Here is a 60,948-nt window from a genome sequence, read left to right as displayed (position 1 = left end):
GCTCACACACACACACTTAAAAAGAAAGACAAACATCTGTAATTTCAGGTAAACACTTATCAGAGGGATGAAGAAAGAGAAGAATTTCAGGGTTATTTAGGTATGTCCAGCCTTTTGAAATTGAAGTACCTATAAAGTTCACACTAGAGAACCCCAATAGAGTTTTTTTTTTAAAAAAAGAGCAAAATCTTCACCTTATCATGTTTTAAGTAAGTTTAAGGTTTGTTTTGGGTGGCATTCATAAGTATCCTGGGGAACATGCCACCTAGTGGCCAATACATTTCCTAAACAACACTCATTTCCTAAAATCCCTCTAGGAGGAGTGTGCAGTATATAGGTAGAAAGATTTTACTTGTAGAATATGTATATGTATATATATATATATATATATAATTTTATATATTTTATTTTTAATTTATTAATATATATTTTTATTGTTTATGCACTATGTGCTGTGTGGTGCCTGATGACCTCAGACGCCAGAAAAGATCATTAGGTTCCCTGGAACTGAAGTTACAGACAGTTGTGAGCTGCCATATTGGTGCTAGGAACTGAACCCAGCCCCTCTGCAAGAGCAGCTAGTTCTCTTAACTGAGGAGTTATCTCTCCAGCTCCATTTTAAAGCATTTTTTAAAAGATGTATTTAAGTAGGTTGCAATGGCATACACCTTTAGTTCTGGCACTAAGCAGGCAGCAGCAGGAGGATCTTTGTGAGTTCCAGGCCAGCATGGTCTACATAGTAAGTTTCAGCCCAGGAAGAGTTATGTAGTAAGAGATGTTGTCTCAAACACACACACACACACACACACACACACACACACACACACACGTATGTGTGTGCACATACATATACTTCTAAAAATGTTTTGTATATGTATGGGTACCTCATTATGTATGTGTGTCTGTCTGGTGCCTGAGGAGGTCAGAGAATAATTCTGAAACTGCCCTCAGAATCACAGGCTAATGATATCGAGGTCTGATTTTTTTATTGAGTATCAAGAACAAACACATTCAGAACATCACACAAAGCTTCAAGTCACTTCTGAAATCCAGACGCAGTCCTGTACGCCAGACCCTTCATCTGGCGCTGGTTCCCACCTCAACCAGTTGAAACACGTCTTGCAGGGCCAGTGAGCTCCTTTGGATATTCCAAGTGGTTCCACCTAGAGCAGAGCTTCGGCTCCTCGCCCCGCCCCGCCCGTCAGGCCCCGCCCCTAGCCCCGTCCCGTCCCGTGTCCGCCCCGCCCCTCCCGCCAGGCGCCGCCCCTAGCCCCGTCCCCTCACGTGTCCGCCCCGCCCCGCGTGCCTTCTGTTGTCTATCCAGGCTCTCCGCCCGAGTGTGGCGGACGAGCTGGAGAACGCCAAGTCTGTTGCGCACGCCCAGGTCGCCAGGTCCTGACCCGAAAGAAAGACCTTATAGCGCCAAGGAGGTCATGAAGCGCGGCGTTCCGCGGACGCCTTCCCGGAAGCGGAAGCTTGGGGGGCGGGACAAGGGCCGTCGGGACGCCTGGGCGGTTAATTCTTTTTTGCTTACGGCTTGGTTTCCCTACGTCTGGGCGGTTCTGAAGCTGAGAAAAATGGTCAGGTCCGGATCTCGACCCGGCCAGGTGAGGGCTGTGGACCCGATGAGTCCACAGTGGTGTGGCGAGGGACTAAGGGGACTTAGGAAGGTGCTAGAAAAAATAAAAGCAAAGACTGCAGCGTCTCTCAGAGCGGTGAGGACGTCGCTGGGTAAATGCTTTGTTTCAGGCGTCTCAATAGAGCTCTGAGTTTGGTGTCAGGTCTCAGGTTCGAACCCCAGCCTTTATCTTCAGTGCAGTAACTTCTCTTAGCTTTAGTTAATCCTTGCCCCCAGATTCAGATTCTCGGCGCTTCTACCAATGCTTCTATTTTCCGATCTCTGTTGTTGGTGAAGCCCCCCAATAAGTGCCCATACCAGCCCTACCGTTCTCAAATACTCTTGATGTAATCTAGTCACTGCCCAAATTACGACAGGCAGTCCTATGTCAAGGCAAATATTCTTTGGCTTGATTTTAGAAAACACGCGACATATATGATAGATTAGGGTTTGGTTTTGTTTTCCCGTCATTTATCAACATACCTATAATGTTGTCTTACCTAATAATGTGAATTTTGCACTCTTTTTTCATGACCTGTCTTGAGACTTCTGTTTTGAATGGATGCATATTGCCAATATGTAGATGAATATTTGCTCTAGTCATGAAAGAAATGGAAATTAAAACCATGAGATATTTTCTAATACAAAACCTGCATTAGTGAGAGTGTTGTATACAGTCCTGATGGGAATATAAATAGTATAGCTGCTATGAAAAATTGGATGAAGTTTCCTCAGAAAATAAGCCAAGCATGGACATATACAACCGTAGTCCTCATGCTTGGGGGCCTGAGGCAGGAAGATGGTGAGTTTGAGGCCAGTTTGAATAACAGTGAAATCTTGCTTCATAAAGCCAAACTATTTAAAGTACAGCTAATATGACCCTGCCAGCCCCATTAGTAGGTATTCATTCAAAAGAATTGAAATCAAGATTTTGCATTTCCTTTCATTGTCAAATTATTCATGAAGAAACAACCTAAATGTCTACAAGTGAATGGGTAAAGAAATGAAGGGTTATATACTGTTAATTGAATATTATTCAGCCTTAAATTCTGCCATATGCAATAGCAAATGTAAAGTTTGAGACTTCTAAGTAGAAATAAGCTAGTCCTAGAAGGACAGATAATGCATGACTGAACTTACATGTGGGACCTGAAGTACACAGACAGACAGACACCGCATGACTGTTCTTACATGTGGGATCTGAAGTGGACAGACAGATACTGCATGACTGTTCTTACATGTGTGACCTGAAGTAGTTCAGTTCAGAAGCAGAGTAGAATGGTGACTGCTGAGGCTGGGGTGGGGAGAACACGGGTTGCTATTCTATAGGTATCAAGTTTTAAATGTGTCAGATGAAATCTAGAAATCTGCACTGTTGTGCCTATAGTTAATGAAGGGACAGTAGCCTACTCAAGCATGTGGCTCTGACAGGCCTTGCCCTTCTCTCTTATTCCCTCTGCCTTGCTAAAAACTGTTAGATTACCTTCCTAAAGGTAGACACCAAGATCTGTTCCTCTATTTAGCCACTTTCTCCTCCTGAGACTGACTACCATGGTCCAGCTGTCAAAGTATTGAAGTCCAGCAATCAAAAGTCCCCTTTGGCTGCTCTGATTAACATGCCCAATCAAAACAAACCAACTCATCCTAAGGGGCGGGGGTTCCCCTTGTATCTTCATAAACTGCCATTTGCCTATGTTCCACATCTGTCTCTCTATTCAGAGGTAGTCCTCTGTCCTCTTCGGACAAATACCCTTTCCCTCATTCCCCTCCCCTTCTCTGTCTCCTGTCTTGGTCTCTTATTCCCTGCCTTCTGTCCCTCTGCGGCAAACAAATCTCCTCAGTCATGGTGGTCCTGAGCTGATATTTTTCTTTTCAGTTAATACTTTATTTTGTTAAGGTAGATGAAATATTAAATATTTTTTATGACAGTCTTTATAAAACATAAGAAACAGCTCAAAAAATTCTGGGGTTTGGTTAAAAATGATAAAGTATCCAACTTAGTGGAGCTTCCTCTGACTGATTCTGGAACAATCTGACCCTCAACTTTAAAAAAAAAAAAGTTTTATAAACTATATCATTAAAAACTTGCTAGTAGAAAGTATCACAAATGATAATTATCCAGACTCAACGTCTATACAACTCAGTGAACTTCTGTACAGCTAGAATAACCATTCTGAAGCTGTGAAGCTTAACACTGGATTTTATACTTTAACTATTAAATACTTTTTAAAGTACTTTTCCATCACCAAAAAATGAAAAATCTATGGCAAAGAACTAGAAAAGCAATTACTTTTATACCCTCTTCCATAACTATGTCCATTGTCTGCATTCAGTTTTTTCTTTCTTGTTTCTTTTTCACTTTCTATATTGTGTCCACCTATATATTTGTTTATATATGAGTGTCAGTACATACGATAATGGATCTTATATGGTTGGTTGACCAGAATAGGAATCAATGTTCTCACACTAACCAATTAACAAGGAAGAAAGGTCCTGCCCTAGTTCTAATTTATTAGTTGAAATTAGCTAATAATCAGAGCAAATTGTGTAGCAAAATAAACAATCAACTTAAACAGGAACCATAAATGGATGTTCAGACTACTAAGTGAAAGTTTGAAGATAGCCACATCGTGTCAGGGTATCTTACAAAATACTTAATTAGAAGCAAAAATCATAACCTTAATGATGAAAATCCTGGCAGACACCTTCTTAAATCCATTTATATCACCAGTAACAGGACAAACTAATGTCATTTGCTTATTTGTATTGAAAGTGACACATCTCTTGTATTCCTGCCAGAAATTCATAACCTGTAGTCTGATCCTGAGGAATCAGTCAATCCAAATGTTCAGGGGGGCCATTATGCAAAATAACTAGCCTTTACTTTTTAAGTATGTCAAAGTTATGGAAGATAATGACAGCCCAAGGAATTTGGATTTAAGGAGATTAAAGAGCCATAGCAATTTAGTGCAATGTGTGATCCTGGACTGGATATGGACTACTCTTTCGTCTTTATTTTTTATAAAGGATAATATTAGAATAAGTATAGTATGAATCAGGTCCATCTAGAGTAGAATATAATCTCAAAGTTTTCAACTTTTATGGCTATATTAGGAAATTTTGATCTTAAGAAACATTTAGGAATATTATGATTGTGGCTTATTTTGAAGTGGGCAGACAAAGAATAATGGTTTTTGTTTTGAGATGTATTTGTGTCAGGTAAAACACTGTTTTTGTATGATGTTGTAGATTCATGACACTCCATCAGATCCCAAGGGATCTCAAAAAATGTCAACCTCATAAAAGAAAGGAAGTTTTAGTTTATGCTACAGTACAGATGAAAGTTAAAGATACTTTGTTAGCCACAGAAGGACAGATCCAGTTGTGTAAAAATGTATTCTCAGGAACATTATTAGAAGGGGCAAAAAAATGTAAAAGTGTGAGTGTATGTCTGTGTGTGTCCCCAAATAGAAAAATGTAGACATGCAAAGACTTGAATGAATGCCAACACTGAGTGGATCAAATAGTGGAATGAGGGGAGGATTGTGGGCTTTGATGTCTGGACATTTTATTTTTCAGATACAAGTTATTAAGAAATAAGTGTATACGATAGAAAGTTTCTCTGTTGCCTGCTCTGGAAGTGGCTCTTATCTGCTTCTCCAGATGTTCAATTTTCCTGCCTAAAGACAGCTTTGTTGCACAGCTTCCAGGATGCTGGGTGCATGTAAAAGCGAATGAACATCTTTTCTATAGAAAAGCTATCCCACCTATATGAGTTTCAAAATGCAGGCTTAAAATTGTTATTTGAGTTTAAAAATTTAGAATGAAAAAATGAGATGTAGAAAAAAAGCAGGGTTTGGTTTTCTTTTTTTTTTTAATCTTTTTTTTCTTTCTTTTTTTTTTTTTTTCTAGACAGGGTTTCTCTATGTGGCTTTGACTTTCCTGGAACTTGCTCTATAGACCATGCTGGCCTTGAACATAAAGATCTGCCTGTCTCTGCCTCCTGAATGCTGGGACTAAAGGCATGAGCCACCACCGTCCAGCAAGGCAGTTTTTAATGTGCTAGTTTTGTTGAACAGTCTAACCAGAATATGAAGAAAGTTTGCACTTTTTAGTGCATTTAGATGGGTGCAATCACCTGTGCATCTGTGTGTGTGGTCAGGGATCGATTTTCTTTCTCTAATACTCTCCACCGTACTTTTTGAGACAGAGTCTCTGACTGAACCTGAAGCTCTCCCCTGTTTTGGCTAGACTGGTTGGCCAGTGATCCCCGCCAGGATCCAGGGTTCTCCACCCTCCATTGCTAGGGCTATAGGCAGGGGAGCTTTTGTGTAGATGCTGGGGATCTGAACTCAGTTCTCATGCTTGAGTTGCAGTCAGTTTACCCTCTGAGATGTCTGCCTGGCTTTGTGTATGCTGGACAAGCACTTTTCCACTGAAATGCCTTCCCGACCCCTTTGAATTGCATATATTGGAGAATTTGGAGAGTTTAGAATATGCTCAAGGATTGAGTATAGCCTTATATAATTGTAATAGGTCCTTTTGACTTAAAAATAATAAAAGTTTTTTTTCTTTTTTCTTTGTTTTTTGAGACAGGGTTTCTCTGTGGCTTTGGAGGCTGTCCTGGAACTAGCTCTTGTAGACCAGGCTGGTCTCAAACTAACAGAGATCCGACTGCCTCTGCCTCCCAAGTGCTGGGATTAAAGGCGTGTGCTACCAACGCCCAGCTTTTCTTTACAGATGTAAGAAATAGACTAAAGAAACAAATGCATGTGCTGCTTTCCTCACATTGCATGTAGAACAAATTTATTGCATAAAAGCTAAATTATAATTGTGGATTTGTAAGCTACTTCCCATTTATAAGGAGTAAGTGGTATGCTACCTTCATAGAAGGGAATAGTCAACCTCATAAATGAAAGGAAGTTTTGGTTTATGCTACAGTACAGATGAAAGTTAAAGATACTTTGTTAGTCACAGAAGGACAGATATTCCATTTCCAAGTGGTTTCTAAAGTCATATTTTTAAAAGAGCAGAAAAGTGGTTATCAGGGGGTGAAAACTATTGAAGGGACCAGACCCTCATCCAGCCCCCTGCTTTGGCAGCCATGACAGGCTTCAGAAAAGACCCAGCAAGATACAGACCTCTGTCTGACTCAGTGCATGTTCCGACCTTCTGACCTTGCTGGGCCTGCCCCAGTCACTAGGAAGCCAGATACTCTCCATGTGGCAAGGAACCAATCAGAAGTTGTCTGGAGGGCTCTGGATGTGCTTTATGAGCCCTGGATGTACTTTATGTTAACAGTGATGTATAGAGCATAGCAATCATCCTGGGAGGGCCTATAGGTCATAGCAACCAGCTGACCAATCAACACAGGACAGGTCACCCAAGCCCAGAAGTGCACCAATCCTGAAACTGTTGCGGACCCCAGACACTCCCCTTACTCCACCTCAGTAAATTCCCTGCCCCACAGTTCCTCCAGGTCCTTCTTGCTCCACCCACTGTGTCAGATGGATGGAGGAACCAAGTTAATACAGTTAACTAGTTAAATAAAAGACTTTGCTTTTGCATTGGATTGGGCCTCTTGGGGATTCAGAATTTGGGCACAACACTATGTTTCAGTTTTGCTGTGTTAAAAAAAAAAAAAAGAATTTCAGGAATGTCAGAAATGGCAACCTAATAGAACAATAATTATGTACCTATTGTAATATAATATATTATGTCATAGGTGATATCTTCAGGAAAGTGCCTGGGATCTAAGTTAACACATGGAAAGAAAGGGTGAGTACTTCTTAAAGTTTCCAAGTTCAGGAACTCTTAGATAAATTTTCAGGTCTTAGGGCTTGATTGTATTTTGCATACCCCGAGAAAATAAGTGGGCTCTGCCTTCACAAGTAGTTGGTGTTATGTAGATTATAAATCATTAGTGATGAAGTCCAATTCACTAATAATACATCAGTGTCACACTGAGGAAAGAAAAGTACTTCCTTTGAAGTCCTTTAACCAAGAATGAGTCCAGATTTGAATTCTCTCCAATATTCTCCCTGTGTCTCCTTCCTCTGTCTGTTTTATGAATCTGAATCTTTGCCTGCCTGGGGCTCTCTTGTGAACATGTCCCTGTGTCTGTCTGTCGTCTCTGTATGTATATAAATACAGAGGGCTTTTCTCTGAATTTCTTGGATCCCACGCACACAAAAGCATCACATGAGGATGGAATGGGATACTTTATGGGAATCTTTGTAACAGAGTTTTACAAGAGATTATGTCACTCCAATTGACCCAGACAACAGTGTTTATCAGCCAGTGGTAGATTTTGGGAGGCTGTTTTCAACTTCTGTGTTGGCTGCCTTCAGCAAATGATGCACAGGCATGGGTCAGGGGCATGGAAAAGGACATAAGACTGCAGCTGTGCATTATCTTAGGTTGTAAAAGTTGATTACAGGGGAAATCCAAGGCTGTTAGGTCGGTTGTTGTGTTGCTCTCTTAAAGGCAGGTTAAACATACAGGCTGAGCACACAGTAGGGCAGCAGTCTTAGTCTTACGTGACCTCAAGGTATATTATTCACTTTGGCTGTGAGGTCCAGCAAAAGTTTCAGTCTCTTAGAATGTAACAGATGTTCTCAGAATATTGCATCCCCCCACACCTCCCTCACCATACCAGCCTGAGTGAGTAATTTTAGTGTCTAGAAGTCTTCACAATCTCCACAGTGTCCTATTTACCTCATGTGTGGTTAGATGAGCTTTATTCTCCAATCTTTACTGGAAAGGAAATGATTATTTACATATTTTGAGAAAAAGATACTTGCATTTTTTTAAAGGGTATCAACTTTGTTTTCTAGGACCCACCCAAGAAATATAGCACATTTAAATGCAGTTCCCACCTGTCCTGTTTATTCTGATTCGGAAAGTCAGGTAATGGATACAATAAGTCAAGTGAATGGATACAATATTACTATTTTCATTAGACCTCAGTTTAAAGCTAAGAAGTAGGACTATAGTCCAAAGGTAAAGTATGATTTTCACTGAGGATGTAGGCTTTTGCTTGAAGACATGTTTTCTACCAATAATAAATTGCTTATAAAGAAATGTATTTGAGCAGGTGGTGGTGGTGCACATCTTTAATGCCAGTATTTGGGAGGTAGAAGCAGACAGATCCCTGAGTTCAAGGCCAGCCTGGTCTACAGAGTGAGTTTCAGGACAGCCAAGGCTACACAGAGAAACCTGTCTTGAAAGACCAAACGAGAAAAAAGAAAAGAAATGCATTTGAAGTGGCGTGGTGTATTTTATCTCTAACAGCTTTTTTCTTCTAGCCGGAGATTGTGCAGGGACTTGATGGCTGTACTTCTTTGCTCCGGGACATTTTGAAAAATGAAGATCCAGGTTCTATTTTTTTAAAGTTCTTTGCCGATCACCTTTTTATCGGTGAACTAGTTCTTTTTTAATGTTTACAGACTTTTTTTTGTTTATCGTTACAGGCCCAGAAATAGTATATTCGGAAAATAGATGCAATGCCAGACCTTTAGAAAGCAAAAACTGCAGAGCTAAAAAGAAAGGACCTGGAAAACATGCTCCTCCAGTGGTCCGAAAAGAAATATGTAAGCATTTTCTATATTTACTTAAAGATTTTGTGTGTGTGTGTGTGTGTGCGCGCGCGCGCGCGTGTGCCCATTGCATACACATGGTATCTGTCTTTCTTTATTCACTCCCTACCTTTATTTTGAGGCATTGTCTCTCACTGAACCTGAAGCTTGTGGGTCTGACTAGGCTGGCTGGCAGTGAGCTTCGTGGATCCCTCTGTCCCTACCTCCCCAGGGCTTGTGTTAAGGACTGTGCTGTCAGCCCTTGCCAGCCTGGGATCCAGACTCAGATTCTTGTGTTTGAACAGCAGGCACTTTACTGACTGAACAATCTTTCTAAACCCTAGGCTGAAATTTTAATAAATTTAAAAATTGATATTGATCCAATTATAAAACTTAAAGAATTTTGGAATAATTTGCATGTAAAATCTACTCTTTCAACTATAAATTATATACAGTCTAAATAGAGATGAAATATTTCTGATGACTGTTTAGCATCTGGTGTAAAGTTTACTTTGTGTAAAATATATGCTGGATTTTGAAGATTTCATACAATAAGTGTTTTGTTCTGGGCATTGCACACTGAAATGTTAGTATTCTGGCTACATTTACTGATTTATTTTTGTGGTGTTAGGAATCAAACCTAAGGCCTTTTACATGCTAGGCAAGAAATATACTATTGAACTGAAACCCCAACTCTGGCTACACTTAAGAAAACATGAAAAGTAAGTCATTCTTTTAACTTCTTAGTGTGGCTACTTAAAATTTTAAATTACATATATTGCTTACATTATGTTTCTGATGGATAGTATCAGTCTTAACTAGGTCAGTACCATATAGCCAGTTGTGTTTTTAGAAGTAATATTTAATTTTATTTTGTAACTGAAGTTTTGTTAGAACCTACTGTTCATATATTTTCCATGGCTGCTTTTATGCTGCAGTGCTAGTACTGAGTAGCTGTGATGGAGACCATTTAGCTCAGTAGGCCTTTAATGTTGACTCTGGCCTTTTAAGATTGAAAGAAGCCTGTTGGGAGGTTTTGGTTTTGTTTTGTTTTGTTTTGTTTTGTTTTTTGGCACACTTGTTTGGAGTTTGTTAATTTGTGTTGGATGGTGACATCTGCTGGCAGAGACAGAGCATGTGTAGCTCAGCTAGTGCCCGTGAACATGAAATCAGAATTCCTCAGGTTAGATAGTTCTTAAGGAACCAAAGGAAGTCTAAAAAGCGACACCTAGCACTCAAAGAGAGAAGAAGATTATGTGCTTGTGGTTATGGACTATAATCTCCCGTGTTTCACCTTAGACTTCAAAGTTAAAATATTTTTAGAGGATATTTTTCTATTTTATTATAAAATTGTATTTTCAATAAAAACTGATACTTTATAGGAAATTATTAGCTAATTTTGTTGTAGCTCATCTGGTAGAGAAGATCCATTCATTATTGCTCTGGGTTTTAATCATTTCAGAGGGATCATGTTTAGATAGCAAGATTTACTAATATGAAAATATCTACTTATCTGGCTAATTTGAAACTAGTTGATGATATAACATGTTGAGGTTTTTTTTTTTTTTCACTATGTACTACATGTTGTTCTAAGAAGTTGCCAAATGTTATTTACAGCTCAAGAATCTTGAGGTCGGTGGTTTTACTCTCTTTGTAACAATGAGATTAAACTAGAAAAAGACAAGTACAATATAGATTCACTTTAACTGAGAGGCTTCATCAGATAAGGAGTTAATAGGCAAGCAGTCAGGTTTTTATAATGTGTGACCAGTGTCGGGATGGAATTAAAGAATGACAGGGAAATTGAAGGAGTAAGTAGGGAACCTCAATGTGAGGTGGTGATTGGCAGCATTAAGCAAACTTACTCTTCCACTCTCAAAATTACAAATACACCAGCCTTTCCTGAGGTTTCCATCTAGTAATGAAACATTAGGGAGGTGGAGGAAACTAATGATTCCCCACAGGGTCTGTCTTATCTTAGAATTCTGTCAGGCTTCTAGAGTGTGGTCCTAAATTCACATTCACCTTCTAGTGGGGTTTCCCAAAAATGAAGCCTTGGGCTCTCCATACCCCCAGTGATGCCTATCAGAATTTAAAGATTCATTTTCTAAACATCAAACTTCTCACATTGTTAAATGGTATATTGTGATTGATTAATTATTGAAGGGATGCTCCAAATCCATCAGCTGACTTTTCTGCTCCCCTCATTAGATCTCTCTAGTTTCTTGGATGTTGTCCCTTAAGATCCCATTTAGTGTAGGAGCTTCCCATAGCCATTTCAGTGGGACAGTGTGAGCCTTGTGCTCCTGAGGGTTGGATTAGAACAAACAGCATGTTCTTTTCATCTTTAGAAAATGATCTTTGTCTCCTTGTGGGTCTTACATATCATGTTCCTCCATGTTCAGGCATTGCCTGTGACTGTCTTTTCTAACAGTACATATATTCTTCACAAGAATGCTGGTTTTGAAGACTCACTGCTGTGATAGTCTCCTGCATAGTGGGCAACAGACACAGAGTTTGGACTTCTTCCTAGGAAAGATGGGGACAGGGCCTGCAAAAGCTGCACCTGCCTTCTGTGGTGCTTGGGTCTGTTAGGTGATTGTCCCATGCAGATGCAGCAGGCACAGTCTGCAAGACTGGGATGTCTGAATTCATTTTTGTAAGGACTTTTTCATCTCACCTATCTTCCTGCAGAAGTAATATTATGTCAGACTAGGAGTCAGGCCTCAATGTCTCCAGCCAGCCCTAAATCCACTCTGCTGAAGAAGCTATATTTTAATCTTTTCTTTTAAACCATTCTTTTAACCATTTTTCTAATAAAAACGAGGAGGTAGAGAAAGGTTAGGCAAACCCTCAAGGCTACTCAGCTAGTAAGTGAACATTTCAGTAGATGTCCTTTAGTAGTCATAAATGTTCATGTGTAGAAGTGGAATTGTGTCATAGCTTGTATATGTCTTTTGTAGGTGCCCACCCCAAGCTATTCTTCAAAGTCTATTTTGTATAACTTATGATCTACCATACACTCTCATTTCTATTAATGCTATTTAGCAAACATTGAGGAAGTGGAGTCTTATTAGACAGGGAAATAGAATCTAGATTTTTTTTATACTAGTTATAGAACAGCGCTGTATCAAAAACCTTTTCATTCTTTAGCTTAATAATACCAGGCTTATACTTTGCACGTACACTAGTGAGGGTTTTAATAATGTAAGAAACAGCCCTGCATAGAGAAGCTAGAGTTACAGAGGGCAAAGACAATAAAATCATAAATAGTGTAGGCCAGTATAAGTATGGTATATGATTTAAGTAAAAGGTGTGTGTTCTGGGATGGTAAAGAGCAGTTGCTAGACTCATCAGTTTAGAAAAAAGCTTTCTGGAAGAAGAACACATACATGAATCTTGGTGAGGGCATTGCATTGGAAGAGATAGTCCATCACAAGAAAGTGATGAAAGCAAGGCTCCCTAGGTTCTATGCTAGCCTAGTGTGATGAAACATTCAAGTTTTGAGGGTAATGGAAAGAGAGTTGAAAAAGCAGAAAATTGTTTCTTCATGCTGATTGTCCACTCTTATTACTGGTTGGCCTCCTGTTCCTCCTCCTTCCTTCTCTTCCTCCTTTTTTTTCCTTTTCTTCCTTCTTCCTTCTTCTCCTTCTTCTTTCTTTCTTCCTATGAAAACATAGAAAGTTACAAAGTGTCCTACCTTTCCTATTCTGTTTCCCACTGAGAACTGGACAAGGGACTGGGTGAGAGGCTTATTGAACGTCCATGATAATGTAATACCTGTAACAGGTGTTGTAACTAAAGGGAAATTTTTTTTTCAAGTAGCATTTAATGGAGATTTTAAGAAAATTCATCTGAATTCAGACTGGGGAAAGGAAACTTAATTCATTAAATACTTTAAGAAGAACTTGGGATAATTTTCTTCAGGGAGTTACTGTAAATCCCGTCTATAAGCAGATGATCAGTTGAACTACATCTGAGAGTTTTTTGGGGGGTTTTTTGCCCCTAAGATATTAGGGTAAAAGTTGCTCAAGACTCATATTTAAGAACTTACTTCCTTTTTTCCACATTAGTATCTTCAGAAAATAAGAAATGGATATCCAATGAAGCTTCTACTGGAAATGAAAAAGACAAATCAGACATAGCACAGCATTGGTCATTACAAGACCATTATAGAATGTACTCACCAATAATATACCAAGCCCTCTGTGAGCATGTGCAGACTCAAATGTCACTGATGAATGCATTGACTTCAAAAAATGCTCCCAATGGAATGCCTACTGCGTGTCATACTGTATCTGGTTTAGGTTAGTATGATATTTGAATATTGAATGTAAGCCATGGCTCTTTGTTATTATATAAGCACTATAAAATATGGAGGATACTTATGCTATTTGGTTTTTGTTTTTTTTACTTCTTTTTAGAATCTCACGCAACACCACCTTCTGGTTATGGCTGTTATACTTCCACTTCAGTCTGGTCACCTCAGCAGCCGTCCTGCCCTCTAATGGTTCACTCTGTGGGTATAGTTTGTATACTAAACAAGTAATAGCTTGCTTATAAAAATTGTCATTTTAGCAGTGGAATATTGAATTTACTCATCAAATGTACTAGGATGTAAAACCAATTTTACATATTTTTTTGCATTAGAAAAGTTTTACCTATTAAGAGCAATAGGTGTGCTGGGTGGTAGTGGTGCACACCTTTAATCCCAGCACTTGGAAGGCAGAGGCAGGCAGATATCTGTGAGTTCGAGACCAGCCTGGTCTACAAGAGCTATTTCCACGTCAGCCTCCAAAGTCACAGAGAAACCCTGTCTCGGGGGGAAAAAAAAAAAAAAAAAAAAAAAAGAACAATAGGTGTTATTAAGAAGCAATCATGAGAAGGAAATCAAGCCCAGCTAGTACCCTGATGAAGTTTGTTTTCACTCATTTAACTCTGTACATGTTATTTTCTGTTTTTTAAGTGATTTTTCTTTTTAAAATGAGAGCTATACTTTTATACATTTATATGTTGCTTTTTTCACTTAATACATTAATATGACTGTTTTCTTCCATTTGTTTGTTTGTTCACTTGTATTTTGAGATAGGGTTTCTCTGAGTAATAGCCCTGGCTGGCTGTTCTGGAACTTGCTTTGTAGACCAGGTTAGCCTTGAATTCAGAGAGATCCTCCTGCTTCTGCCTCCTAAATTCTGGAATTAAAGGTGTGTGCCACCACTCCTCACTATGTTTTCTTAAACACATGCCTTTTATATAGTTAAAGCTGCATTTTGTGGGTATTTTTCTTTTAAGACAAATGTCTTTGAGCTAAGTTGTATAATAAAATCACTAGTCTCTGATTTGATATTGAACTAACAGCTAGTTTTATTACTATAGTATGTTCATATACATTCCATATACACACATCCATTTTTATTTCTGTGGTCCTAAAAATTGAACCCAGCACCTTACACATGCTAGACAAGCACACTACCACTGAGCTACACCCCTAACTGAATATATCATTTTTAAAGTTCTGTACATATGGTTTTTTTAAATAAATTTTTGTTGTTGTTGTTTTTTGTGGAGATTTTACCTGCACATTTGTCTGCAGCACCTGCATGATTGCATTGCATCTCTTGGAACTGGAGCTAAAGAAGGTTGTGAGCAGCTATGTGGATTCTGGGAACTGAACCCAGGTTCTCTGCAAGAGTAGCAAGTACTCCTAACAGATGAACTGTCTCTCTAGCCTCTTAGTTTGCTTATAATGTTTCTCAAAATGAAAATATTTGTTTCAGTCCAAATGTGGACTAATTTTTTGATGTCTTTAAAGCATGTATGTTATTTGTAAACAATCTGTTTTCATTATGACCTTATAATGTTCCCATGTTGCAGAGTGAGCTACTTAAGCTCTGAAAAACTAGTCTTTGTTGAGCAGTGGAGAAATCTAGTTTGCTTGTAAGCCAAAATATAACAAAATTGGTTTTTAATGGTAGAAAATTATTTTCTATTATTATTGATTTGTGTTTTTATAGTCTACAAATGACTATTCCTACTTTTGAAGGTTTTTTCTTCTTCTTGCTTAGGAAGTTCAGACTGATAGTGATAACCTTCTTGGATCACAAGATCAAACAAGCTCTGTGAACCTCCCTGATGTTCCCAGGAATTCAGTCAGTGTTCATCCTGGAATTCTGTGTGGCCTTTCCCACATTGACAAAGCAGCTGTTCCAACGCCTCAGCAACTGAGTCTTGCTAATTGGATTCTGCCACAACAAAGAGCTCCTAAGGCAGCAGACCTACTAAAGTGTTTCCAAACACATATGTCTCTTCCAGCTCATGGAAAAGATGCTCTCTCGGACAGTCAGGCACACCAAAGCCCCACTCAGTTACAGCCGGCCTTCTTGGCCACTAATGAAGAAAAACGTGCCAGAGAACAAATTGGAAGCGCCACCAGCGAAGGAAAGTATTTAAGCATGCATGTGCAAGATGCAAAAATAGCCAAGAATGTGCAGCAGGCAGAAAATGTGAGCCACACTGCTGAAAAAGTCAGAATTGCCAAGTGCTTGTTGGGAGAGCTCAAGGCCCTAGTCGCAGAACAAGGTAGATAAGTATTTCAAACTTTTCTGTAATGTAGTATAATGCTTAATAGCAGTGTTATGTTTTCTAGATGCCATTCAAATAGCAGTGATTGATAAGGAGTGTCTGGCGATTTTCAGAGAACTGTTTCTTGACCCAGTAAGGAAAAGAGTTCTGTCTGTTGTTTCTTGAGACAGGGTCTCATGTAGTCTTGAGATGGCTTCCAACTTGCTCTGTAGCTGCTGATGATGTTTGATGCTTAGTCTTCCTCCACTGCCCATGTGCTGAAGTCATGGCTGCTGGGGTTCCAGGACTGGAACCCTTCTTTCCTGTGGACTTGACATGTATTGAGGAATAGCAAGCACTTGCAAGTGTGTATTCATTCTATTTGATATAGACAGGCTTGAAAAGATCCAGTACAGAGAATCCATAGAAAGAAAATAATAGTTGTGAGATGACTGTTTTTCTGTTTAACAAAGATGCAAATTTCCTTCCATTATATAAGAACTAACTGTTAAATTGTTCAACAGATTTCACTTTGCACAGTAACCCATGCCACTAACTGGTCTTTTAGTTTATGTTTAGCATTTTTCTCTTATACCAATAAAATGTCTTTAAGCTACATTTATGTTTTCATTAAGTATGCATTTTTCTGAAGTAGTGGCTTTTGCTTGCAATGAATTACAAATACTCAGAGCCTTGAGTAGAAAGCACAGTAATTGATTGTGGAACTAACAGAATAGCTGCCATTTATACAGGCTGACATACATACAGAATTCTAAAATTCTTGAAAATACAGCACAGTTAAGAGCTAGGTTAAGTGTGCTAAAATTGTTATGTTTCCAGAGCTTCAGATTAGACACGATTGTTTTTGTTTCTGTTTTTTGTTTGAGATAGGGACTCACTGTATAGCTCTGGTTGGCCCAGAACTTGCTGTGTAAACCCAGACTGGACTTGAATTTACAGAAACCTACCTACTCTGTCTGCCAAGTACTGGAATTAAGTGTATACCACCACACTTGGCTCTTTCTCTTCTTTTAACCAAACATTTAATCAAGATCACAATAGTGGTGGTAATATTATACCAGTGTTAGAAGTCTTTAATACTCACCATGGCCCAGCAATGTGTTATATTTCACATGAGTGACCTCACCCGAGTCTCACAGAAGTCTGATAATGGGCTACACTTTAGGGAAGGAAATTGAGTTTTGGATAACAGTATCTCATTCTAATCTCACTAACCTAATGACAGACTGCTTTTTAGCTCTGTTTAACTATGAAGAAGCTTAGGCTTCAAGAGTGAAGTAATTGAAATGTTGGTCAAAGTATAATAAATAAAAAAAATCTCAATTAGAGAGGAGGAAGGACTTAAAAGCAAGAAATCTAATGTGCAGCATAGTGACTGATTATAGTAAATAACAGTGTAATTTTCAATTGCTAAGAGATTAGGTTGCTAGCTTTGTCAACACAAAAAATTAATATATGAGGCAATGCATGTCTGTTAACTCAGTTTAGCTATTGTAGTATACATACACAATTTAAAACATGTTATATACAATAAATCATGCATTTGCTTCCCATTTCCCTTAACTGAAAAATAATCACTAAATAATATTGTGATTTAAGCTTAATCTTTCCTTACTCAATGTAACTTCTGTAGAATTGTTTTGAGTAAGCAAATGTAGACAATAGGATAAAGGCAAATAGAATTTGTGTAAACTCATGAGTAATGAAGTTAAAATCTATAATGAGTATGTATTTATCTATAAAGACTTTTAATAACACATGCTAATAATCTTGTCAATTTAAAGTACCGATTAAACTAAACTGCCTTTTATAGAGGACTCAGAAGTTGAGAGATTGATAACAGAAGTAGAGGCATGCATATCTGGACTTTCAGCAGTGAGTGGCCACACAAATATAGAAGTTGAAATAGCATTGGCCCTGCAGCCACTGAGAAGTGAGAACGCTCAGTTGCGAAGGTAAGATGCGCTCTTTGAATATTGTTGTCTAGAGGTAAAGGTGTCCCACGGCCAGAGCACAGATGCAGGTGAGATAGCTAGGACTCCATAAGGAACGCAGATTATAGCCTTTCGATATTGATGCCTTTCCTTTTTCATCTTCTAAAGGTTTCTACATTCTCCAACTTTCCGTTACTTCTGCCTGCTAGGATACATTTTCTCCCACCTATTTTATCCTTGATGTCACTTGTCAGCATGCATGTACCTAGGAAGATGTAGCTGATTCATGTAGTTTCTGTGTTAATCTAAGTTAGTTTACAGTAACAAACATCTAAGTCACAGAAAAAGTGTATTCTTTCTTTCTCCAAGAATATCATGGGTCACCGAAGGCTCTTTTTCATCTGACTCAGAATCTGGGATTCTTTTTACTTTATGAAGCCACTGTCTCAGTGGGACTGGTGGGGACAGGGAGTGTGAATATAATAATCTTACATGTCTTGGACCAGAAGTAACATCTCACTGTCCTTAACATTTTGTAGTCTAAAACCTAAAACCTCAAATGTTCCCTCCTGGTACAAATGCCTGGAGCATATGGTCAAGGAAGAGAACCTGACAGGGGGAGCTGAGTGCTGGTAGCCCTGCCACACTGAGACATAGAACAAAGTTTACTTGAATTCCTATATACTTTTTCTTTTTAACTGTATTAACTTAATGAAATTATATTCTTAATTTGTTTAAAAAATCAAAACCAGTGAGGTAATCTTGAAATGTAGGGGAAATCACCCGTATATTATCGGTATTGTTTTAACTCTCAGTGTTTCTGGGATAACCACTAAATCTTGTAGTCTAGGATCTGATGGTGTACTTTGTACTGGAGTTCGTTTTCAGATGCTTCTGCAGCTCTGCATTGTGAATGTGCCCTGACAATGTCACCAGGAGGTTAGATGGGACTCGCAGGGACCTACAAGAGACTTGAAAGCTGTAAAGTAGGATCCCTAGTTGGAGAGTAGTTTAAAGTCAGGGTCTGTAGCCTACAGAGATTACATCTAGAAAGAGATCATTTGTGGGTAGTTGGTGCATTTAATAATACTGTCATCAGTCCTGATCTGAGGGATCCCTGTAACAGTATTAATCTTTCAAAATTAAGATCAAGAATAAGTAACATTTATTGAATGTTTGTCATGTGCTGGGCTATTGCTCTTTATATATGCTGTCACTTGAGTCCTCCTAGTAGCTCTATAAAGTATTGCCATTTTCAACTAAAGGGGAGGAAACCAAGGCACAGAAAGGTTGTATATTTAGGAATTGAGGGAATTTAGTTTTAACTCCAAGGTGATTTAATTTTAGAACACCAGATCTTAGCTGTGGACTTATAGTTTGCAGAGCAAAAGAATAATACTAATAAATGTCTATTATTTAAAAGAGTGATAATACAATAATCGGGTTCTTAAGCATACCAGAACCTAGCCTGAGAAAATTATCATTTTAGCATTGTCACCATGGAAATCTCATTTTAGAATTGCTGTCGGAGTTCATTTATAAACCACTCATGAAAAGCAGGCTTACTCTTTAATTTGTCACTAGTTTTTAATTTTTATAAGGGTAACTTAGAAAAATTAACTGATATCTACTGCTTTGGATTGACAGTAGAGCTTTCTAGCTGTCTGTCCTTAGGGGGAAAAATGACTGTATAACATTCTCCTGCCACTGTTATTTACTTGACCTTTTACAGGATAAAATTACTGAAAAATGAATTTGTTAGAGTTCCCTAGACTAGAGACTTCCAGTAGCGATGTGGGAATTTTATGCTATTTTGTAATCTTTATTTGAAAAGAATCATTCATAAATCTCATTATAAACAATAACTAGAATTGGTATGCTTATTTAGAAGTGGTTTTTATTTTTATCTTTGTAGACATTTGCAAACTACATGTTTTTAACTAGAAAATGGATCATTTCCCTTCCCACCCAACCCCCACACAACTTGAAGTGTATTGCCATCTTGTGGTAAAAAGAAAAACTGCTAAGTGCATTGCTCGTATGGTACTTTGGGCATTTTGAAATGTCCAGATCTTATGGGATATCTGAAACACAGTTGTCTCCATTTATTCTTCCTGTTCCCAACCCACAAGATATCTGTAATCTGTAATGCTTTATTGAATTTAACTATAGAAGTCCCTAGTACATCCCAAAAGATCCTGGATGGAGGTTCAGAGTAGAATATCTCGTATTAGGAACCATCAGTCTAGAGAGTACCTTAATATTTATAAGATGACTTGGAATTTATGATTACTTCCTGTGATCACAGACTCAAATATAAAATCTCATTAGAGTCCAGACAGAGCACAACAGAGTTGAGGATGCCATTAAGATATTTGTCTTGTCTTTTTTTTTTTCTCTTCTCAAGACATGGTTTCTCTGTGTAGCCCTGGCTATCCTGCGACTTGCTCTGTAGACCATGCTAGCCTGGAACTCACAGAGAGGCTCTGCCTCCCAAGTGCTGGGATTAAAGGCATGCACCACTACCTCCTGGCTTATCTTGTCTTCTTGACAGATGGTAGGATAGTACCTCCAGATGGGAACTCCTAGAGAAGAGTGCATTTCTCTGATTGTCCCCTCCCACACTTTATTTTGTAATTAGGAGAGGTGGTGTGAGAGCGAGTGAGTTAAAATTTAGATTTACTCTGTTGTATGGAGAAACGAGTAAGTAAGAACATAAGAATAAGATCCAAGCCAGAAATGTAAATTTGGGAATTTGAACACTTTTCGGAGCTTTGACCATGGGTCTAGCCTTGTAGGCACTGGAGAAGATAGCGGCTAAATGCAAGTAATTTGTTTTTAGAATCTAGCTGATGAATTCACCAAGTAGGTATAGACCATGAGCACAAGATTAATTGTAGGGAATTACAGCTTTACAAGGAAAGAACAAAAGAAAAGCAGCCATGAAAAACCCTAGGGAGAAGCAATAAGGGAAGTAACAAGAAAATTAAGATACAAGCCACAGGCAGAAAAGATGATAGGAGAGAATGTGTGTAATATTCAGAGCAAGGAGCAGCAAGGACGAAGATAGGTCTAGAATAGACTTCTTTTTATGTATGTTTTGTTTTTTTGTTTTTTTCAAGACAGGGTTTCTCTATGTAACAGCCCTGGCTGTCCTGAAACTCACTCTGTAGACCAGGCTGGCCTCAAACTCACAGAGATCTGCCTGCTTCTGCCTCCCAAGTGCTGGAACTAAGGTGTGTGCCACCAACACCAGGCTTTAAAATAAACTTCTTAAGACAAAAATCACCATCCCCCAATGCAGTGAGTCCTGAACAATGTACCATAGTTTGTAGTTGGCTCTCTCTGTGAGAGAGACAGAGCAGTGGGGAAGGAGAGAGGAGGAGGAAGGGGGGGGGAAGAGAGAAAGAGAGAGGGAGAGGGAGGGAAGGAGGGAGGGAGGGAGGGAAGAACGAACAAACGAACGATGTTCTGCACAGGCACACTTGTGTAGACCAGATGAAGATGTTGAGTGCCTTCCTCTGTGGCTCTTCATCTGAGATGGGACCTGGAGCTGAACCAGAAGACTGCTGTTTTGCTAGGCTGGCTGGCTAGTGAGCTCCTGTCTCCACCTCCAGGTGCTGGGGTTAAGGTCATGTACAGCCATACCCAGCTTTTTTGCATGGTGGGATTCAAACTCAGCACCACATGCTTACACAACAAGCTCTCACCCACTGAACCACCTCCAGGCCCTTCATACCATATTTTTTAAGAGCAAATGGGAAAGTATCATACTTAGAGGACAAGGGTGGGCATGGGGGACTTATAATGAATGATAGAAAGTTCACCTTGGCTAATGTTTCAAAAGAGAAGAACCTGAACAGCAGCATGCAAAAGATTGTAAAACAAAACAAAACCAAAAAAACAAAAACCAAACCAAACCAAAACAACAACCAAAAAATTGTTCCCATATACGGTACCTGCTGGTTTTCTGGGAGACACCAGAAGAGGCATTCTGTTTTACATTCTTGGTCATCACTCTGTGCTGCCGTTTCCAGATCTGCATGTTTTGTAATTGAAGGGAGCCCTTTAGAAAAAAAATCAGTGTTTTGTTTACCACTCATTACTTTTTACTTTCTAGTGTATCTCGGAGGTTTGTTTGTTTTGTTTTTTTCCACTAGTGCATATTGAACACAAGACCTTGCACATGCCTTGCAAGTGCCATATCACTGAGCTGTCCCCAAGTCATTTTTGGTGATCTTTCTATGTTGGTACACACAACACACACACACACACACACACACACACACACACACACACACACACACACACATATATATATATATATAATCTTATTGCTTTTCAATATCTATATTTCATCATATGGATGAACCATAACTTGTATCATGTCTTAAGTTTTCATTTTCTTGTCAAATATTACAATATATATCTTGTATATACCTATGTTTTATATGCTTTTGCATATATATAGCTATTTCTCAGAGTAAATAACCTATAGGTAAAACTAGCTTGTACGGGAGATGGAGAGAGGGCTTAGTGGTTAAGGGTGTTTACTGCTCTTGCTGAAGACTCATGTTGGCTACTCAGCACTCACATGACAGTGATAACCATCTGTAACTCCAGTTCCAGGGGGTCTGACACCCTCCTTTGCCTCAATGGCACCAGGCATACATGTGGTACACATACATGCAGGCAAAACACCCATGCATATAAAATGAAATTAATTTTAAAAACTGTCAAAAATGACATCTATTTTATAGCTTGGATGTTGCCAAGCTATCATCCAAATGGTTACAATAAACTCATACAGACTGAGAAAATTTTCCTAAACTGTCACTAATGAAGAGCTATTTCCTTTTATTTTAATTTTTGTATGTTTATTTTAGTGTGTGTGTTCTGTGCATTCATGTATGTGTGTACATGTAGAGGCCAGTGGTGAGTGTCGTGCCACTATGCCCAGCTTCTCATGTGGGCACTAGAAATCCAAACCCAGGCCCTTTATTTCTGTGGTAAGCCATCCGTCATCCCCAAGCTAAGCGGTTTTTAAATGCTTATAAATCATTTAGCTTTCTTAGATGAATTGCTTGCTCTTTTTCCAGAACTTCAATTCTAAAACAAGCTTCAAACTATGATGTGTTTAACTCTGTATTCTTTACTTGATGGTTGTTAGATTTTAAATCTTGCTTAGAGATGCCTTCCTTAGTTAAAGATTATTTATATTTCCTTATAAAATTTGTGTTGTTGGATTTTGTGTTACTGATATATTTTGTGTTCTTAACTCTTTAACCAGAATTAATACTTGTGAATGGTCTTTGGCAAGGGTACTATCATTTTAGATTCAGTAACTAAATCAAATACTTCAATTCAGAAAGTTTCCAATTCTGGAAAGATACTAAATATCAGAGAGTTTTTGCTTTGTCCTGATCAGTACCTACTTACATAGTCTTGTTTGTGAAGCAGGTGTATATCATGAAGACAGACTTGATACCAACATCTAATAATGAAATTACTGGAAGCATAGATTTATGTGTTCTAACTTTGTTAATGTATCACAGACATGAAGCAGAAATATGTCTGGTAGCTAGCACCTGCAGGTATTCTAGTAGACGGCAATGAGTTACTTTAAAAGGTAATCTACCATAGTAAAGATACTGTATATGTGTATATATACACACATATGTATTATTTTGAAAGAAGAGATATGAAGGTAAAGATAAGGAAAACAAAGGAACCAGCTGGACATGTGGTGCATGAGTATTGTCCCAGTACTTCAAAGACTGAGGTAGGAGCATCTGAAGTTTAGGCCACCATGAGCTACAATACTGAGTTCCAGGTCAGTTTTGGAAACTGTGGGGCAGGTTTATGATGTCCTGAATAATTTTTCTACACCTGTCTGTCCTGGGTCTGGTGGTGTAGACCTGTAGTCCCAGCTACTCAAGATACTGAGGCAGGAAGATTACAGGATCAAGGCTAGTCTTGGAACTTTTATTGAGAGTGAACACACACACACACACACACACACACACACACACACACACACACACACACACACACACACACACACACGAATATTTATATACATATATGTATATATGAATATAAAAGGCAATTGTTTGGGTAGGGGATGCTGGGGTTAAAAATGGGCCCTGAATAGTATGATTTTGTTGTTTTGTTCATTTAGATTTTGTGTTTGGTTTGGGGTTTGAGATGGACTAGTGATGATAGTGTTTGTCTTTTTGGTAGATATATTTAGTTTTGATAGTCTATCAGATGAATATTGTAGCAGACTTTCTTTTGGGCCACCAACTAGTTCCCAAATCTTGACAAGACTTATTAGTTATAAATGCTCAGCTCTTACTTTAATGCTTCTCTTTATCTACATTTTTCTTCTGGGCTTTTTACCCTCTTTCTTTCTGTATATCTTACTTTCCTGCTGTCTCCATGGCTGGCTGGCTGGCAGGCAGATGCTTGGTTTTTGGCCCCAGATGTGTCACCTTTCTTTCTCCCTTGTTCTCTTCTTCTTCTGTCCTGCCTAGATTTCTCCTCCTACTTATTCTATCTGCCCACCAGCCCAGCCTATCCCTCTCCTTCCTAGCTATTGGCCATCCAGCTTTTTGTTAGACCAATCAGGTGTCTTAGGCAAGCAAGGTGAAATAAATACAACACATCTTTACATTGTTAGCAAAGGCAGCAGAAACAAATGTAACACATCTTTACATAGTTGAACATTCCAGGATAATATACTGTAAAATGGGCTTAGGATTCTTATAGATCTTCATTATTTCCTTTAGGCAACTAAGAATTTTGAATCAGCGCTTCAGAGAAGAGAAAACTCCAAAGACACCTGGTAACCTTGAATGTGCGTAGAAGAACTTTAAGGATTGAACCTGATGTCCTTGTCTAGAAATGTTGAATAGTATTTTCAATATTTTTAACATTCAATAGAAATTCTAGAAATGTTGGTGCAGGCTTGTGCTCTCAGTTCCTTTGTCTAAGTGGGCTTTTATCTACTTTAAAATTAGGAGTAACTGTATTACAGTTTTAAACAGTTATTGGGTATTCTTGTAATCCCAGTATTTGTGAGGCAGGAGGATTGCCACAAGTTTGAGGCCAGCCTAGGTGACATCAAGTACTACCCCAGCCAGAAGTGTTTGACCCTATCTATCTATTTGGGTATTTTCAGCCTTTCCCACAATGTGAATAAAAGTGAAATAAAAAAAGAAAATCTTTGTTCCAATGTCTGTGCACGTACATATGCATTTTGCAGGATAGATTTCTAGTAGAATTACTAAACCAAAATGTATATAGCTGCTGTTTTGACAGATATTGTCAAATGACCTTTATTTTATTTTTTTTTTCTGTTGTTTTCTTCTAAATGGGTCTTACTGTGTTGCTCAGGCTACCCTTAGACTTCTAGGCTCAATTGATCCTCCCTCCTTCCTCAGTTACTGGAACTACAAGGTGAATACCAAATTGTCTTAATGGAGAAAGAAAGAGTGTAAGAATAGAGCAAACTGAAATCAGCAAGAAAGGAACACCAAATCATATACAAAGGCAGGCCCATCCGAATAATAGAAGATTTGCCAACTAAAACATCAAATTCCAGGAGGGCCTGGAAGGAGAAATTTCAGGTTCTGAAGAATAGCATTGCCAACACAGACTACTAATGAAAAAAAATTATTTGTCATAATTGAGAATTGTTTGGTGGCATCTTTCGCATTTTGTGGAGTTTGAGATACTTTGCACATGTATTATTCATTTGTTTTTAAAGGTAAAAAACAACTTATGACTAAAATATCAATTGGAAAAAAAGATATTACTCCTGCTTTTTTTTAAATATATTTAGTATTTCTATAGATTGTTTGAACATTGTTACTATTGAGGGAAATCAGTGAACTTAGGAGCTTTTATTTTTCTAAAAACACGTATTTTTTAGATGTGTTTTAAAAATTAGGAAACAACTGTTTGATGTTTTATTATAGTGTTGTCCCTTCAGTCACTGAATGTGTCGCTGCAAAATCAACTACAAGAGTCGCTGAAGAGCCAGGAGTTACTACAGAGTAAAAATGAAGAGCTCTTAAAAGTGATAGAAAACCAGAGAGATGAAAATAAAAAATTTACCACTATGTTTAAAGACAAAGAGCAAACTCTTCTTCAGAATAAACAGCAGTTTGACATTGAGATGACAAGGGTAAAAATTGGTGTGTATTTGAACTGTAGATATAGTCTTTGTTTCTAAAGCGGTAAGGAAGCTGAAGGGGCTTTTGTCGTTGTTTGCTTTAGAATTGGAGGAAGCCTTGGCCAATGAGAAGAACTTTCGGTTTAAATTAGAGACGGCAGAAAAGGAAAATCAGATATTGGGAATAACACTACGCCAGCGTGATGCTGAGGTTGCTCGACTTAGAGAACTAACCAGGTAAACTTGCTTCCTATGGGTAACCCAAGCCTTTTATTAGATGTCTTTATAAACTCCAAAACCATACAGGCCTTCTTTCTTCCTCTCCCCACCCCCTATTTTGTCTTTTCCCTCTCTTTGTTCTATATCACATTAGAGATTCCAGACCTATCTAAAGGCTTTTTTTTTTTTTTTTTTTTTTTTAAATCATGGGGTTGTAGATTATGGGTAACCAATTGGCTCCGACAAAGAACTGGACACTGTATAGTGAAGTAGTTAAGCTCCCTGGCTCTGACACCAAAGAGACCTGAATGGACTCTCATCTGAGCTACATATTAGCTGAGTAATTCTGTGCACATTATTTAACCCTCTAAACCTCAGTTATAAAGTTGACATGAATAGAGTTGTCAGGGGACCACAAAATAACTCATGATATGCATCTAACTTGCTAAATCAAGTCCTCCTGCCATATAATATTGGGTAAGTCACTTAACCTTTTTGACTTTTTGTTTTTCATTTCATCGGTAAAGTGAGGGATTTGGTCACAGGCCCTAAAATGTCTTCATTCTTTACTCAGTGTCTTCCCAAATAAATAAATATATCTTTTTATACTTTTATAGAAACTTTACAAAAATCTTTTGTTTTCTTTTGAGACATTTGATGATCTTTGGAATTTCAACTACTTTTAAACATTTCAGAGTAGTCAGTAATTACAGGCCTAAAATCCAGTAGACCTGACTATTCTTTTAATGATTCTGGAAGCTCATCGTTCCAAATGATTCATTTTTATTTATAAATTTTTTGAGAAATGTATGTCCATTATATATAAATTAAGTGTTGTATATAATCTTCTTAGTTTTATGAATATACTTAATTTAATATAGTAATTCTGCTATACTTTAGCATACCACTTACTAGGCTGATTTTAACTCAAAGGTTCAGTTTGCAATGTTGCTCAAGAATAAAGTATTTCTATACTGTAAGGAAAAAAACTTAGGAGCTTTTACTTTTACATGTGAGAGTAGATTGATATAAATCAAGACCTTTTGTCATTGGTTGTTTTAATTTTCTGTTTTCAAAGCCTTCCAACACTAATTTTCATACTTAAGTCCTTCTTTTAAAGGGTAGAAGTATTAGAAATGAGTTAAAGACTTGGGTCAGACATAGTAATTACTGTACTACATTCTTCTTGGCAGAACTTTACAGAGTAGTATGGCAAAGCTGCTCTCAGATCTCAGTATGGACGCTTCCCGCAGCAAGCTGGGGAGTAACCTAACCAAGTCTCTTCTGAATATTTATGATCAGCAGCTTCATCAGGACCCAACCCCTCTTCACACATCCATAATGAGCTACTTAAATAAACTGGAGACAAATCACAGCTTTGCGCATTCAGAGCTCCTTACAAATGAGGAAGCCACAGAGCCACCCAGACTGTGTGAAAAGGTGCTACCCTCACAGGGCCCTCCACATAGTGACACTAGGGCAGTGGGTGGGGGCTTCGCACCTGGAATGGCTTCTGCTGCTTTAGTAGAGGATTCAGATACAGAATGTGAAACTATCGCTTTAATAGAAGATGAGTGTAATGTGGACAATACGCTTTACATTCCTTTTGCTAGAAGCACTTCTAAAAAGCATTCGCCACTTTCTGAGAGATTGTCTCCCCAGCCAATGAGAAGTGTTGCTACAACACAGCTAGCCAGTGGCAATGCACTTGCCTCTAAAAGAGAACATAGTCCGTGCGCACCACTAGTTTGTTCTTCACGAAATGAAGCAGAAGATGCTCCTGGGAATCTTTCCAGAGCATCTGACACAGAGGACATGCAGCTCCTCAGGAGAATAAAGGAAGCAATTGATAAGATACCTGCTTCTGCTGGTGATGCTGCTGGTGCTGCTGGTGCTGCTGGTGCTGCTGGTGCTGCTGGTGCTGGTACTGAGCACCCAAAAGAACAGGCCACACATCATGGGCCATCAGCTTGTCAAAGCTCTGGTGTTCCAGTGACGGGCAACATCGTCAGTGATGTCAGCTTTCTGAATTCGGACTTGATGTCAGACTGGAGCATCTCCTCTTTTTCGACGTTTACCTCTCATGATGAACAAGACTTCAGAAATGGCCTGGCAGCATTGGATGCCAACATTGCTCGACTCCAGAAGTCCTTAAGGACTGGCCTTCTGGAGAAGTGAGTTTGGAAGAAAACTGATTGAGTGTTTTTTGTTAAGAGTAGAACTTGGCTACATTCATAGTGTTTTTTAGGTTTCCTTAGAGAGAACATTTTATACTATTAATTATGTATGAAATAATAAATGGAATAAATTTACTGTTAGAATATTTTAACACCTGAAGCTTGTACAAACACATTTTCTTAAGAAATTAGTGATTGCTTAGAGAAGAAAGTTGTAGCTGACTAAGCAAGTGTTGTGGTGCTTCTTGGAGAGAATCTTCACGGTGTAACTGCTGGATCAGTGCTACGGTTACTGAGGATTCTGGCTGTCCGAAGGATAATGGGAGCAGAGTCGCTAATTAAAGTTTCCTGCTTTGGAATATCTGTTGTTTATATCTTAATGATAGTGTGCTTGTACGTTACAGGCTATGCTGTGGATAACATGCATTAACATGTCAAAGAGAGAAAGGTACCAGTGTACCTACTTCATACAATTAGTTGGTCCAAGGAAATATAGGTGATAACTTAAATCTTGGGCATTTTATTTATTATATTTGTCTTGAATGTACATTTTAAGACCTTTCAAAAATAAAGTCAGACTGATAAGGTAATGCTAACAACTGAGTTTTACCTTAATAATTTTGATTTTTTAGTAAGAATTATTTGGATTTTTCTTACTGTCATTGAGAAATGATAGAGTTTGCAAATCTCAGCACTAGTGATGATTCTGCCTTTGTGGCCCAATTTTCCCCCATCATTTAGCTGAGAACATTGTTCTACCAGCTCTTTGTCCTGTCTTGCCATGTAGCCCAAGATGACCTAAAACTTTAGATCTTCCCACATCAGCCTCCTGGTGCTGTAATTACTTTACAGGTGTGCAGTGTCAATAACTCTAGGTACAAGTCACCTGTCTGGTGTAGTAGAATCTGTTACTTGGGCAGCCTCTGGCATTCAAGCATTCTGCTGGTTCCAAGATTTCCTCCTGCTGTATTTTCATAGTTCTACAACCTTGGAAGGACCATGATAGACTATTTAATATATCCAGACTTCATAGAATTTTTTAGGTATGAATGTATTAAAATGAGTTGTAAAATATTTTCATGGACTTGTTAACATTTTAAATATGCTTACTTCCAGTATTCATAAGTTAATTTGTTTACTTATTTGGAGGTAACACATCATAGCTTTTCACCATCTATGTTCAGAAACACAAAATAAACACAAGTAGAAAACTGGGTCATCTTTGTGTTCTCAAACATCAACTGTTACTCATAAGCACAAGTAAGTTCTGGGGGCCACTGAGATGGCTTGGCAGGTAAAGGTGCTAGTTACCTAGTACCTGACAACCTACCTGAGTTCAATCCCCAAATCATGTGAAGGTGACAGGAGAAAACAGACCCCTAGAGTTGTCCTCTAACTTCTATATGTGCACCCTGCTAAATCCATGTCCACACATTTAAATGTGTAGACTAATAAGAAAAAAAAATTAAAGTAAATCCTCAAGATCTTTTATATGATAATTCTGAAGATAAAGAAAGTTTCTCTTACTATTGCTGGCAACACATTTCTGTGATCTCAGAATGCATAGAAATTTCACCTCAGCAGCCAGCAAACGGTTGTTCAGAAACACCAATCCAGTTCAGACACTCCCCCTGGAGGTATTCAAACAGGTTGTGGTTTCATTGCTAGAAGACTGACACCTTGTTTAGATGCTAGTCACAAGTCCACAACTGACCAACTAGCTGTACATCAGGACTCCTATGAGCCCCTTAATAGTGTGCTGGTTAGTGTTTGTCATTTTGACATAAACCTAGAGCTGTCAGGAAGGGCAATCTTAATTGAGAAAATGACTTCATAAGATTGTTCTGTATGTAAGTCTATAGGGTATTGTCTTGTGCCAGGCCTTTTCTTTTTAGGCCACCAACCAACTCCCAAATCATGACTCGGAGACTTCTTAGTAATTAATGAATGCTCAGCCTAGCTTAGACTTGTTTCTGGCTAGCTTCTTTTTTTTTTTTTTTTCACTTAAATTAAGCTGTTTCTCTTTTTCTACCTTTTGCTTCAGGGCTTTTTACCTTTCATTCTTTCTGTATATCTTACTTTCCTGCTGTCTCTAGGTCTGTCTGGCTGACGGCTGCCTGGTTTCTGGCCCTGGGTGTGTTACTCTGTCCCTCGTTCTCTCCTCCTCTTCTCATTCCCTCTAGCCTAGATTTCTTCTATTTTATCTCTTTCTGCCAGCCTGGCCTATCCTTTCTCTGCCTAGCTATTGGTCATTCATTGCTTTTTTAGACCAATCAGGTGCCTTAGGCAGGCAAGATGAAACAAATGTAACACATCTTTACATAGTTAAACAAATGCACCATAAGCAAATGTAACACCTTTACACAGTTAAAGTAATATTCTGCAACATACACAAGTGTAACACACCTTTGCTAAATTAAAATAATATTCCACAACATTGTCTTGATTACTGATTGATGTGGGAGGGCCCAGCTTACTGGGGGCAGTGCCATCCCTGGACAAATGGTCTATGGTTGCATAAGAAAGACTGATCAACTGGATGGTCATAGTACTGGTGGCACACACCTTTAATGCCAACACTTGGGAGGCAGAGGGCAGTCAGATCTCTGAGTTCGAGGCCAGCCTGGTCTTCAAAACAGGTCCAGGACAGTCAGGGCTACACAGAGAAACCCTGTCTTGAAAAACCAAAAAGAAACAAAAAGAAGACTGATCAGATGTCATGGGGGGGGGGCAAGCCAGTAAGCAATATTCCTCAATGGCCTTCAGTTTCTGCCCCTGGATCCCTGCCTTGACTTCCTGACCTAACTTCCTCAGTTATGGAGAGCGACTTAAGAGCAACTTTCCTCCCAAGTTGCTTTTGGTCATGGTGTTTTATCGCAATAGAAAAATAACTAAGTTTGTGAGTGCAGCTCACAAAACTCAAGAAAACACACTTATTGTAAAGGATATAAACTGCCAGAAGAGGTAAATAGGACAATGTCTGGAAGGATGCTACCTACAGCTTCTGTCCCCATTAACTTGGGGTAATCTCTCCTCCAGGTGCATGCATTTGTTCTTGTTCATCTTCCTACAAGCCACATAATCCAGCAGCCTAAAAGCTCTCCCTACCCTGATCTTCACTGAGATGTCTTTGCAGGATCACAACTGAAGCACAGACAACCATGTAGATAGGGTTCTCAATCTTTCTGATTCGACCCTTCAACACAGTTCCTTAGGCTGTGATGACCCCAACCATGAAATTATCTTTGTTGCTACTTCATAACTGTAATTTTTCTGATTATGAATTGTGATGTAAATATCTGTTTCCCAATGGTCTTAGGCGACTCCTGTGAAAAGGTCATTTGACCCTGAAAGGGATCACAACCCACAGGTTGAGAAACACTGACGCAGATAAATGATTGGACAAAAAACATCTAATGCTAGTAGACCAAGTGAGGAAAGCCCAGCAAGCCTGTTTAAATTCTTGGCTTCTGTACAGCATTCCTCCTACGGGGTATGACGGGGCTGAAATGAGTCTTATGATCTACTATCAGAGAAAGTAGGTGAGAATTCAATATAGGGGGAAGATTTTTCATTCTGTGATGCTTTGGGGAAAATTCCAGTTCTGGGCTAGGGAGTTGTGGAAGAAACAAAGGTAAAAAACGACCAAGCAACACTCAGTGCGTATTTCCCCCTTACTTTAAGTTGATTCCTTTTCCAGAAATCTATACTTATTTCTACTAATGATGTTTTATTGGTGATAAGTGTCTTAACGGGTTCTAAAGGCCTGCTTCAACCACATGGGAAGCAAGGCAGAGTTCCAAACCCTACTTTGGTAGAAAAGCATGTAGCCAACCTAAAACAACCAAGTATGTAACAAAGCTCCCCATGCAGGGATCCCACGGGATGCATGGTGAAGGCATTGGCTTGAGTTTTCACTGAAGTCAGGGGACCATTTCTAAACTTACAAACACAGCTTTCAGAATCTAAGCAGGCAACCAGTTAGAATTGGATTCTATTGGCACAAACATTCACTTAGTTATTCAAGCCCATTGGTTTCTATTCAGACTTAAGATTTCTGAGAATAAAGCTCTCTTTTCATATGAAGCCTCACAGTTTTCTCCCCATGTTTTAAAACTCAACTTGAGGGGAATTGGGCTTAAATTAACCTAAAGCAGTTGATCTGAGCTGGGCTTCGCAAAGAACTACAAAGATGGTAACATCTTGGAAACTTGTGACGAACTTACAGGGTGAGTTTCAAAACCCTTTAAAGGCCATCTTCAAAACTAGAGGGAGTCCCTTCTATAGTAACAGTACTGGAGTGACCCCAAGCACATCCAGTATCCATTTTGCCCAGTGACAAGTTCCTGCTCAAACCCACCATACTGCTTGTGTCTGCCTCATGGCCGGTTCACATTCAGGCTTCTTTCTCTACCCTGCGTGGTCTTGAGGACAAGGATTAGGATTTACTCAGTTTCCATTTCCTGTGGCACTTAGTAACTGTCATACAGTTGACATTAGTGATTACTCTCAGACTTCACTAAATCCCTGACAGGCGGGCTCTAGGTGTCCCTGGATTTTTTTTTTTAACTTGGTGTTACACACCCATAACAGTTTGTTCATCACTTTATTACACCTAAGTTGCTAGCCTTAACCTACTGTTTGGAAATCTTATTCTTTTATTATTATTTTCTGAGGCAGAATTCACTTTGCTGGTAAACACTTGCACACAGCTGTGCATGTGTTGAAAAAGTATAGATCCTTAAATATTTATGAGAGGAAATAGGACAGAAACTTAATCATATCGTCAGTGCAGAGTAACTTACCCACCAGCCTTCCTGATTGATTTGTATGAAGGATACATGGAGTCCAAGCATTTTAAAACTGGGCACTGTGTAATCTGCGGCTTGTGGCATTTAAAGAGCTCTTATTTACCATTCTGCTTGCCTTTGTTCTGGTGTCATCCAGTTTGTCAATGAGTCTTTTAAACTGTAGATCCAGCAATGATGAGTGGATCTGATCTGATCAAATGAAATGCAGGTCTAATGATGTTTCCTATAATCTTGTTACAGTTGTCCTAAAATGGGCAACTGAGTTGGCTATCTGAGCCATCATATCACACTACAGATCATATTGGGGTTGCAGTTTCCAGGTAATCACATCGTCATTCCTAAAGTTAAAGTGGCATCATGTTAGGATAGACATTTCCCCAAGACCTATGGTGCTGACCAAATAGTCAATTGTCCTTACAGAAAAGCTCACATTTACCATGAAGCCAAAGTACTTCATTTTCCTTGAGGCTGCAATCTTAAACCAGGTAAATCTTAAACCAGGTAAAACATCTTAAACCAGGTAAAATAATTTTCAGTCTAGTTTCTTATGTTTTCCTCCTGATGTCAACTGACTGTCATAACTGCTTGAACACATGGGCCCCCCAGGGGTCTTGAGAACCATGATATAATACCCAAGAATTCCCTCTGGGATTCATTGTATGTATTAAATAAGATAACGTAGAATTGCTCTGTACTCAACATGATCCTGATGAATGCTGACTGCCTCTGGTCTCTCTCTCGTGTGTGTGTGTGTGTGTGTGTGTGTGTGTGTGTGTGTGTGTATCTGTGTGGTGTGTCTGTGTGTGTCTGTGTGCACTGGGCCAAGCTCCTCAAGTTCTCCTTTGCTTTATGAAGACACACTGTTCTTAAAATCTTTGTCTAGCATATGACTAATAAAACAAGATTCTTGCCTGTCACTCGGCCAATTTTATCACACAACATTATTAAAAATTAATGTGTTTTCTCACAATGGCACTGGCATTCAGTGTGGGTCCTACCGTCTTTGTATCTTCATCTCATGAAGACTCCAAGGAGACAAGCAATACCACAGACTATCCAGAACTTGGTCCCCTTTGAAGCAGGGGACATGTGTCTGTTCACATCTTAATGAAGAATGTAGTCAGCTGTTCAGGAAGGTGCACACAGCCAAGTATGCATTTTCACCCCATCATCCTTTCCAGAAGGTCACTTGGCTGTGAACTTCAGGTCCAGAGAGAGGAGATGATGAAATGCAAAGACCTTAAAGCCAGCAGCTCCAAATCAAGCAGAACAGACCCTCTTGCAGGGTGGCACTTCGGCTTGGCAGGAAGAAACTGGTAAAAGAAATAATTTTCAAACTCAGAGCTTCAATGGATGGAGAAAAAAATAACCATTATTTGTTCTCCCCTTCCCTTGCATTCTCCTCCCCTCCCCTCCCCTCCCCTTTGCTCTCCTCTCCTTCCCTCCCCTCTCTCCTCTCTTCTCTTCCCTTCCTTCTCTCCTCTCTTATTCTTCCTCCTCTTGCACCCCACCCTGTCTTTCACGTGGCGGTGGGGTTCAGGCGGCTTTTGGCAGAAAGATTTATCGTAACACCCCTCACTCTCCTGTGGGTTGCACTTGCTATCTTAGAATAGAGAAATGGAGTGGTTGAGACAGGAAATTAAGGCAAGTTGATAGGTACACACTTGACAAAGTATCACCCTGTTTAGCCACTGATGTATGCTCTACCATTCTATGTTGTTGTCTGCCTAAGCTAGAGATCATTTTGTCACCAAAGATTCAGTAAATCCCATAAGAAATTAACAAGATCTTTATAGAATAAATACACGAAGCATTATACAATATTAATGGGTTATAGGTCTCAATAGATAAAGATGGCTACTCTTCAAGTTAACCTAGAAATTCAAAGTGATTCTATTAAACCTTTCTTTTTGGTATGACTATGAAGTTTTGAGTTAAACTTAATTGATATGTTTCAGCCTGTTACAGTTGTGACGCTTTTGTTACTTTTCATTTTTATTTCTCTGGTTTCTACTGAGTTTCAGCGAGTTCATGTTTGTGGGTCCTTTGATACTATTAGTGAACGATTTATGTTCTCTGTATTGTGTTCTATATAGTTGCTGGCCAATGCCTCTCAGAGGGTACTTTGTGTAGAAGGGGATTCGTGGTGTCAGGATAGCAGGTTCTCAGACATATTACTATGAATTTTGTTTCCAGAAACTTTTTTCCAGACAGAGTTTCTCTGTGTTGCCCTGGAACTCGCTCTGTAGACCAGGCTGGCCTCCAATTCACAGAGATCTGCCTGCCTCTGCCTCCCGAGTACTGGGATTAAAGGCTTGCACCACCGTGCTCAGCTTGCTCACAAACATCTCTAGTAACCAATGCTGCACAACTATCAGTTATTTACTCTGTGCCATGAATACATTTTATGTCCTTACTAAAGTCATATTGATTTGAATTCAGTTTGGTAGTAGTTTTGATATTTTAACAACTTGATATGAACACACTTTCTCTTCTTACATTTTTATGTATATATTTGTATGTGGTGCATATTCATGTGTGTACAAACGTTTTCATATGAGGGAGCACATATGTGTGTGCAGATGAATGTGCACATATGTACACGCGTGTGGAGGCCAAAGGCTGTTGTTGCCTTCCTCAATTACGCTCTATCTTATATATTGAGGCTGGGCCTCTCATTGGATCTGGAGCTAGTATAGCTGGTTTGCTTGCTCCAGCGGTCCTTTGTGTCTGTCTGTGTCACTGTGGGATGACAGGCATGTTGCCATGCCCATCTGGCATTAAGTGGATGTTGGGGATTCTAATTCAGGTGGTCATGCTTATGTGACCATCTTCTCAGCTCCTTTCTTACAGCTTTCAATGGTTTCATAGCTGTTCTTTGGTATTCTTTATTTTACATCCAAAATCATTTTATCTACTTCCAAGGAAAAACTATTAGAGTTCTAATTGCAATGGCAATGAAATTGTTTATTAAAATTTCTAGAATTAAATTTAATATGAAGTCTTTCTTCCTAGGAAAAGGATGCGACTTTCAGTTTATTCAAACCCCATTATGTACCTTTTAATACTTTTGTCCATCTTTAAAAATGCAGATCTTGGATCATTTAGTTAAATTTACTCATAAGCATTTAGAATTTCTGTCACCATCATACTCTGAGTGGGTTTCTATTAGCATCATGAATGACTATAAGCATATGAGAAAACTTCCCAGATAGGACATCAGTCACTGGAATGCATAGATTGGCAGCTGCCTCTCATTTCCTAGAGGAGAAAGCTAGATGTACGTCTTTCTAAGGCTATTTAAGTGTGGTCATGCTGAGAAACGAGCCTTGGAAGAGCTACAGGGCCCTGGAATCAGGACCATTGCTATCTAAGCTAACCTACTAATGTCAGGCTCTGTTCAGGCCTGGGCTGTTGACCTAATTAGTTTTTCTGATGGGTACATGGACATGGTGGGAGCCATTCTAAAATGAGCAGGACTAATACAAAACAGCAATTTCCCCCAATGGATTTAACTTCCAAAGAACCTGGGTTCAGTCCTCAGCCCCAACCTGGCAGCTCATAATTGTCTGTGACACCAGTTCCAGGGGTTCAGACATCCTCTTTTGACCTCCTTGGATAACAGACACATATGATGTACATATAAGCCAAACACCCATACACATAAAACATTTTTTAAAAATATATTTTGTTATGAGATTATTTGGTTGGGGAGTATTGTTCTCATAATATTGTGTTTCTCTAGAGGACAGAACTAACAGGATATAGAAATAGAGTTGTGAGAGAGGCTCTACTAGAATAATTGGCTCATACAATCACGGAGACTAAGAAGTCCCATGACAGGCTGGGTATGGCTGGAGACACTGGGGTGCAAGTAGTGTGAAGGCCTCAGAACCAGAGAGCACAAAGCTCTTCCTCTCGGCCTGGGGATGTGGAGAACTACTTCTCTACGTCCTCAAGTCCAAAAGCCAGAGAGCTCCAGAGGCAAGAGATGAGTGCCCCAATGCCAGGAAGAAGCAAGACACATTCCCTCAGCTTGTTGTTGTTGTTCAGATTGGATGGTCCTGTCCACAATGAGAGTGAGCCTTTATTTCAGTCCAGAGTCATGCAGCAATCTCTCTTGGAGAGAGATCTTCACAGACACCCCAGGAAGCGCTGTAATAGACATATCCAGGCTTTTGGCATCATGACAGAACACTACTGTCTGCACATTTCACCAGCAAGTACCATGCAACCAAGTTTCCCCACCTTACCCCTCTACCCCCCCTGCAAAAAAAAAACACCTCAATATTTGAGGTTTATGATTTTGCATTGGGCTGCATTGGTGGCCACCTGTGGCATGTGTGGTGCATGGTCTGCCTTCAGGTTGCACGTGCCTGCATCAATTCTCCAGTTATTTTTCATTTTTATTTAAAATGTATTAATTATCATTATTATATGCATCTATATATGCATCTATATATGATTATAACATGGGGTATATGCTGCAGCACCCCTGTAGATGTCAAAGGACAATTTTGTAGAGTCAATTCTCTCCTTCCGCCTTTATGAGTCTCAAGGATCAAACTCAAGTTGTTAGACTTGATGACAAATGCCTTAATCTTGTCAGCCCTCTAGTTATTTTTTTTAAATCCAGTCAATTGGCAACTAAAGCAGTTTAACAGCAATTAGTACTTATTAAAATGTATTGTCACAAATAAATAATACAATGAATGTATTGATTCATTCTCCACACTTGTTACTGGAAACAAAACAGATGTTGAAATCAGACAGTGGATGGGATATGACCAGGTTACAGATAGGAGTTTTGGCACCCCTAAAGGTTAATGAGTCCTGAATACTGACACATAGTTAGCCAATGAGGAGGAGCAGATGTGTGCTGGAGAAGTACCTGGGAGTTCTATAACCACATCGACAGACAGAAGGAAGAGAGAGCCCCTAGGACTGACTTAGGGCTTTTGAAACCTCAAAGCCCACCCTCAGTGACACTCTTCCTCCAACAAGGTCACACCTACTCCAGCAAGGCCACACCTCCTAATCCCTCTCAAGTTGTGTCACTCTTTGATAACTAAGAATTCAAATATATGAGGCTATTGGGGCCCTTCTTATTTAAACACTTTCTGAAAGATGCTTGCAATGGTTAGTGGGGCGGGGAGTAGAGGACCCACAGGTTACTAGAACTATAATATAATATAGGGGGAAAAGGCTGACAGAATGTAAAATAAGAAGGCCATCACACAAATTCATAGTTATCCATTAAAACCATTGTTGCTGATCTTTTAGACTATTTAAAACAGAGGATTTAAGTTTCCTGAAAGGCCTGTGATACAAACCCAATACATGGATGTGGTGGTTTGAATTAGAAATGCCCTCTGTAAAGCTTGGGCAAATAGCATGAGTTCTAATTGGTCTTAATAATAAAAATCCAGAGTCAGATATTAGGGATAAAAGCTGAAGATCAGAGGAGCAGAACAGCCAGCCACTAGAGCTCTCACCTCTACTGAATCCTCAGACTGGAAAGAGACCTAGCTCCTGTTTCCTCCCAGCCATATCACTTCCTGTTTGTCTTCTGAGACCTCCAGACCTCTATGGTTAACTAGTGGCTAGCTCTGCCCTCTGATCTTGAGGCAAACTTTGTTAGAGTATAACAAGATATCCCCACATAGGCACTGAACACTTAGTTCTCCAGTCGATGATGCTGGTTGGAAAGTTTAGGAGGTACAGCCTTGCTGGAGGAAGTATGTCACTGGGGGTGGGCTTTGAGAGGATGTAGCCACATCCTGTCTCCAGTTTGCTTTCTCTGCTTTGTACTTGTGGTTGAGATGCAATCTCTCCACTTCCTGCTCCAGTCACTATGTCTGCTGTTTGGTGTCACACGTCTCTGCCATGATAGACTCATGCTTCTGGAGCTTTGAGACATCATCAATGTTTTCAATTCCAGAAGTTGCTCTTGGTTTTATCACAGCCATAGAGAAGTAACAGGAAGTATGTCTCTGGTATAGGCTTTAAGGGTGTGTAGACTAATCCTACTTCATTTGCTAAGATAGTAGTTGGTACCAGAGAGTGGGCTGTCGCTGTAAAGAGCCTGACCATGTTGGATTTGTTGTTTTTAAGAAGTGAGAAAGATTTTGGAACTTTGGACTAGAAAGGCAGTTGAGGCCAAGACAAAAGATAGTTAGGAGACTCTCTGTCTTCCTCAAGAATGTCTGGGCAAAGGAGCCAGTGGTGGTGTCCATGTCTGTCTGGGGCCTCGATGTAATTATGCCCACAGTCAGCCCCAACACCAAGTATGCCACTATGACCAACCAAGCCATTCCCTACAACAACCCAGTGCCTGTGTGAGATAATGGGACATGCCCAGCCACCCCTGAGACCATCAGGGCTCAAGCCTGTAATGACTGAAGAACCTGTGAATACTCCAGCTGCTGGAAGAAGACCCTTTCCCTGTTGTCCCCAATAAATATATGAAACCTCCCAAAAGAAAGCAAAACCCAAAAGAAAGAAAGAAAAGAAGAGCAGTTGAATGCTGTTGGCAGAGCTTACAAGATAGTTCTAATAGGAAACTAGAAGTCAGTGTAAATGACAGCAATGTGGACTGTAGATATTCAGGTCAAGGGTTTCAGAGGGAAGCAAGCACTTTAACAGCAAATGGGCTAGAGGCAATTCCTGTAATGTTTTGACAAAAAATCGGGTTGCCTTCTGCCCTTGTCCCAAGAACATTCATGTGGCTAAATGAAAAAGTAACAGTCTAATTCCTTTGGTGAAGAAAATTTGAAGACAACATAGTGTTGAGTCTGTGGCATGGTTGTTACTGATAATGCTTATTTAGGACTTACATGAAAAAGTGAGAGTGGGACAGAAAGAAATAGGAAAGACACAGTTTGGAGAGAAAACGATTCCGAAGAAGCTTAATGGTATAGCCAAGGCATGTGCTGGAAGAGAGGCTGTGACTAATTGTTGAGGAGATAAATGCCACTGAGGAGAGGCCTGCTCTAAGGGAAAGGTACTGGGGGTGGAGTTAAGATCCCACCAAATGAAGCTTTTAATTGATGAAAGAAAGACTCAAGCGTTTTTGCTCCTAGAAAGCAACTCAATGAGAACACTTCTGTTAATGTGATCCAAGGGGCCAGGGAATATCCCAAACTGGCAGCCGAACTCTGCAGCGTCACCCATGTGGTGCTGAATTTAGAGGCACAAAGGCTACATCCAGGGGTGATAGATTCTTCCTTGATAGTTCAGGGGGCCGATAAAGCCAAGCAACATGTGGCAGGGAAGTCCCTGGATGAAGGCCCTAAGTGGGCAGGGGACCCTAAGAGGCCACTATGTGAAGCTGTGAAAAGCAAAGCCTGAGCTGGTTGCAATGGAGACCTCAAGATGTTGGAGATGACAGACCCATGAGCTCTCTGCAAAGAAGTGGCACCAGACCAAGAGAAAGGTGTATACCGTAGGCAGCGAGGTGGAATGTGGAGCTACAGGAGTTGGAGCTTGCCTCCTGGGGTTTGGTCATGTCCTGATCCGGTATTTCCTCATGAGTCCCTGATTCCTCCCTTTTGGAGTGGTAATAAATATTCCAGATGTTTCTGTATGACCTTACCTTGTAGTAGGTAACCAATTTGTCAAGAAGTATTTTCTCATAAATGTATTCAGTCAATAAATAGAAACAAAATTATTATTGTAATCCTCAAACAATTATTTAATCTAGGGATTGGATTTTTACTGCTATTAACCTAAAAAATAAACAAAAGCTAGGGCAAGGGAGCTGGATCAGTTGGTAAAGCATTTCCTGTGCAAGCCTGAGGAGCTGAGTTGGGATCCCAAGCATCTTGGAAAAAGCTGGGCTTGGCCGCACACACCTGTAATCCCATTACTGGATTGTAGAGGCATGCTGGCTAGCCAGCCCAGCTGAATCCATAACACTGGGTTCAGTAAGATAACCTGTCCCAAAAAAGTATGGTGGAACAATGTAGAGAAACATACTGAGTGTCAACTTTTGGCTTCCATGCATGCATGCATGCATATGCCTGTATCTGTACACACAGGTGCACATGCACACCACACCACAACCCTACACACACACACACACACACACACACACACACACAGCAGACATCTCGTGTCTTTTGGTGAAAAGGTATGTCACCACTTACAATCTTACAAGAGACATCAAACCCCAGTCTGATGAGATCTGATCAGCTGCCAGTTTGCAGTCAGCATGATGCCCAGATTATATTGAATGTGCAGTTCCCACACTGGGGAACTCTAGAGGCCTCAAGTTCTTCAACAGATTAATTGTAAGGAAAAGACTCCAAACACACATCAAGTTATAGACACCAGCAAGATGCACCCTTGGAAGACACAACTGGGTAAGAGACTAGCAAGGCTGGAGAGATGGCTCAGTGGTTAAGAGTGCAAGCTGCCCTTGCAGGAGACAGGAGTTTGGTCCCCAGCAGTCACGTCAGGCAACTCCAGATGTAGTAACTCCAGAGCCATAGGATCTCTGTCTCACTATGTAGCCCTGGGTCCTACCTTAGGCACCCAGGTGCCAGTATAACAAAGGTGTATGCCCTCACAGCTATACTGAGCTGTATTTCTTGATCTATGCCATGACTATAGTATGTTCCCTTCATAATAACTCAGTCTATGTGTTTGTCTTTGGTGTTCTCTACAAGCAAAAGAACCAAGCCAAACTAAAACTAAACAAGTCTGGATGAAGGGATCAGGAAACCAGGAAAGATTTCATACAAAGTTCAAGCAAAATGAAAAGGCAAGCCCCCAAGCCAGCTTCTATTTGTTTGTTTGTTTTGTTTTGCAATACAGGGTTTCTCTGGGTAGCCCTGGCTGTCCAAGAACTAACTCTGCAGACCAGGGTGGCCTTGAACCCACAGAGATCTGACTTTCTCTACCTCTTGAGTGCTGGGATTAAAGATGAATGCCACCACAGATAGGCCCTAACCAGCTTTTTAAAAAAGGACCTTTAAACTCCCAAACTGTGAGAATCTTCACACACAGTAAAGGGAATATGTCAGAGAAGCCGTGAAAGGTTTAGAATGGAGAGATGCCTGGAAAGCCATCCAAAACAGAACCTCCTAACTTTGAAACTTCAGCTCATCGGTCCACTGACATCATCATTATACAATTAAAAATTCCAAGAACAGAGTCAGCCAGGACCTCACCAGCCCACAGGGCCAGCTCTATCAGAAACAGATCTAAAACTCAGTTCACCCCATTTGGGACTTTCTCATGACAGAACCCACCAAGAGGATGCTCCAAAAAACTTCACAGTTGGGTTTTCTTCAGAGACAGGAGGCCCAGAAACTTTCTAGGATGGAGTCTGATTAGCCCGAGGGACTGGGTGTGACATTCTGGGCTCTTTGCTCGCTGTCCTCTACTTTCTGTGCCCTCTCCCATCTCTGCTCCTTTTACTCTTCGGCGGGTCTTGATGCCTCTCAGTATAAGTGGTTCTCAGTTCAAAATTGCACATATATCAGATTTATTAGTAACTCCGTGTTCGGCACTGTTGGAATTACCTGTGACTAGAAAATCTAATTAGTAAATGTTAAGTAAGTTGTCCAAAAGTTTGTAGCTAGAAGGGGGTAGAGTCAACTCCAGAATCTACATTTTAAAGTGCTATGCTATCCTTTGTACGTAATTTGTTTGTCGTCATTAATTGAAGGAAATTGCAAGGAACGTAATTTTGAAAGAAAGTTAAGTCAGGATACTTGGTAGAAAACGTGTGTGTGTGTGTGTGACAGAAAATTAATTTTCTAATGTGTGATGCTCTTTTGTCCTGTGTCGAGAGTTCTTCCATGAGATGCAAAAGTAATATTAAAAAACCCGGGGCACCGCTGCTATGTGGCGCTCGCTCTGGTCAGCACTTGGGGCGGTGCCGGGTAGCCGCGGTCTGGACCGGGTCTGACGCCGGTGTCCCAGGAACAGCAGGAGTGGGCGTGGCGGCAGGGTGTCAGGTCCATTCCTGGAGCTCCATGCAAATGACATGCAAATAAGCGCGTGGAAGTTGCTCGCCCGGAGCTTTCTCATTCCAGAGAGCCGCGCTGCCGTTCTCCGGCTCGGTCCGCTCCTGCCCGCCCGCCGCTCGCTGTCGTCCCGCCGGGAGGGTCGCCACCTCGGCGCTCGCTACCCGTCCAGTCCCAGAGGCGCCCGTCTCACCGGCCGCGGAACCCGACGCCTGCGGCTTGCACCGCCGCCCTCGAGAGCCCGAGCCGGCTCGCGCCGGTCGTCGCCGCGCGGGTGAGTGAGCTGCCCGCGCTTTTGTCCAGCCGCCGTCACCGGGCTCCCGGTGGGAGCGGCGAGAGTTGGGGTGTGAGGGCATGCGAGCCCCGAAAGGATGGCTCCCCCTTCCACCCCTCCCCCAGCCCCGGCCTTTGCAGACAGCCTGATGACCGTCAGGTCCCCACACCCACGAGTGTGATGCTGGGACGTGGACGGTCTCGCGGGCTGGGACTCGGTTTGCTCTCTCGCACTGCACCGAGCTCGCCGCGCTTCGGCTCCCTCACGTTAGCCGGGTCGCCTTCCTGAGGGACTTTGTTAGAGATGACCGCTGTTGGGAAGTTTGGGATACACTAATCCCCAGGGGTGGCTTAGATCATGCCCCTCTGGATTTTAGGGATCTGAAACACTTTCAAAACCCAAAGGACTGACTTTCCAAGATTGGCATGGCAGATGGAAAGATGCTGTTGGGGAGAGTGTTTGAGTTTTTTTTTTTTTTTTTTAAGTAAAATTGAGGTGGGAATATTTGCTGGATTATAAAGAGAAAGACTTTGCTCCATTGGGGTCTGAAGGGAATAATTAGCTATTGTGGTTTCAGGGAATGGGTCAGGGTGAAGTTGCACTCGAGCAGTGGACATGGTGCTGGGCTTAGGGAGCCGGCTCACCATCCCTCTGCTCAAGTTCAGAGAATGGGGTTATGAATTTCCCCTTGTCCGGACACCCCTTCCACCTCAGCCTTCCAGAGCCGGCTTGAGAGCTGCGACACCCTCCCAGTGAGGTTGTCCCCTTCCCTGCCCTGGAACAATCTTTGCTTGTTTGTTAAAATGCACAGCTCTACTCCAGAGTTTTTGGGTATCCACACACCAGTCTTTGGTGGTGATGGTAGGGGGCGTGTTGCTGTAATCTGTGTTCCTAAAAGGCCTTCAGGGTGTTAGAATCGTTTCGTTTTCTCTCCTTCCCTTCCCCATCAACTAACCTTTTCTTGTCTATTGCATTCCTGACCTCCTTCACAACTGTCTTCCTCTGTCTTAGCCTCCTTCTCTATTCTGCCCCAGATAGAACTGTGGAGGGTTATGCCTTCACTTCTGTGCCCTAGGCTAGTCAAATGGTCCAGCCTTCATTCAGAGTGAGCTTGTCCAAGAGTCCTACCCCCAGGGTCCAAGGGACTGAGCCAGACCTAGAAGGAACCTTCCTGAATATTTGGTTCTGAGTGGGGATATGCGCAGGGGTCTTTGTACCAAGATGGGTGCATCAGCCCCGGGTTCTGATGAAGGGATCACCCACCACTAGGCATGAGCTTGGAGAACCATCCTACTGTGATGCACATTTGTGCTAGCTAGTGTACGTGTGTGGGCACGCCCATGTATAAGCCTATGTAAGAGATGGGAGTGTTGGGGGGGCACTATAATTGGCCATAAGAGGAGGGTAGCTGGGTTAGGGGTTAGGGTACATACACCTGGGCAGTGGACATGACAGAGCTCAGGTCCTCAGACTGGTTTGTGTGTGTGAGATTTGCTGACCCCTTCATCAAGAGACTGTTTCCCCAGGGGGAGATCTCAGAGACCATTTATAAAATCAGGACTTAAGATATTCCTGATCTAACTGGTAAGACTTGGTACATCTACCTGGAATACAGTAGACAGACAGCTGCAGTCACTATAGATCAGGGCATGTTTGGCACCAGGTATACCAGTGGATAGACCTATGCAAGCTGCTTGGTGGAGGGAGAGTATTGGTTCTGACTGGTAAGGTCAGTGAATTCTCTGGGAGCACCATGGACTCACTCCACAAGAAACACCCCTTGATTTTCCCTTCAAAGTATAAGATGCATCACTACACAGCTTCATTTAGTCCCATATTTCTGGGAATTGCAACCAGTTGGCTTGTTGTTTCTTTGTTAAAGAGATCCGCACAGTGGGGATTTGAGAATGAAACATCCCTGTCAAGGCAGGGGTCTCATTTCCTCTCCTGAGAAAAATGTTTTGTAATATACACATTCTTAAAAGCGGTGGTGGCACACAACTTTAATCCCAGCATTCGGGAGGTAGAGGCAGGCGGATCTCAGAATCCAAGGTCAGCCTAGCCTACAAAGTGAATTCCAGGATAGCCAGGGCTACACAGTGAAACCCTGTCTCAAAAAAATCAAAAATAAAACAAACAAATAAAGTTTCCTGTTGGCCAGACATAGTAGCATCTGCTTTTAATCCCAGCACTTGGGAGGCCTAACCAGGAGGATTCCTGTGAGTTCGAGGCCAGCCTAGTCTACTAGTATTTCTAGGACAGCCAGAACATAGGGAAACCTCTTTAACAACAATAACAATAACAGATAAACAAAACAAACAACAGCAAAAACCTCCTGTTCTGTCCTTTCTGCAAAGCAAGTGAAAGTTAGAGAACACCCTGCATTAAGTGACTTTTCCAACAGAGGACATGGAAGACATTCATCTTCCACATTCAATGTAGAGCAATTAAATTTTTTGAGATTATAATTACAGCATTTACCCTTTCCCTTTCCTCCCTGTGAAGACTCCCATGTGCCCGCCCACCCTTCCTTCCTTCCTTCCAAATTCATGGCCTCTTTTTTTTCATTAATAGTTATTACACACACACACACACACACACACACACACACACACACACACACACATTCTCTATATACACATATAGATGTATATTCCTAAATATAGCCTGTTGAGACATTTCCCCACTCTGGCCAACAAGGGGTGTGCACAGACAAGAGGCAGGGCCATTTGCATGGAAGACTTACATACATGTGTGCTTGGGTCCCAGTAGAGTCTACTACTGGTTGTCATGGGGGCCCAGAACCAAGGCGTCATCAAGCAATCATCCAGAGTGTGGACAGAGCATTGTCTGTGTGGTGAGCCCCAGCGCCATGTGACTTCTTTCCCTTTCCTTTGGTCTCTCAGCCTCCTGTCCCACAGGAGTAGTGAGGTGCCAGGCAGCAGCCTGCTTGCCAATCACTTCTCTCCCACTTGCCCCATTTTGCAGGTGCCTTCCTATTGTTCTTTCTTGAATTTTGGCAGCCAACCTTTTCCTCTAGGTGAAGCTAACAGATTTAAAATGCAGTTCTTATATGTTCAGGATTGTGGGACCTCACTTTGTCACCACAGGCCAGTGGGTTGCTCCGATGCCAGGGTTGTGGCACATATACACTGTGCCATGACAGGCAGCCTATGGGGGCTGGGGCACAGGCAGGGTCAGCAGGAATTGCTCCTTGAAGCTCAGGGAGTAAGGAGGGCTGACTTTTCAGATACTCTCTGGGATCTTCTTTTCAGTGTCCTCCTGCTCACTGTCCCTGGGTGTCTAAGGACAAATGCTCGGAATAGGAAACCCACTAGGGAGCTGTGGGAATTTTTGTGTAGATCCAGTTTCTCCAATTCCCCAGTGTTGTCCCATCCCCCACTCCTGGTACTTCTGTACCCTCCCTTTCTGCCCACCCCAGCTCTGCTCCTCCCTCCTGGGTCTTGAGTGCAGAGCCCTCTGGAGACCCAAAGCCCTCAGGACAAAGGGAAGGGGATGAGGAGAGGATTTCCCTTTCTTTCAGATCTGCGGCTTGATTTTCCCTCTGGCTCTGGGCCCTCAGACCTAATGTTAATTTGTTAATCCAGGACCTTATAAATCACTTGTCATAATCCTCAGGGGACACAGGTAATTTTTTTTTCCCTTAAAATACAGATAGTTCTTCAGAAAACTGGCAGGAGGTGGCAGCAGGGTGACTGGTGGATTATGAAGTTTAAGCATACGTTCAGATCTGTCCTGTCTTGTTTACTTACTGGCTCGGTGTTCTTGGGCACAGTCTTTAACCTGTATGAGCTGCCTTTAGTGTCTTTATCTGACCATGAGAGATCAGCTTTAAAAATTAAATGACTAGGGCTGTGATAATTCAGTTCCAAAAGTGCTTGCCTTCCTAGTGTGAAAACCTGCGTTTCATTCTCAGAAGCCATGCTAGAGCAGCCGCAGTAGCAGGGGCTCATAATCTCAGCACTGAGCACAAAGACCAGGAGATCCCTAAGGCTCATGGCCAGCCAGCTTAGTAGCCAGCCACCTACTAGGCCATCTTCAGGCCTATGAAAGAACCTATCTCAAAATACAAGGAATGGCTCCTGAGAAAAGACACCTAGGGTGGACTTCTGGCTTCCACGTGCACACATGCATGCAGGCTCACACACATGTTCACTCACATAAACATACATACACACACACACACACACACATATGAAGAAAATGAAATGACTTTAGAATGGAAGAAAGAGTAATTATTATTATAAAATATTGAATAGTGTTCACCGTGTCCATGGAATAACTGTAAACATAGTTGGATATCTACTCTCCACCTAGTCGTGTGGGTAATAAGAAAGCAAAGGGCCTTATGCCTCTGAGACTTGGGTCTGTGTGAGGAAACAGTTGACATGGATGAAGCAAACAGAAAACAGGGACAATACAGCATTTCCAAGTGTAGATTCAGGGGCTGCAGTGGTGGGAAGGCCTGTGTGCCAGGAGGGGGGCAGGGACACTTGGCTCTGTGTCTGAAGGTTCTCAGGCCCATCTCAGCAGGAACCTGGTGTGGCACCTTTGACCCTGTGGTGTTCTCCCAGCCATGCATGTCTGTCTGCTTCTCCTGAGACTGATTTTGTGAATGATTTTCATTTCTGGGTTTGTTTTCGTTCTGCCCAGAATATTCCAGGAATGAACTCAATTTTATGCCAAATCAAAGACAACAAGAGGCAGCAAAGCTACGGCTACAGTAAAGGCCCAACTCCGTAGAAGACTTGTGGGTTTCTGGGGCTCTGTGTTTTCTTCTTGTGCTTCATTTGTTGTTGCTCACTTCCTAGTTCTGGAATTGCAGGGCACTGGACTAATGGAGACATGCCCACCTGACCTTTGCATGGCTGAGGAGGCCTAAGAAACAGTGATAGAACTGAAGCACCCACACTGTTTTTCCCCCATTTGTGCTGATAGTAAGTGGTGACAGGGTGGGAAGGTCAGTGTCCTCTCCTAAGCCAGAGGAATGGGTGAAGACTGACTCCCTTATCTTTTCCAGTTGGCTCTGTAGCGTCCTTAAGAGTCATCCTCTTTATTTTTATTTATTTAAAATTGCTATTTACTCTTATGGGTACGGGTATTTTGTCTGCATGTGTGTCTATGTATCACATGCCCGCAATGCCCACAGAGGCCAGAAGAGGGCATCAGATTCCCAGAACTGGAGTTAACAGACACGTTGTGAGCCACTATGTGGGTGCTGGAATTGAAATCAGATCCTCTGGAAGAGTAGCCAGTGCTCTTAGCGTCTGAGCCATCTCTTCAGCCTCTGCTTCGTTAATCTTAAAGCACAGACTGACAATACCGCCCTGCTTTCTGAAACCTCTGCTACTTCTGTTCTCTTGTAATAATTTCACTTAGAAATCCAGACACTGCCTCCCTGTCCCTGTCCCTGTCCCTGTCCCTGTCCCTGTCCCTCCTCACCCCCCCCCCCGTGCCTGCGCCTCCGTCTACACACTCTCTGCTCTGTCCCACAACAGCCTTTTCTTAGTGAGTACTTCCCAGTCTCTCTAGCTCATTCTCTTCTGTAAGATTCTCTGTGTGTCTCTTTGCCTATTAAATTATTCTTTCCTTGTCTGTTCTTTCAAGAAATAAGTTGAGTTTCTAATTCTTGACCCCAGTGGAGGCTGTCTTTACCTCAGCCTCAACATCTGTGGCAATTTGTTCTTGCAAAATTCTTTTTAAGGTGACAAATCATGTATTATTGTGGAATGCTTTAATCTTTTACTTTATCTTTTGTGGTAAAAAATATTTATTTATTTATTTATTTATTTATTTGGTTTTTGAGACAGGGTTTCTCTGTGTAACAGCCCTTGGTTTCCTGGAAGTCTCTTTGTAGACCAGGCTGCCCTCTCTGCCTCCTGAGTGCTGGTACTAAAGGTGTATGCTGCCATGAAAAGCCTTCCAGGAAAGGGCATTGTGGATGTCTGTTTCCTCACAGCAGGGTTCTGGGGCTGGCTGATAATGTTTCCCTCCTAGTCCAACAGCTCAGTAGGTTCAGGGACTTTCTCTTGTTTTGTTTTCACAAAGCTCCCTGGATAATCCTGAGAGCAACCAAAGCTGGGACTCAACCCTAGTTGGTTTTCATAGTATCTGGTATCATCATTTCTTTGATTTGTGTATTAACAATTGTTCTTCAGAATTAGCAAGCCAACTTTGACTAGATAAAGAAAGGAAAGGAAGGGAGGAACGGAGGGAGGGAGGGAACAGATAGCTATGGGTAGCATTTTGTAGTTCCTCGGGAAACAAGCATTTCCTCTGATTTACACATTATGACAGCACTCCTTTGTTTATAGAGTTACATACCCATTTTTTTATCATTAGTACAATTACGATATAAAGATCCTTCTGAACTGTGTTAGAGTTACACAGGATTTCAAGATGAAATGCTACTTGTTTATAATTGGTGCTCATGAGTTTTGAATGCTGATCAATACTTGTTCTAAGACAAAAACTTGGTTAAGATGTATATCTTTTGTTGTTTTTATGTTGTGTTGGATGTGATTGTCTGGTGTTTTATCTGGGATTTTTTGCATCTATGTCTCATGTGACATAAAACTATTGTCTTTGCTTTCTTTGCCTGAGTCTCCTATTTTTGATACCTTTACATCTTTTGAAATGTACAGAACCACTCTCTGAGATACTGAAGTCTACCAGAATTTTCCTGGTGTGCAATATTACTTTAACTAGGCAGAGATGTGTTACATTTGTTTATGTTGCTTTTTGTTTAATTATGTAAAGATATGCTGCTGTTTAACCTTGCCTGCCTAAGGCACCTGGTTGGTCTAATAAAAAGCTGAAAGTGATGCAGAGGAGGAATATAGGTGGGGCTGGCAGCTGAGAGAATAAGTAGGAGGAGGTATCTTGGCTGGGAAAGAAGAGAGGAGAGAATGAGGGAGGAAGAAAGAGAGACACTCAGCCACAGAGCAAGCAGTGAAAGTAGGGCATGCAGAATGAAAGAAAGGTAAAAAGCCCCTAGGCAAAATGTAGATCAAGAGAAACAGATAAATTTAAGTTATAAGAGCTAGTGGGACAAGCATAAGGCCAAGCATTCATAACTAAAAATAAGTCTGAGAGCTGGTTGATGGCCCAAAAGAAAGCCTGATACAGTTCCCTACATTTCTTTTGGGTTCAATTTATAGTTTTGGTTTTTCTATAAGTAAATATTGCTAAAAGTTTATGTCCTGAGAATTTGCTAGAGACTTTGGAAACTAAGTTTTCTTCAATACTTGTTATTTTCTTTTGTGGTAAAATACCTGGAAAAAAAAAAACCGTCTTAAAGAAAGAAGGATTCATCTGGGCTCATGGTTTGAAAAGGCACAGTCCATCATGGTTGGGAGAGGACAGCAGAGTTCTTGGCAGCTTGGAGCTGTAGTTGCAGTGAAGTGAACTTGGCAGGTTGGAAGACAGAGCACTTAGTTGTGAGCACTCAGCTTTCCCTTCCTAGCCTAGACCCGATGTCTTTTAACACCCTCTTAGCAGTGTCTGTCTTGAAGAGTAGATTTTAATTCTTGATCAAGTCCCCATTAATCTTTTTTTTTTTTTTGGTTTTGTTTTGTTTTGTTTTTCGGGACAGGGTTTCTCTATGGCTTTGGAGGCTGTCCTGGAACTAGCTCTTGTAGACCAGGCTGGTCTTGAACTCACAGAGATCCACCTGCCTCTGCCTCCCGAGTGCTGGGATTAAAGGCGTGCACCACTACCACCCATTAATCTTAAGAATGTATTATGCTTTGGTTCCGAAGCCAGGGCATCTAATTTACATGATGTGAGTTCCTTAGGATCTTCTTAAAATGTTTTATAGTTGCAGGTTTTACATTTACATTTGATACAGTTTGGTTTTGAGTCAGCTCTTGTTTTTGTTTCAAGACGCAGAAGTTCTTTTTTGAATAGAAATGTCTAGTTGTTCAGTGTTAATGAAAAACTGCCCCTCCCTGTTGTACCTTTGTTGAAAGTCAATTGAGCATGAGTGTGTGTGTGTGTGTGTGTGTGTGTGTGTGTGTGTGTGTGTGTGTGTGTGTGTGTGTGTGTGTGTGTGTGTGGTAGCTGAGTATCCCCCATTGCTTCATGTTTGCCAGGCCTTTTAAAATCAAGAAGGTGGTTTACCTTACTTCCTTCTCAGAGTAGTTCAGTGATTTAGAGCTTTTGCTATTTAGGTAAATTTTAGAACCATTATGTTGATGTCTACATTAAAATCCTGCTGAAGTTTTGTTGTGATTACTTGGTTGGCTTGGTTTTTGTTTATTTGTTTTTATCTTTTTGAGACAGGCTCTGGTGGTTACTCTTGTAACTACAAATAAAGGCAGGTGTCTGGGCATACCTGTGAGGCATTGTCTAGATTAATTAAGGTTATCCTCTGAGAATTTCTGTGAGGACTTGTCTTGAATTTATTTTATTTTTATTTATTTGTGGGTGTGTTTCTGTCTGTCTGTCTCTGTCTCTGTGCCCCCCCCGCTCCGTGTGTCTCTCTCTCTCTCTCTCTCTCTCTCTCTCTCTCTCTCTCTCTCCCTCTCTCTCTCTCTGTGTGTGTGTGTAGATCACCCATTAGCCATATCTCACCATTGATTTGTTTATTGTTTGATTTCTTCTTCAGTGTTTTATACTTTTTAGCATACAAATGTTGAATGTACTTTGTTAGGTTTTAGGCTTATGCATTGTATGTTTTCAGTACAAACTTAAATACTATTTTTAGTGAAACCTTATTTTCAGATTGATTATTATTATTGTTATTTACAATTACAATAATTTATTTCAATAGATGTTTTAAAATTTAAAGTTTGGCTGGTATACCTATAGTACTCAGGGATCTAATGTAACTAGTACCTAGTTATAGTTAACCGACAAATAAAAATGTTTAATTTGCATACTCTTAGAGCCTGAGGTATAGAATCAAGCTTAAGTCCTTACCTACTTCTGCCCTTAAACTGTTTCCCTGGGCATTCTTTTGAGTTGATTTTTTAAAAAATTGGTCTTGTATTATGAGATATTTCTTAAGTCTATTACTAGTACTTTACTTTTAGATTCTTAGAGATTTTCGAAGAAGAGAAGAATGTTGTCTTTGATGAAGGCTTTTATTTCTCCTAATACAGTTGTTTGATTTTCATTATTGCTCTTGGTTTGTGTGTTAATTTTGCAGTATAATGTTAAACAGGAGCAATGGGGATACACATCACTGACTTATTTTTTATCATAGGGGCCAGGCACTTAGTCATATATGATTATGTATCATGTTAGCTGTAGGATTTTTGTTTTTGTTGTTGGTTTTTTTTTTCTTTTTTTTTTCTTTTTGGTTTTTCGAGACAGGGTTTCTCTGTGGCTTTGGAGGCTGTCCTGGAACTAGCTCTTGTAGACCAGGCTGGTCTCGAACTCACAGAGATCCACCTGCCTCTGCCTCCCGAGTGCTGGGACTAAAGGCATGCACCACCAACGCCCGGCTGCTGTAGGACTTTTGTACATGCCCTTTACGAGGTTGAAGACATTTGAGTCTATCATTATAATACTAAGGTTATTTTTTAATTCATAAATAAATTTAATTTTTTCCACGTAGCTTTTTTTTTTGTTCCGTTGAGAATGTCATTCATTGCTTTTTTTCCCCCCTATGAGTTGGTAAAGCTTTCTGTAAAGGACCAGTGTGATATTGTGATATTTAAGAAATATGCATTTTGCCTTTATCTCCAGTTCCTGGCACAGAGCTTCTAAAACCTACAAATTTCCTGAGTGCTAGGGGTGAGAGCAGTGCCTTTATTAGTTATTCAAAAGACGCTGTAACTGTACTTCCAAGCTGTGCATAGATTCAGGCTGGGAGCAGGTTGTCAGCTGAACCAATCATGTAATTAAAAGGCTGCTCCCCAACCATCAGAGAAGAGGGAAAGACTAACAGTTTAGTTCATTGCCAAGCTAAAGGATATTTTTTTATTTTTTATTTTATTCTTTTATTAGTTCAAATTAGGAACAAGCTTGCTTCACATGTCAATCCCTTCTCCCTCTCCCTCCCCTCCCCCCCAACATCCCACCTGCCCCTAGCCATCCCCCCTCCACTCCCCCGGCAGGGTAAGGCCCTCAAAAGGGGCTCCCCAAAGTCTACCACATCATTCAGGGCCAGGCCTAGGCTCTTCCCCATGTGTGCTAAAGGATATTTAACCAATCATTTTGTTGTAATGTAATGAAATCCCCATAAAAGCTTCTAAATCGTGGGATTTGAACAACCTGTGGATTGGTAGATATTGGTGGTGTGCCTGGAGAGCATACAGTCTCCCAGCTGTCCTGTGTCTCTTGGCCATTCCTGCATTGTATCTTTTATAATACACATGCAAATGTCAGTAGAGAACGTTCCTGAATTCTTCGAGCTGTTGTAGCAAATTAATGAACCAGAGGAGGAAGAATATTTTGTTTTGCTTTTTAATAGCTGACCAGTCAAAACTACCGCCGGCCCAGGGTTTGGGACTGGCATCCAGAATGGGGAATGAGCCCTTAATCTATGAGATGTGAGGCAGCCTCGGCCAAACAGATCTGAACTGAAGTGCAGGATTCCCAGTCCCCAGTCTCAGAGAATTGAATGGCATGAGAGAAATCCCCCGACCCTCTCTCTATCTTTGGTGCACTATGTTGTGGGACTGGAAAACACGGCATAGTAACTACAGAGTAAAACTTGAGACTTTGTGACCTGTAAGGTCCTAGTTATTCAGTGACTCAATTCGGCCATTATTGTGAGAAAACAACCAGAGACAATAAATAAATAAATGAATAAACCAGTGGGTAGAATTGTTTCTGTGATCTTTACTTAAAAGCAGGCTTCTGGCTAGATTTGCAGCCCCTTTTGCCCAGTCATGGTTTCTGACTCCTGCTCTTGTCACGAGTTGTGTTGATTAGTTGTGTTCCAGGAATGAACTTTACTTGGTCATGATGTGTTCGTAGTCTTATTGCTACATTCAGCTTGCCGATATTTGGTTGAGGGCTTTTTGGTGTATACTTGTGGAGAGTATTGATCTGGCTTTCTTGGGATATTGCTGTCTGATTTTAGTGGCAGGATGTGATAGGTTGAGACTTGTTCTCTCCCATTTTCTGGAAGAGTTTGGAAGTTAACAACTTTATAAATTGTTACTTATAATTGTTTTTAAATTTTGGTGGGGTGGTTCTCACAAATTTTAAAAACAAATAAAGGACTAGTCAGTGGTTTTCAGAAGTTTGTGCCCTCTGAGTAATTTGTTTATCTTTCATAAGGGTAGACTGTGTTCACTTATTCTCCTTCTAATGCCTTTAGATATGTGTAGCTTGTATATCTCTTCTGTCTTCATTAATCTGGCTCAAAATTGTCAATTCTATTGGTCCTTTGACAGATTTAACTATTGGTTTCATTGATTTTGTTGTTGTCATTTTCTGTTTAACTCCTTGGTTTCTTCTGTTATTTCTACTGTTTTGGTTGTAGTTGCTCTTTTTTTTCTCCAACATGCCAAAGTGGCTGCGGAGCCCACTGACCTGACACCTTTTCTAATAACTTACAGAGTTTTCCTTTCTGGGTCAGTAGGGTTGGGAAGGGGCCCATGCAGTTGTAGAGTGATTTTCTACCTGTAAGCATGTCTAATGAAAGTTTTAGTGATGGCCACCCAGGCTCCTGCAGGGACTCTCTGAAGCCTTTGCCTGCGGTGAAGTCAAAGGAAGGAAGACTTTCCTTTAAGGGTGACTGACAGTGGCCCTTTTTCCTTTTGTCCCTGTACTCATTACTCCCACAGTGGTCTGTGGAACACAGAAGAGGAAGCTGGAGCTTTTGGTGATGAAGGATTGTCTCTTGATACTTTGGACAAAGAGTGAGAGAATTTTTTGGTAAGGATGGTAAATGTGTTCAGCTCTGCAGGCTGCCTTTTCCCCTTCTACTTCTGTAGTGTGAGAATAGCTGTGGAAATATATACACAACTGGCATGGATGTATTTTAATAAAGTTTTATTTTCAGGAAAAGACAACAGGATTTTGCCCATGGGCTGCAATTCGCCTACACCTGCTGTAAAATATGCCAGTATAGGTAATTTTGTTATTTTCATCTGTTGAGTCAGATAAACTCGCTCTGGAGATAAACATCACTTGGTTCAGAAATTCTAATCTGTTTCTTAGCTTGTGTCACCACCTTGCTGTGAGCTTCTCAGCTTACGGCCACAGTTGTTCTACCTTGTGTGTCCCATCAGCTGATCATTTGTGACTGGAGGGTACTGCCATGCCCATGTATGGTATCTTTGCTTCAAAGTGTTTGCCTGGGTCCCCTTAGGGGCCTACAGGAAAAGGGAGGTATGTAAAAGAGTTGGACTCTGAGGTTCCAGGCAGAGCTTTCAATTTTGGCTGTTTTTGGACAAAACACTCAAGTTTTGTCTGTGGATTCTGCCCTCTAATTATGTTCCTCTTTCACTGAAGGGTATGGTTAGCACCATGAATGTGGGCCTCCCGGTGCAAGTCCTCATGCTGGCTTTCTGAGAGGACTTGATTGGACCATTTCCAGAGCTGAAGTCCCTTTTAACACAAGGGTGTGTGCTGTCTGTGAGAAGGCTGAGCATGGGAGCTGGGCCTGTTCAGGTTCTGAATGACCCTCATGCTTATACAGATGTATTTCATTGGTTGGGAAGGGTGGAAATGGGTTGATAGGATGAGTGTTGGACCGTGAGTGAGATGGTTCAGCAGGGAAGAGCACTTGCTGCTCAAAGTTGATGGCCTGAGCTTGATCCCTGGAACCCATAGTGTATGACTCACAGTTGTCCTCTGTGAGGTGGCCAACACCACACACACACACACACACACACACACACACACACCACAGTCACACACACACACACCACACATCCAGTCACACACACACACCCCACACACCACACAGTCACACACACACACACACACACACACACCACAAGTCACACACACACACACCACACAGTCACTCACACACACACACACACATACACACACACACACACACACCACACAGTAACACACACATACAGTCATACACACCACACTCAGATCCCTTTTTAAAAAGAAGGGCTAAGGCTACTAAATCCAGTTCAGCAACTTACTGGGTGAGTGACCCTGGGCATATAATTTAACAACTTTGAATTCCAGTTCAGTCATCTATAAAAGAAAGAGGCCAGCAACTTCCCAGCTTTGTTATCAGGTTTACCTTAACCTCTGACCTGGGCTGGGGAAGGGGCAGGGAATGGTAGACAAGATTCTACAGAGACCCACAAACAAATTGAAAACTCGATGGGGAAAGCCATCAGAACAGTGCTAGAGTTTGGACTCACGTCTTACCTCTTTCTTGGCTCTGGTTACAAGGTGAATAGTTAAAGGCCAGAAAGAATGGGACCAACCAGTCACAGACTGGAAGCTCCAAAACTGTGAGTCACAATTGTATAGTTGATTGTGTTTGTTATCATGAAGCAAATCGACTAATACAACTACGATGTGGAAATACAAGGTGGTTACTTTCGCTCACACAAATAGAATGTGGAAATACAAGGTGGTTGCTTTTCTTCTCCTTGGGTGTTTCTGTGCTGAAGGGTGATACAAGTGACTCAAGGGCTAGGTCTCTGAGTTTTCTCTATAAGCAGGTGCCACTGGGTGTTGCTTTGGACTTCTTGGTTTGTGTTACTCAGTCAAGTTCTTTGGAATGGGAACCTGGGGATACCAGGTTCAAATTGGTGGAACCAATTATATAACTGATGAAATTTGGTGGTGTCAGAACTCATGGATCTGGCCACATACTTATCATCCTCATGTTTCCCAGTGATGGAAGAATGGCTGGAGTCTACTTACTGCCTTCAAAACTCCCACCTCTTCCTGTGTCCAGGATCTCTGCTTTCTGCCAAGATCACAGATGCCTGGGCACAGCTGTCTGGGGATGTGGACCTTGCTTGTCCTACAGTCAGTGAGTTAAGGACACTCCTGCCTGAGGCCAGCCATGTTGCTCTTGTTACTGTTTTATAGATGATTGTCTGAGGCCTAGGGAGTTAATTTTTTAACATCAAATGACCCTGGTAAATCCATGACTCAAACTGAATCTAGAGGGTGTAAAGTGGTGGCCACTTGTTATCTCTTTGCTGTGTAATCTTGAAGAAGCTTCCTTATCTGTAAAGAAACAGGGTAATGCCACTACCTCATCTGGTTTATGCATGGGTTACAAGAGTCCAGCAATGTGCATGACCCGCTCCCAATGTATGTGGCATAGAACAAGTGCTTGTAAAACCTTAGCCTGGCCTCAAACTCATGATTCTCCTGCCTCTGTCTCCTTCAGCAAATCCTACCAGTGTACGCCACCACAACTGGCTGCCCATACACAGATAGGTGTAGGGCCATCCACTGGAGCATGGCCAACCAGTCAGGAGCCACATCCCTAAAGGAAAATGACTGTTCCTCCCCTAGCAGCCATCAGCTCTCAGTAGCTCACTAGCCCCTATCCCATCCCATGCTGGAATGTTGTCTAGCTTGATTCTGTGCAGGTCTTGTGCAGACAGCCAGAGCTGGTGCTGTGAGTTCATGGATTCATGCAGCTGTCTGTCATGTTCAGAAGACACTGTTTTGCCCTAGTATTCCCTAACCTCTAGCTCTTACAGTTTTTCTCCCTTCTCTTCCCTGAGCCTTGGCGGGGTGGGGGTGGGGGATGTGATATAGATGTCCCATTTATGATTGAGCACTCCACCAAGATACTAGTTCTCTATACTTTGGCTATTGAGGGAAAGGTCTATATACAATATTAAAACCACATTGTTTGTACAGCACTGGCACAAAACCTGTGAGAGCTGAATAAATGAAGGTGTTGCAAATTTGGTAAGAGAGGTAAAAATTTAAAAGGGCCAAAGCAGTTATTGTCTTTGAAGGGTATTATTCTGTTGACACTTAGGTCCCTAGGCTGGGCTACCAGGGCTTGTCATAAATCTATTAGGTATTGTTTTGGCTCCCCATTACTGGTGATAAACTACCTCACACATAGAGACCTAAAATAGCAATTGTTGTATTATGCCCAGGTGTTTTTTGGCGTCAGTAATTTGAAAAGAACCGGGCAAAGGTGACTCAGATGGCTACGGGCTAGAATCATGTGAAAGCTTCCTTCCCACCCACTGGGATCTGGTTTTGGAGACTGGGCTCAGCAGGGAAGCACTTAGAGCATCACCTAGTGGCCTGGGTTTCCTCACAGCATGGTGGCTGAGTGTCTGGGGAAGGTGTTCCCATAGGGACACAGTTAGAGAGCTGGCATTCAGTGAGAACCTGTGTAAGCTTTGTGTTGTGTTAGCTGGCCTCAGAAGTCACATGTTGTCACTGCTGCTGTATGTCGTTGGTTGGCATAGTTATAAGTCTGCTCACATTCAGAGGACAGGAGCCACAGCCCTTCTTTCCCCTTCGTGACACCTTCCTAACAGGACTATTCTTCGATACCTCCATCTTCACATACCTCCACCATGTTTATCTAGCATGAAGAACCTTCCAGTTATCTGACACATGGTGAATACTCACCAACTGAGGAAACAAGGGAGTCAATGTTCTCATGGATGCCTTATAACACTGTCACAGAGGTGTGTGGTAAGTGCCAGATATAGGTGACCAAACACACGACACGACTAAATGCAGCTCAGGGAGAGCATGTGATTAAATGTCTTCCACCTGGCTGGCATTGCAGGCTCCTCAACATCACCTGTCTTCCCCACTTCCTGTCATCCATTGTTATAAGTGACATTTGAATGTCTACCACGACGGCAGTACTTATTAAATGAGCTCAGTTGCCCCTTGTGACAGCCTGTGAGATGATGCTGTTAGAGTCTGGATCTCGTGTCTTCCAAAAGATACGTATTAAGAGTGTGATCTCCAGTTTGGCTGGTATCTTGTTACTTGCTGTGACAAAAATACCCTAACAACAGTAACTTAATGGAGAAGAGGTTTCTTTTGACTCAGTCCGAGTGGGGAAGGCATGGCGGAGTGTGAAGCTGCTGGCCTCATAGAGTCAGGAGGCTTACAAATGTCTTCACTCAGCCAGTTTCCACCTTTCTATGAAGCCCAAGGACTCAAGCCCTGAGAGTGGTGCAGTGCTCTTTTGGATAGACCTTCCTGCCTCAGTCAAGGCAATTCCTCCCAGGTGTGCCCAGAAGCCAACCGTTTCTAGATAATCTCTAAGGGTGTGCCTGGAGGCTTGTCTCCTGGGAGAGTTCAGATCTTGCCAACTTGACAACCAACCCCAATTATCACAGCTGGAGAGGTAGGGGAGCCTTTAAAAGGCAGGGCCTAGTGGGTGATCCTTTGGTGAGCATGTAACTTTGAAGGGGACAGTGGGACTCCAGCCCCTTGTTTTTTCTTTTTCACTTCTTGACCATGAATTGAGTTTTATCCACCATGAATTCCTGCTGTGATGAGCTCCCACAGTCCCAAAGTATTGGGGCCTGATGATTAAGGCTAAACCCTTTAAAACTGTGAGCCAAAATAGTAATTATATTGATTTTGATGGTAATTGATTTCCCCAGGTGTTTGTTATAGAAATAGAAAGCTGATTGTGATGGTTGATATCAGTTGATAACTTGGTGCGACCTAGAATCACCTTGGAGATGGGTCTTTGGGCTTGCCTATAGAGGATTGCTTTGATTAGGCTAATTGATGTTCGAATTTCTGAGTGTTGTGGGTGTTACCATTCAGAGGGCTAGGATGATATAAAAAGGAAGACAATGAACTAAGCTCAGTGTCCATCACTCTCTGCTTCTTGACTGTATGGTATAACCAGCTGCCCAGAGCTCTTGCTATCCTGACTTTCCCACCAGGATGCAGTGTGACCTCAAACTTTGAGCCAAAACACACTGTTAAGTTGCTTTTGTCAGCTTCCCCCCACCACCCGCCAAACACAGCAACAGAAAACATAACTAAAGCACTCACACACTATGACTCTTGATAGTACCCCATGTTTCAGATGGAGAATTGGAGGGGCAGAGACACCAGGAGGCTGCCACAGGCCCTTCCTGGTACAGTTGGGAAAAACACAGTTACTCCAGAGCTACCTTGGAAGGAACTCTTCTTTCAAATGTAAGCCAGGAAGGAGAATCGGTGCCATTTCCTCCATAATCATAATGTACAATCAGTGCTCCAGAACGTTTTCATGAAATGCAGCCCCCTCCGTGTCATGTCCTGGCCCTAGCTCAGCTAAAAGTCTTATTTAATTTAGAAAAGGCATCAACACTGGACTGTTTACTGACCAGTTTGTACCATTTCAGGCCACAACTACGTGGATGGAAACTCTCTATGATTCAGCAACTCATGGCAAGCATTTTGGACTTAGACGAAAGAAATATCTTCAGACAGGCTCTCTCTCTCTCTCTCTCTCTCTCTCTCTCTCTCTCTCTCTCTCTCTCTCTCTCTCTGTGTGTGTGTGTGTGTGTGTGTGTGTGTGTGTGTGTGTATTGTGTGTGTGTACGTGCACATGTGGGCCAGCCAAAATTTAACCAGCTGGAATTATTTTCCAGCCCAGTCAGTCTTCCTCAGTCAAGCAGTTTGCCTTTTATTGGGAAATCTGCATTTTAACATATAGATAGAACACTATGTCCTTGGCTCGAGAATAC

At 41.2% G+C, this 60,948-nt stretch overlaps 1 protein-coding gene and 1 pseudogene across 2 annotated transcripts; both read left to right on the top strand.

The window, feature by feature from the left end:
• The first annotated feature begins 1,323 nt into the window (after positions 1–1,323).
• On the top strand, positions 1,324–29,501 carry Ccdc14 (coiled-coil domain containing 14). Of its 2 annotated transcripts, XM_027412780.2 has the most exons (13): positions 1,324–1,607; positions 7,344–7,396; positions 8,455–8,527; positions 8,926–8,995; positions 9,091–9,210; positions 13,269–13,502; positions 13,620–13,714; positions 15,261–15,774; positions 17,591–17,732; positions 24,503–24,570; positions 25,694–25,912; positions 25,995–26,127; positions 27,303–29,501. In XM_027412780.2, exons 1-13 carry the CDS (start codon positions 1,434–1,436, stop codon positions 28,285–28,287), a joined length of 2,880 nt encoding a protein of 959 aa, XP_027268581.1. In that variant the 5' UTR covers positions 1,324–1,433; the 3' UTR covers positions 28,288–29,501. The 2 variants fall into 2 exon arrangements, with proteins under 2 accessions (XP_027268581.1, XP_027268582.1); XM_027412781.2 differs by lacking the exon at positions 8,455–8,527 and having other exon boundaries at positions 1,524–1,607.
• Positions 29,502–37,283: 7,782 nt separating this feature from the next.
• LOC118238720 lies at positions 37,284–39,510 on the top strand (annotated as a pseudogene).
• The last annotated feature ends 21,438 nt before the right edge of the window (positions 39,511–60,948 follow it).

The sequence above is a fragment of the Cricetulus griseus genome, chromosome 4, assembly GCF_003668045.3.
Source record: "Cricetulus griseus strain 17A/GY chromosome 4, alternate assembly CriGri-PICRH-1.0, whole genome shotgun sequence".
In the NCBI taxonomy this organism is placed as follows: domain Eukaryota; kingdom Metazoa; phylum Chordata; class Mammalia; order Rodentia; family Cricetidae; genus Cricetulus; species Cricetulus griseus.
Note: the sequence above shows the minus strand (reverse complement) of the source record. Positions and strands in the feature narration are given on the sequence as shown.

What these genes read in the sequence shown, in the direction of transcription:
- Ccdc14 (XM_027412780.2), top strand. Translation starts at nt 1,434, where the DNA reads ATGAAGCGCGGCGTTCCGCGGACGCCTTCCCGGAAGCGGAAGCTTGGG. An exon ending in CCGGATCTCGACCCGGCCAG is followed by an intron (nt 1,608 to 7,343) that starts GTGAGGGCTGTG and finishes ATTATGTCATAG; the next exon opens with GTGATATCTTCAGGAAAGTG. An exon ending in AGTGGTCCGAAAAGAAATAT is followed by an intron (nt 9,211 to 13,268) that starts GTAAGCATTTTC and finishes TTTCCACATTAG; the next exon opens with TATCTTCAGAAAATAAGAAA.